The following is a 71672-nucleotide window of genomic DNA, read 5'->3' as shown; positions in this document are numbered from 1 at the left end:
TCTCAAATATTTATCAGAGCCTCTACATATGATATCATGACATGTTGACAAGTTTCATGATTTTCTGACATTGATTGTGTTTTATACAATTTTTAAACAACTGGATGACAAGTTCATGGTCATGTTTAGTGAGCATGGTGCTCGAAAATTCCGATCTGCTCCTTAAATTAGTTGTAACTTGTGCTAAATAACATGTATATCATTTTTGCATTCAGGATTTTCCATTTTTGAGTGACTTGCAGTTCAAATCTGAATTATCCGAGGAAATTCAATTAAACGAACAAAATCTAATAGTTATAGCAAACACTTTTATAATTGTGCCAAAATGGAACATGTAAGTCTACATAGTGTAGGAACAAACCACAAAAAGTTTGGTTGGGAAAAGAAAAAAAATAAAAATAAACTTTGCCGAGTGTCCAAGATAGACACTCGTCAAAGAACAGTTTGTCGAGTGTCGGGCTTGAGACACTCGGCAAAGAAGCGATAAAGTAGCTTCTTTGCCGAGTGCCAAAGCCCGGCGCTCGTCAAAGGTAACGACTATCAGCTATAGACGGTTGCTGACAGCCCTTTGCCGAGTGTCGCCGTTCATCGAGTGTCTTCATGTGCCGAGCGTCCTGCTCTCGGTAAACGTGGTCGTTACCGAGAGTAGGACTTTGCCGAGTGCCCAAAAAAGCACTCGGCAAAGCATCGAGCACTCGACAAAGAGCCAAATTCCAGTAGTGACAAGGCACTTGGCAAAGTACCATCAGCAGCCGTCTACAGTTGACGGTCGTTGACTATGTCGAGTGCTAGAACAGGACAATCGACAAAGTTATGTCTTTGTCGAGTGTCACCCGCAGACACTCGGCACAAAGACTATTGTGGGGGCCCACTAGAGCTCCCTTTGCCGAGTGCCACCGAGTTGTTATCGAGGCTTTGTCAAGTGCTTGCGGCACATGACAAAGAACTCCGTTCCGGTAGTGATAGAGGTCATTCCTTTATCCTCTCTCTCTATATAGAGACTCTATCTTCTTCTCTATCCATTTTTATTCTTTACACAATGGATTGAGTAAAACTAATATATGTGTATAACATTTAAGAGTATGATAAATTTATAGATACAAATAGTTGGAGAAAAACACGTCCCTAATATGATTCTTAAACATATAGAGGAGAGATAAAGAGGATGTTGTTGAGAGGAATGAGATATAAAGGAGAAATTTTTTTAGACGAACATAGAGGACACTGCTAGAAATAGCCTAAACCTTTTCCCATCCTTCCCATAGAAATCACCTATGTTTCTTGTCGATGGCTCCAATAACATATTTGGAAAGATCCACTACAATAAGTAGATAAATCACGATGGCTGTTAGGAGGCTAAAACCAAGTGACCTACTCTGTTCATAAGAGAAGCTTTCCAACCTGGTAGATGGCTCACAACCTTTATAATAAAGGGATGGAACACCTCCTTAGTTGGTTTTCTCAAGGTCAACAACAACTTCAAATAGATACATGGGAAATCTTTGATTGTACATGCCAAAATATCAGAGGTGTGTTGCAAGTCTTCATATGAGTAATGAATTGGGGAAGAAGAGTTTTTTTTAAAAAAAATGGTATGAAGTCTCAAAACTTGACTGAACAGATCCAACACCTTCCTCATGATTGTTGGTCCATGGAAAAAATAATTACATCATCCGCATAGAAAGAAACTAGGTGACTGGCCTGCTAGACTGTCAAAGGTTACAAGAGATTCTCACTAGTGGCAAATTTAATCAGAGTTTAAGACATTCACTAAGATAAAGAAAATGGGGAAATAGGCTCCCGATGCCTAAGGCCCTTTTGATGGAAAAAACCAGCACCTGGCTCTCTAAATATTGCAATCAGGCATAAAAGATTATACCAACGCTATCCAGAACCAAGGTGTTGCAAAGCCTCGAGAAGAAAAGTCCATGAAACTAAAGCGAAAACTTTAGAGATGTTTAGGTTGAGAACGATATGAGCCTCTTTTCTATGTAAAGCCTTCACCATTTGCTAGGCAAACAAGAATGGATGTTGTGGGCTTCTAGGCCCCTAATTAGTGTTTTGGTAATTAATGACAAACATGTGTGAACTAACGATTTCTTTGAGAAAATAAAAATGTAGGTGGGTTCACAAAAATATGAGCTACAATAAAGTCTTGAATGACTTTGGAGAAATTGTTGGATAGCTCAAGGAGAAGGTATATGTTAGGATTTTTGTTTTGCCTGTGAAGAGGAGATTAGATAAGTAAATTGACTGAATTAGTAGGGTAGATATTCGTACTGTCAAGATGTGTCAATGATGTTTTCTTGGCAGAATTTAGTGCCTCGTAGCTTATATAGTTGGTGCATTTGCATGAGGGCAAATAATGCTTCCGGTTGCGAAAAAAAAAACTTATTCAAAAGCGAATTTTAAATGTTGGGTTGAATTGAGGTATTGTGGACTGTTCGGGCCAGAATGGTAGACCATCATCCGGTCTAATTAGTGTGGTGCGCAGAAACTTAGAGTTTCTATGTTGAGAAATATTTTTGTACTGTGGACCGTCCGGGTCTTCGGGCGGACCGTCCGCAGTAGTGACATGTTTTCCACCAAAATCAGCTAAGTGAAAGGGAAATAGGGTTACACCTTTTCCTAAATGATTTTGGTGGTTGAATTGCCTAACATAAATAATTGGACTAACTAGTTTGCTCTAGATTATAAGTTTTACAGGTGCCAAAGGTTCAATACAAACCAATAAAAACTCCAAGAAAGGGTTCAAATAAAAGGAGCAAAAGACAACTGAAAGGCAGCCCTAGTCTAGCGCACCGGACAGTGTCCGGTGCACCAGGGAGCTCAACTCTGAACTTGCCATCTTCAGGAATTCGAGGAGGCCGCTCCGCTATAATTCACCGGACTGTGGTGTAGCACCGGACTGTCTGGTGTGCCAAGCGGAGCAACGGCTACTCGCGCCAATGGTCGTCTACAACGGCTACAGTGAACAGTGAACAGCGCCGACTGCGCGCGCAGAGTCAGAGCAGGCGCCAGAAGGCGCACCGGACAGTGAACAGTGACTGTCCGGTGGCCCCACTTGTCAGAGCTCCAACGGTCGGAACCCAACGACCTGGTGACGTGGCTGGCGCACCGGACTGTCCGGTGCGCCATACGACAGAAGCCCTCACCAACGGCCATTTTGGTGGTTGGGGCTATAAATACCCCCCAACCACCACACTTCAAGGAATCCAAGTTTTCAACCATCAAACCTTATACAAGAACTCTAGACTTCACTCCAAGACACAAACAAAGAGATCAAATCCTCTCCTAGGTCCAGAATCACTCCAAACAAATTAGTGACTAGAGAGAGAGACTTTTGTGTTCTTTTGAGCTCTTGCGCTTGGATCGCTTTTCTTCTTCCTTTATTCTTGTTTCCAACTCACTTGTAATCAAAGCAAGAGACACCAAGTTGTGGTGGTCCTTGTAGTGGACTAAGTGTCCCATTTGATTGAAGAGAAAGGCTCACTCGGTCTAAGTGACCGTTTGAGAGAGGGAAAGGGTTGAAATAGACCCGGTCTTTGTGACCACCTCAACGGGAGTAGGTTTGCAAGAACGGAACCTCGGTAAAACAAATCACCATGTCATCCGCGCTTATTCGCTTGTGATTTGTTTTTGCCCTCTTTTTCGGACTCGTTTATATTTCTAACGCTAATCCTGGCTTGTAGTTGTGCTTTAACTTTATAAATTTCATATTTGCCTATTCACCCCCCCTCTAGGCGACTTTCAGCAAGCCCCTGGTAGATTTTATATGTCTACTGTGGACTATCTAGCCTCAGTACATTTCTTGAAATATGGCAGGGACTATGTGGTGGTGTGACCCTTACTTGCATACAATCCATGTATAAGTCACGGACAGTCCATGTCTAGGTGGCGGGCCATCCATGCTTAGGTGTTGGACCAACCATAGGTTCAAAGAATGTGGGTTGATAGTTTGAGTAATGTTCTGGTGAGGACCCTGTTCGTGAACTACGGACCGTCCAGCCTAGGTGCATAGACCATATGTGGTAGTAACTTTGAATCGTAGCCAAGTTTAAAGAGTTAATGTGTGCCTTATTTCATGTATTGTAGCCCATTCAAGCCTTGAAGGGTGAATTGTCCACGAGTCGCTTTTCTGACAACTCTGACAGTGCATTTAATGCAAAACTATTCGTTAGTTTTCAAGTATGGACCGTCTGGGCTTTGAACTGCGGACCATCCGCGAATGCGCACAATTCGGGGAATGTCCTTTAACGGCTAGTGTGTGAGAAAGGGGGTATAAATATGAAGTGTCTAAGGCTTGGGCACCTCTCTTGGCCATTTCGATGACTTATTCACTACACGATGGTTGATCTTTAGCGACCCTTATTAGGTACCAACTATTGGTTGCTAAAGGTTAGGGACCGACAGTCAGTTGCTAAATCCTTTTGTAGCAACGGTCGGTTGGTCGCTAAAAGTCTAGAAATTTAACAATTTATGGTTGGTCGCTATAGATATCGTTGGGGACTAGCGGTGGGTCGCTATAGAGCAAGGATCACTATCAAATCTTATAGCTTGAACGTACATGTAGATGTTAGTGACTAAAAATTAATTAAAACAAGTAAACATTGATCGCTAAATTGTAGTAAAGAAAAAAAGAATTGTAGAAAAGAAAAAAGAATTATGGAAAATAAAACGAATTGTAAAAAAAGATTTTTAAGGTTTTGAACCTTGAATCTATTGACTCAAACTTGAATGACATAACCAACTGGACTACCCTTGGTTTTGTTGTCTATTGTGCTAGTTTTTTTTCTTATTTACTTACATATGCCCCACGTTCTATTCCAGTACGCCGAGAACAGGATAAGAAAAACCGTATCCACGTTCTATTCCACATCTCAATCCAGTACCCATCTCAAAGTCTATTTACCAAAAAAAACCTAATTTCACCACACACACAGCCGCCACACACAACCGAGCTCCACACCGCGTGCCGCCACTCGCACTGCACACCGCCACCGCGCCCCCCACACCATTGCTCGCTCGGTCGCGCCGCCCCCACCCCGCTCGCTTGGTCGCGCCGCCCCCCCACCCCGTCGCTCACTCAGCGCGCCGCCACCTCTCCGTAGCGCAGCCGCGACCAAGCTTCCGCCGAAACCCTAGCCCGCTCCCTCACTTGAGCCCTCTTCTGACCCGCCCCACAGCAACTCTTCCGAGTCCCACCACAACAGCGATGGCTTCGACTCGGGCGCCGGAGACTCATTCCGCCATCGCACCCACTACGACTCCGTAGCCAACAACTCTAGCGGCGAGGGCAGGACTGGGGGACGGAAGCGCAACACGCGGTGTGCTAAGGACGAGTGACGTCTGACTATCATGCTCTAAGACTTCATGAAGAACTTCACCGCCGAGATGGACCCCTAGGTGCATGCCCTAAACACGTGCCTCCTCAAGATCTCGTGTTTACTACAGTTGGGCCTCCCGCTCGATGATTTCCCCAAGGGCGCGCACTCACCCTCCCCTGAGCTTGGTTCATATTGAGTGCAGGATTAATAGATCCTCACATTTGCTCTATTTTTCTTGTCATCACATTTGCAGCGAGTGTCTATGCGTTTGGTGTTATGCTGTGAAATTATGGCTTACTAATTTTGTAATAATTCTCATTTGATATGACTGTGAATGTTCAAATGCAGCACAGATATATAGAAAAGTATCTGATGTTAGTTTACTTGTCCATCCAATTACTTTTAGCTATTTCTTTCAGAGTGAAAATTCCATATGGATCTTGGCTAAACATGAAGCCATACTTTGTACCTGTACTGGAAGCATGGTTGTGCCTAGAAATTACATAAGTAGCCGCTAGCATGATTCATTTTAAGTGTCATGATGTGTTGAACATTGATGAATAAGGCCTAAGCCATAGGCAGTGTCACATGTATCTGTATGGTTGTCTTGTCTTAAACTATATGCCTGTGCTTTAGTATTTTTGTTCATAGAAATTACATAAGAACCACTGTCATTTGTCTTATATTATATGTATTATCTTATACTTATATTATTCATGCTCTGCATGTCCTAGGAAATGTATTCTTCCTTGAATCGATGTTCTTAGTTCAATGAAGTCATATTTTTCAGTTTCATAATCTCTTTATTTGTGGTATATATGGCAGGGTGAAAAGCCAGGTTCACTGGCTAAGATTGGTGATCCTGAAGTAAAATTATTTATAGAGAAATGCATTGCTAAAGTCACTGAAAGACTTTCGACAAATGAACTCTTAATGGATCCTTTTCTCCTAGATGTTAGTGATGAAAAAATATTCTATCCAGTGCATCTGAATATTAATACAACAGGTACGTGACTGAATTAGAGATATCTCATGTTATAGATGTAGTTGCAGTAAACTTTCTCGTTCCCACATAACTTTACTTTAGAATAAACATGGCAGATACTGGTAGTCCAAAACCAAGCTCTAGTTTCAGATATGACGGAGTAGCATCATCTGTCGGTCGCCATGATCGCTCAGGTACAGTCGTGAAAAGGTGTAACGAACATGGTACCGATTTAATGTTCACTGGTACGCGGCTTCTCTCCTTTTGATATGTCAACCTTATTGTGAAATGCAGGTAGCATGTCAGATTCACATCCTTCTGATAACTATGTACGAGACACTGTGGATCCACATGCTGCAATTGGTCGAAGGATCACAGTCTGACACTTATTCTCTATCCATTTCTTTGTACCAATGCATATGTCATGCCCAAAACATCCACTTCCCCTTTGATATTGAAGCGAACACTTCAATCAGTGTTGCAACTGAGATGGTTGTGCAGCTCGATCTCATAGATCAAGATGTAACGGCGATTGCAGAAATGATAGATGCTGAAATACGTTCGCATATTCCTGATTGGGCAGCAGAGGAGTCAATTGACAACCAAGAGGATGAAGCTGCTCACTCTAAGACCCATAGTTCAGAAGGTGATGAAGGAACTTCTGAACTGCGTGATGAGATCGGTTGCCGCTACACCCACATCGGCAATTGTACAAGCTGCTCACTCTTATCTTGTTTATGTTTAGATTTATATGAGCCATCAACTTATTGATGATTAACCTTGATTTGCAAATATAGCAACAATATACTAATTTGATGTACTTTTTTCTAGGGTGTTCTCGACAAAGAAAGCTTGTACCTTAAAACAGGAGGATACAAGAAGCTGGAGTGGTTGTCTGAAGGCTTTTGAACTGCTTGAAGCATTAGTGTAGCTTTGGTGCTTTTGTGACTGATCAACTCTGGAGCAGCTAGAGTGATGTAGTTGTAGGCTTTTGAACAATAGCTGGAGTGATATGAAACATTAGTGATGTAGTTGTGGGCTTTTCAACTGCTTCAAGCTGGAGTGATGTCACTGTGGTGCTTTTGTGATTGATCATCTCTGGATCATTGTGAATGATCTAGCTAGCTACCTGTAAATGATCTAGTTGTGAATGATATTATAATTGTGATGCTTTTGTGAATATATAATTGTGGTGCTTTTGTGTTTATGTGATGGATCTATGACTGTGGTATACTGATTAACTGTGTATGTCTTTATGATTTGTGGTGCTTAATTAAATGTATATTATTATTAATAACAACTGTAAAAAGGGAGACTTTCTGTTGGTTGCTAAATGTATAGTATGACGACTTACGGTTGGTTGTTAAATCTATAGTACAGCAACCCACGGTTGGTCGCTAAATATACAATATTAGCAACGGACGGTTGGTCGCTAAAAAGATGTCGGTCGCTAAAGCCTTTAGCGACGGCACTTACAGCGACCATCCTTATCGGTCGCTAAAAGTTTTTAGCGACCAACCGTAGGTCGCTGAAGGTCGTTTTAGCAACCAACTGTAGGTCGCGGTAAGTGAACCGTCATGTAGTGATTGAGCAAACACAAGTCTTCCTTTCTCTCCTGCTCGCACACATTACTTGGGATTGCATTCTAGTGAGTTGGAGAGCCATCTAATGCATTGCATCAATTTGATGATCTTTGAGGCACTAGAAGTTCATCAAGCAAGGGTCATTAACTTGTTATTCTTGGAGGTTGCCCTCCTAAATGGCTTGGTGGAGGTTCCCCGTCGAGCTATTCAAAGAAGATTGTGAAGGGGTCACGACGGTTGTTGTGAGAGCCTTTGAGCTTGCCTCACCAGAGTGGTGAAAGCAACTCTAGTTAAATTGAGGTTCGAGATATTCATTGACTATGTGGCAAAGTCAAGCGAAGACTTGATAAAGGAGTAGTTGAGTGCTTTGAATCTACCTCAACATAGATTAGGGGTGACCAACAAGCAATGGTGGATCTAGGATTTTAGCTAAGGGTATGTCGTCCAAATATATTCATATACAATGTCATACTGATAATTGAAATATAGGCATAAAAGAATATCAAAGACTTATAATGCTATTTTTAACTATTTTATTCAAAATTTTTAAGGGACATGAATGTCATGATTATATCATCTTTACCAACTTAAAAAATATCCTGCTCAATCAAAGTAGCTCAATCGAAGTGACTAGACAGTCTATCACCCATCTTATTTTTAGCTTTGATTTTATGGTGTTAGCACTTACCAAATGAACAATTAAAGTAAGCATATTTTTTTAATAAAAAACAAAGAGCAAAGGTTAATTCTCACCTTAATTCTGGTCACAAATTCACGTAGACATGGTCATGTTGTAAGCCTCCGCTAGTCCGACACTGCTACTGGTGTGGCCAGTCTGATCGAGTGGTGGTTTGGGGCTCTAAATGCAGTGTTGGTAGGCAACTATCACTATCGGAATCTGGCTCTTTGCCGAGTGCTTTTTCTCGGGCACTCGGCAAAGAAGTCTTTGTCGAGTGCCGCACACGGCAAAGTCCTGCTCTCGGTAACAACCACATTTACCGAGAGCAGAACTCTTGGCACATGAAGACACTCGGCAAAGACCTCTTTACCGAGTGCCAAACACTCGGCGAAGGTCGACACTCGACAAAGGGCCATCAACAGCCATCTATAGCAGATGGTCATTATCTTTGCCGAGAGTCGGGATTTGGCACTCGGCAAAGCAGCTACTTTGACGAGTTCCTCAAGCCCGACACTCGGCAAGCCATAATTTGCCGAGTGTCCTAGGATGGCACTCGACAAAGTATATATATTTTTTTCTTTTTTCAACCAAACTTTTTGTGGCATGTTCCTACACTATGTAGACTTACATGTTCCATTTTGGCACGATTATAAAAGTGTTTGCTCTAACTATAAGATTTTATTCTTTTAATTGAATTTACTCAGATAATTCATATTTGGACTGCAAGTCACTCGAAAAATGGAAAACCGTGAATGCAAAAATGATATCCATGTTAGGTAACACAAGTTACGACCGATTTTAGGAGCAGACCAGAATTTTCGAGCACCATGCTCACTAAACATGACTGTGAAATTGTCATCAAGTTGTTTAAAAATTGTATAAAATACAAACAAAGTCAGAAAATCATGAAACTTGTCCACATGTCATGATATCATATGTAGAGGCTGTGATAAAAATTTGAGAATGTTTCGAGAAAGTTGTGATGCACTATGTGTAGAAACCTAGCCAGTCTACATTTAAACTCTATGATTTCATGTATAGCCACTTAGGATTCTACACATAGTGCATCACAACTTTCTCGAAACATTCTCAAATTTTTATCACAGCCTCTACATATGATATCATGACATGTGGACAAGTTTTATGATTTTCTGACTTTGTTTGTGTTTTATACAATTTTTAAACAACTTGATGGCAAGTTCACGGTCATGTTTAGTGAGCATGGTGCTCGAAAATTCCAGTCTGCTCTTGAAAATCAGTCGTAACTTGTGCTAAATAACATGAATATCATTTTTGCATGCACGATTTTCCATGTTTCGAGTCACTTGCAGTTCAAATCTGAATTTTCTGAGGAAATTCAACTAAACGGACAAAATCTAATAGTTATAGCAAACACTTTTATAATTGTGCCAAAATGAAACATTTAGGTTTACATAGTGTAGGAACAAACCACAAAAAATTTGGTTGGGAAAAGAAAAAAAAATAAAAATATACATTATCGAGTGTACAAGGATGGAACTCAACAAAGCAAGGTTTGTCGAGTGTCAGGCTTGGGACATTCGACAGAGGGTTTTTAAAAATATTAAAACAATCTTTGTCGAATGCTTGTCAGTGGGCACTCGGCAAAGAGTGCCAGATCGTAGACAGTCGACAAAGTATATTTTTAAATTAAAAAAAATCTTTGTCGCGTGCCAGATCACGGGCACTCGGCAAAGAACATTACATTAACAGGCCACGCGACCCTCTCCTTCTCCTCTCACTCTCACTAGCACCGTCGTCGACGTCGTTTCTCTCCCCGCCAAGCCACCCCACCACCGAGCGCTACCCTTCTCGCCCCGCCACCCCGTCGCCCTTCCGCCCCATCGCCTAGGCTCCGAGGGAGCTCACCCCCGGCGGCGCGTCGTCCCGCCACCGAGGGAAGTGCCGCCCCCGACGGCGTGTCGCCCCGCCGCCGCCGCCGCCCTACCACTCCACCGCGCCCATCCCTCTACACCATCGTCCAGCTCCGACATGTATTTTTTTCAATTTTGATTTTTAGTTACTTTATAGGTATAAATGATGTATATTATATACCTTTATGATAAATGAAACAACAAAAATGGATTAATGTCCCCCTGCTAGGATATAATCTATCGGAAATGAGAATTGATGTTTCTCGTTATATGTCTTACTAAGTGCATCAAATGATCCAATGGAATAAATGAACACGCTTGTTTTATTTGCACAAAGAACATGCTTAATTTGTCCATTAAAGATAGAGAGGACCTGCCACAAAATATTTTGTGGCAATTATTTAAAAGTGAAAGATTTAGTAGCGGAGGGGGAGTAGATTGAATTGATGCCCTAAAGAGGAAACCATATTTTTCAAGATATTATTGTTATTCTCTAGAATCATTTATTTAGAAGACATATTGTTGTTTTTCAAGATATAATTTTCGGCCATCGTGCCATTGATATATGTGTGAATGTCAGCCATCGTGATGTTACTTTTATTTGCAGGTTTTAGAAACCTCCCCATGCAGGGGAGGTTCTGCCTAAATTTTTATATTAAACTATACTCGGTTATATATGTTACAGGATGGAGGACCGTGAGTGGATGTACAGGGGCCGTGTAGGAAGGAACAATATTACCTCTGAATGGATTAGAAAGACCGATGCTTTTGTGGAACAGGCATTTGGCGAAGCCGCTAAAGGAGCAAGTCTAGTCCCATGCCCGTGCAGCAAATGTGCCAACCGGAAAAAAAAATCAAAAAAGGCCTTGGTAGAACATATTTGGAAGAATGGATTTACGCCGGACTATACTCGGTGGATCTTCCAAGGTGAAGCGCATCGTACGAGAGAGGAAGTGGTGAGACAACACATTGAGTATTATGATGTTGATGTCGAGGTAACGGATATGTTGAACGACTATCACAAGGCACAATTTGTCGGAGGATGTATGGAGGACGAGACAGAGCCGACCGCAAAGACGTTCTACGACATGTTTGATGCGGCACAGAAGCCCCTTCACGGCCAGACAAAGGTTTCTCAATTGGATGCCATTGGGCGCATAATGGCGTTCAAGTCGCAATACAGCATGAGTCGAGACACATTAAATGGCTTGTTGACAGTTATTGGCAGCCTGCTTCCGGAGGATCACGTTCTGTCAAAAAGCATGTACGAGGCACAGAAACTCCTTCGTGCACTCAAGATGATGTATGAGCAGATACATGCTTGTCCAAAGGGCTGCGTGCTATTTAGGAAAGAATACGCGGAGGCAAAGTACTGTCTGAAGTGTAAATCATTTAGGTTCATGGAGGTAGACTCTGGTGATGGACAGAAGAGGTAGCTCGACATTCCCATGACAAACCTACATTCGTACACCAATTTCCGTTCATACCGAGGATCCAGCATCTATACATGCCCGAGGAATCCGCTAAATAGATGACATGTTATAAAAATGGCAAACGATACAATCCAGACAAGATGGTGCACGCATCCGATGGTGAAGCATGGAAACACTTTGATGCCATTCACCGTGAGAAAGTCAAAGAGGCTCGTAATGTACGTGTTGCGCTAGCCACAGATGGGTTCAATCCCTATGGAATGAGCGCTGCACCGTACACATGTTGGCCTATTTTTGTTATCCCAATCAATCTCCCCCCGGTGTATGCTTTCAAAGGCAGAACATATTCGTGTCGTTGATAATTTCCGGACACCTAGGGAATAAAATGGGCGTGTACATGGAGCCTTTGATTGATGAATTGGTACGTGGTTGGGAGGAAGGGGTATGGAGTATGACCCATCTACGAAGACAAACTTCAAAATGCATGTTTGGTACCAGTACTCCTTGCATGACATACCGGCGTATGGGCTATTATGCGCCTGGTGTGTTCACGGTAAGTTCTCATGCCTACTTTGCAAGGAAGCTATTAGGTTCATTTGGTTGAAGAAGGGTGGAAAATATTTGTTGTTCGATAAACATCGATAATTTCTCCCTCCTGACCATCCATTCTGCCTAGATATCAAAAACTTTATGAAATGTGTCGTAGTGACAGACCGCCCACCTGCAACAATGACTGGTGCCGAAATTCGTCAAGAGATAGATGGACTCGTGGCCAATTCAGAACGTGGTTTTGTGGGATATGGTGAGCAGGATATGTGGACACATAAGTCAGGATTGACTCGGCTCCCCTATTATGACGACATGCTCCTTCCACACAACATTGACGTGATGCACACTGAAAAGAATGTTGCCGATGCACTTAAGGCAACAATTATGGACATTCCTGATAATCCAAAGGATAACGTAAAGGCAAGAGTGGATCTGGCAGCGTTATATGATAGACCAAACCAAGAGATGAAGTCGCCTAGTGGTGAAAAGACATGGAGACGACCTAAGGCCGATTTCATCCTAAGCAGGGCCCAGAGGAAGGAAGTACTTCAGTGGGTCAATATGTTGATGTTCTAATGATGGGTATGCAACTAACCTGAGTAGGGGGTGAACTTATCTACTCTGCGAGTCTTAGGGATGAAGAGTCATGACTTCCACATATGGATTGAACATATTCTTCCTGCGATGGTTCGAGGATATGTCCCTGAGCATGTCTGGCTAACGCTTACAGAGTTGAGCTATTTCTTCCGCCAGCTTTGTGCTAAAGAGTTATCTCGGATCGTGATTGCAGACTTAGAAAGATTGACACCTGTGTTACTATGTAAGCTTGAGAAGATATTTCCACCCGGCTTCTTCAATCCAATGCAGCATTTGATTCTTCATCTCCCCTATGAGACACGAATGGGGGGCGTGCAGGGACGTTGGTGCTATCCAATCGAGAGATGTCTAAAGACTATTCGAAAGAAATATAGAAATAAATGCAAAATCGAGGCTTCCATTTCAGAGGCATACATTCTAGAGGAGGTGTCAAACTTCACAACAACTTACTATGGTGACAAACTATCGAGCGTGCATAATCCACCCCCTCGTTACAATGATGGCGGCAATGAATCGAACCTCAGCATATTTCGAGGCCAACTCAGAAGCGCAAGTGGTTCGACCACCAAGACCATGACATATGAAGAGTGACACCATATCATGATATATGTATTGACCAACCATGAAGAGGTGACGCCATACATGGAACAATTTCTTCATGAACTCTATTCGATCAAGGGACCCGACTCCATAGGAATATGATACCCTTCTTAGAAAGGGTGCAGGAAATGGATTGCCCGATTTCATTTCCTGGTTCAAACATAAGGTATGTGCTTCGTTTGTCAAAGAGATCCGTATATGAACTCAATTTAGCGCCTTTTAACTTGTGAATACTTGCAGGGCCAAAGAGATCTGTCTATGAGGACTGAGTTGAGACAAGTATCCAACGGCTTTGCTTATAGTGTCAAGAAATATTCTGGGTATGACGTCAATGGATACCGTTTTCACACAACAAGCTACGACCAAAGTCAGCCTAATCGAAAAACGTGTTCTTGACTCTTTACGCCCGGCCATGATGAGGTCGATTATTTTGGACGAATCGAAGAAATATATGAACTGAATTTTCATGGTTCCAAATCTCTTACTCCAGTGATATTCAAATTTCATTGGTTTGACCCTTAGGTGACGAGACAGACACATTCTAATCTTGGGATAGTCAAAATTCGACAAGATTCCACCTTACCAGGAGACGATGTCTATATCGTGGCCCAACAAGCCACACAAGTGTATTATCTCCCATATGCGTGTCAAACGAAAGAACATCTTAAGGGTTGGGATGTTGTGTATAAGGTATCACCGCTCGGTAAATTACCTGTTCCAAACGATGAATATTATAACTTAGACCCAGACACATATGACAGAGAGTTCTTCCAAGAAGATGGGCTAGAAGGGTGATTTGAGATAGACTTAACCGAAGCTATCGAAATGGAAGTAGATATTGAAATGGTTGTTGATGAGGAGGATGATGAGGTGCAAAATGAGGATGACTTAGTAATACTTGAAGGCAATTGAATTAATGACGAACTTGCGCCTTCAGATGGTGTTGACTATGAAATGGTTGATAGTGATGATGAGAGTTATGATCCGGCTAACTCCGACATATGAAGATTATTTTTAATCGATGTAATGCTATATTTTTTATTTTGCACCTGTTTCTAAATACATCTTTCTTATATGTGCTTATTTTTTACTCTAAATTGCATGTTGTTGGACAAATATGGTGGGCGGTGTGATGAGGACGAGGAGGGGGAGGAGGAGCACCCGCAGGACGACGGAGGAGGCAAAGCAGGACGACGACATCCAGCAGCAGGTGGATTAGCAGGCCGCTATCGATGCGGCATAGCAGGACGACAACGACGCCTCAGGTTTGTGGAACGTCTAACTACGAGGTCCCGCGAGTCTCCCTCAGCGTCCCATACTTCGAGACAGGCGGCCACTGATTCGACCGGATGGGGAGAGGCATGTAACTTTATGTTCTCCGTACTTATTCATATTATGTGTTCAAATTCATAATATAAACTAATACATTTTATTTATCACTTGGATATGTCTTGGAAGGTTGTAGAGAATGCAGGGGGGTCACGGCCGCAACCCCAATGGCATCCTCGGCCTTCTGTGCAGGGAACACTTCCCTGGACTGGTTTAAAAGAATATTCGGCTAACATTTTATCAGCAAAGGGTTCTTTGTCGAGTACTTTTTTCGGGCATTGTTGAAAAACGCTCGGCAAACAAAAGCACTCGGTAGATTAAAAATTTCAAAAAACCCAAAAAAACAGCAAAACCTTTTTAAAATTAGGAGAACAACTCCCCAACCACTGCATTGACCTACACATCGCTCTATCATTTTCATGATTTTTTGAATCAAATTTGTCAGTTTCTCTAGCAGCCCTACCTCAAATCCTCTTCCGTGGAAAACTAGTTCGTTCATCTGATGACACCCAATGAGTAACTACTAATGTTATGAATAAAAGGCCGGTCACAGATTGATCCGATACGCCAGACCTGCTTCTGTTGTTTGACTTCCTGACTTCCCCCTTTGGCATTTTTGGCCCATTGTTGTATTCGACTCAACAATTGATACATATTTGTTCTCTTCTTAACAAAAAATGGAACTTCCGGACTTTGGCTTGGTGAGTCGTACGAGATCGTGTTTACATAATTTTTGGGTGTGTCAATTCTCTATTCATGTATACATGTTTTGTGAATTTACATGTTTCGTGAATGGTGAGATTCGAACTCACAACCTCTCTCTCGCGCATAACCTCCTCTACCACTAACTACTACATAAATTGAGTCTATATTACGTTTTCATTCATCATGTATTATAACAAGCCGAGAGTAATTTAATTATTTGAGGCACTGAATGAATTCAATTGATAATGTTGCCAGCTATAAAGTTGCATAACTTTACAAGATCTACAACTTCTATTTTGATACTTTCTACATCCGAGGCCGTTTACAAAATTTGAATATCAAATTTAAAAACTTCACACAAATTTTCTATGATAAGATGATTTCAAATAAAAATCTGCCAATTACAAAGTTTCATTACATTTCAAGACCTACAACTTTTATTTTGGTTGTTTTTCCATCCGAGGTTGTTTGAAAATTTTAAATTTTAAAATTCAAATATAATTTTGCATGACAAGATGATTTCAAACCAAAACATTGTCAGCTACAAAGTTCCATAACTTTTCAAGACCTATAACTTTCATATTGGTGGTTTTTCCATTTGAGGACATTTTCAAAATTCAAAATTCAAATTTTTTAAAATCAGACGTAGTTTTCGTTGAAAAGATGACTTCAAATGAAAAGGTTGCCAACCATAAAATTCTATAACTTCTCAAGATCTACAAAGTTTATTTTGGTTATTTGGTCATTTGTTTTTCCCACATGATGGTTCTAACATTATTCACAAATCTTGTATATCTCTCTTATAGTTTCATAAACTATGAGAGCGATATAGGTCACTACACGATGGTTGAGTTTTAGCGACCCTTATTATGTACCAATTGTTGGTTGCTAAAAGCTATAGACTGGTGGTTGGTCGCTAAATACGTTTGTAGCCATGGTCTGTTGGTCACTAAAAGTATAGAAATTTAACAACTTATGGTGTGTCGCTATAGATGTCGTTTTTGTGGTGATGATTGACTTACACTTCACAAAAAAAAATAGATGGTAAAAGATTGTTATTAAAAAATATAGAAAAGTAAAAAAATTAAAATAACTAATAATTAATTGAAAATAAAACATTGATGGGCTAAATTGTAGAAAAGAACAGAAAAGAAGAATTGTAGATTAGAAATCTCGTGGACTTATATGTTAGTGACTTAACCAACTATTGTGATTGTTTTTTTATCTCTGATTTTATATTAAAGCCGGCAAGGTTTTGATTTTTGAAGCTTTCTTCGTGTTTTCCGGTTTTATGAGCAAATTTACTTTTATTTTGTTATATAAAGAAATGATCAAAATATAAATTGTACATCTTGATGAGTTATACAAATTTGTAATTGAAAACTTTTTCATTTGAATTAATTTACTGCTTCAAATATGATTTTAAATTATCTTTACTTAGTGTTGAAAAAATACTCGTCAAAGAAGCTATTTGCCTAGTGTTCTAAAAATAACACTCGGCAAAAAAGTTTTTGCCGAGTGTTAAAAACACCCGACAAAAACAACTCTTTGTCGAGTGTCAAAAATAAAACACTCGGCAATGTGTTTTTTGCCAAGTATTTTTTTACTAAGTGTTTTTTGCTTGGCACTCGGCAAAAAGCCGAATTTCGGTAGCGAATCTGGACGGCATGCAAATGTAATGAGTAAAATACTAATTGGACATGAGTTAGCCTAATGTTAATTAGCTGTCCTATTAGTGTATCTATTGGTATTATGACAGATACGTTGCTAGGATTGCTAGATTATGTCTGGTTGTATATTATGTACTCCCTCCATGTCAAAAGATAGTTGTCTTAGAAACAAATTTGGACAAATATTTTTCCAGGTTCAATCATAAAACAGTAGTCTTATTGGACAGACTGAGTATATCAGTTTCTTCACGGTACGATATGTTTCTCCTATCTATCGACGGTCTTTATTTCAGGAATATCATCAACAACTCCTGTCGCTTATCCTTTCTTGTGGTAATTCCTATCGGTTTATCTGGCAACAATTGACTGATCATAACTCATACCCCAACTACCGGGAACTGTTTTGGCAGGAATTATTTCGTGTCGGCTGGCTGTGGTGAAAAATCCACCTTTTTCTGACGAGCTGGTTCGATCGGCCTATTCCTTTCCTGACGGTAACCCACAGGAATCGCACTCATGTTAGTTTTTAGGGTTTGCAGTCGGTTTTTAGCGGTCATAATGTAAGTGTTTTTTTTTAATTCTATCTCTTGATCCAAAGTTAATATTGGTACAATAAATTAGAAAAAAATGAATGCTAGCTTTAAATAAATTACCCACTTGTCTCGTTGCGGAAAAAAAGGAAGCATGTTCGTTTGTTTTTAATCTATTCGTACCGACTTATATTGTTTCTACACTGTTTTCTCTCTATAGATTACAGTTATAACAATCCAAACAGCTGGCTTTAACATGATGCCAACAGTTGCCTCTACATGAATTTAAAAAAATGCACAATGGAGTATTGTGATGGTCAGCCTGCAAGACGGGGTCGCATGCATGTCCCACTACACGGCTGCACCAGCAGCCAAGTTTATAATAGTTGTCTTATATGTCATCATCTAATCGGCAAGCTTCCCCCTGGCTCAACATGATAATGGCAACATCATAATGGAAAGGTACTTGTTATCTTCTTTTTAGTTGATTGATTGATCTCTTTTTGGCATACACGTACAAGTTGCATATACTCCGGTAGACCACTAAACAGCTGGTTCTTCATTAGTTGAGCAGGACATTTTGTACTGTATATATTGACTCGATGTAACCGAACACAAAATTAAACACCGTAACCAAATGAATAGAAAATGAAATTCTAATGTTGCCTACAGCTGCTCAGCAGATCATGTATATGATCGCGCAAAATACTATTTTGTATTATAGACTTAAGTGAAGTTTAAAATATAAGGTAGGATAAGATGTTTATAGAAGTCTGCTGGAGATAGTCTTATATAATTAATTTATTTTGGACTAAGTATTAATTCAAAATATGTTATGTTATATAATTTAGAGAGATTATAATCTCGAACAAACAGATTCTATGTAGGTGAATGCACTCTGAAAGTGTAGTTGTCATAGATTATAATCCCTGTTTGTTGTCGTTGCCGGCTGGTGTTCCTGACTGTCTCACAAGCCAACATAAGAAACGGTTGGTGCACACAGGCGCTAGCAGTGCCATAGCTACGATTTTAATGGTGATTGGTCTAGCTTAAATTTTTAACAATATATGTGCAACACATCGACATGTAAATAAAAATTTATCAAATATAATATGATCAAATAAAAAGGTCTTATAGTTATCTTACATCTTCAAAATAAAAAAAGTATAGAATTAGTGAGTAAAGCATGGAAAAATGGTTGACATTAAGCTGCCAAGGAATGATAGCAAGAGGTTGAGTGCTCATTATGCACCTGGATGCCCATGGATGTTATTTGCCACTATGGACAGCAGAGCAAAGTGCATCATGATGAAGACCTATGTGTCCACCCATAGATGTGGGGGAGAGTGGAATTTGAGGAGGTTACTACTAAATGGCTTCCTAAGAAGTACATAGACTCCTTCAGAAGTGGTGATAACATTTCTTTGACAAATTTTTCTAGGATTGTGCAAAGGCAATGGAATGTCACTCCACACATAAGCAAGTTGGCTAGGGCCAAACTATTAGCAATGAAAAAGATATATGGGCATGAGCGTGTAACACCATAATTTCTTAACTAACAAAAATTTTCAAGATTTAGTATAATTTGTTAAGATTTGAGTGGTTTAGAATAATGAATTATGGTTTTTAAGCATTTTCCTTTATTACCAATCAATTAAAACAAATCATAAGGATGAACTGAGGATGTTGCATTCATTTTGTTGCATAGTGTTTCTAACGTTCAAAACATGTTTGAATCATGTTAATATATATCGTAGAACTCTCCAGTAACTTTATTTCGATTATTTTCCTATTTTCGAAAAACAAAATATATTTACTTGACACACTTTAATATTTTTTGAGTTCATTGGGTGCCAAAATATTTCTAGAAATTTTAGAGCCATTTGAACATTTTTCGACATTAAAAATGAATTTATGTATATATATATATATATATATATATATATATATATATATATATATATATATATATAGGGCAGGTATAACGGGAGCCCTGGGCTTCGGATATTAAAGGAAGCCCAGGTCGGTTCTCGAGGTCTGGCCGATGGAACAGGCGCGCCTGTGTTTTAACGTGGGGCTGAGAGGAGGCATGCAGGACAGACGGCGCCGTGACGCGGTTGTTTGAATGGTAAGGAAATTGCGCGGAATTAAAGGGAATATATGCCACATGCAAACGTGATTACTGGGATACGTGGGCGCGTAAATTATGGATCTTGCATGGTAAGTAATGTGCGGAAAGTAAAAAAACATGAAGCATAAGATGTTGAAAGATATGGCATAAAACCGAAGCGGCATAATAGATGCATAAACATTATATACCGATTGGCGTAAAACGTTGTGTCATTGTGCGTAAATTTTATATTATGAATTTTAGTTTGACAAAGACGTCGCCATAATTGTCGGTGTTTCGAGACCGGGGGGTCCCTGGGCTGACGAGTGAATGTCGCCGCGTGCCCCAGCCCAGATGGGTCGAGTGCGAGGGCGAGCGCGAAGGGGGGAAGAGCGAGGCGGCCGGAGACCGGCATGAGAGAGGTGGGAATCCCGCGGCCTTCGTGTTCGTCCCGCGCCCAGGTCGGGTGCGCTTGCAGTAGGGGGTTACAAGCGTCCACGCGGGAGAGGGAGCGAGCGGCCCCAAGCGAGCGCCTATTCTCGTCCTCGTCCCCGCGCGGCCAACCCTCTCTAAGAGGGCCCTGGTCCTTCCTTTTATAGGCGTAAGGAGAGGATCCAGGTGTACAATGGGGGTGTAGCAGAGTGCTACGTGTCTAGCGGGGGAGAGTTAGCGCCCTAAGTACATGCCGTCGTGGCAGCCGGAGAGATTTTGGCACCCAGCTGGTGTGATGTCGTGGCCGTCGGAGGAGCGATGGAGCCTGGCGGAGGGACAGCTGTCGGAGCGGTTGGGTCCTTGCTGACGTCTTCTTGCTTCCGTAAGGGGGCTGAGAGCCGCCGTCGTCACAGAGCATGCGGGGCGCCATCATTGCCTATCTGGCGGAGCTAGCCAGATGGGACGCCGGTCTGGTTCCCTGTGGCCCGAGTCAGCTCGGGGTAGGGTGATGATGGCGCCTCCTGTTGACGTGGCTGGCCTGCGCTCTAGGTTGGGCGATGCGGAGGCTCCTCCGAAGCCGAGGTCGAGTCTGTCTTCCGTGGCCGAGGCCGAGTCCGAGCCCCTGGGTCGGGCGAGGCGGAGGTCGTCGGCTGAGGCCATGGCGGAGTCCGAGCCCTGGGGTCGGGCGAAGCGGAGTTCGTCGTCTTCTGGGACTTAGCCCGAGTTCGAGCCCGGAATCGGGCAGAGCGGAGTTCGCCGTCTTTCGGGACTTAGCCCGAGTCCAAGCCCTGGGTCGGGCGGAGCGGAGTTCGCCGTCTTCCGGGACTTAGCCCGAGTCCGAGCCCTGGGTCGGGCGGAGCGGAGTTCGCCGTCTTCCGGGACTTAGCCCGAGTCCGAGCCCTGGGTCGGGCGGAGCGGAGTTCGCCGTTTTCTGGGGCTGAGCCCGAGTCCAAGCCTTGGGTCGGGCGAAGCGGAGCTTCCTATGGTGCCTCCGGCGGGGCCTGACTGCCTGTCAGCCTCACTCTGTCAAATGGCACCGCAGTCGGAGTGGCGCAGGCGGCGCTGTCCTTCTGTCAGGCCGGTCAGTGGAGCGGCGAAGTGACGGCGGTCACTTCGGCTCTGCCGGGGGGCGCGCGTCAGGATAAAGGTGTCAGGCCTCCTTTGCATTAAATGCTCCTGCGACTTGGTTGGTCGGTGTGGCGATTTAGTCAGGGTTGCTTCTTAGCGAAGGCAGGGCCTCGGGCGAGCCGGAAATATGTTCGCCGTTGGAGGGGGGCCTTGGGCGAGACGGAAATCCTCCGGGGTCAGCCGCCCTTGTCCGAGGCTAGGCTCGGGCGAGGCGTGATCGAGTCGCTCGAATGGACTGATTCCTGACTTAGTCGCACCCATCAGGCCTTTGCAGCTTTATGCTGATGGGGGTTACCAGCTGAGAATTAGGAGTCTTGAGGGTACCCCTAATTATGGTCCCCGACAGTAGCCCCCGAGCCTCGAAGGGAGTGTTAGCACTCGCTTGGAGGCTTTCGTCGCACTTTTTTGCAAGGGGACCAGCCTTTCTCGGTTGCGTTTTGTTCCGGTGGGTGCGCGCGAGCGCACCCGCCGGGTGTAGCCCCCGAGGCCTCGGAGGAGTGGTTTCACTCCTTCGAGGTCTTAATGCCTCGCGTAATGCTTCGGCTGGTCTGGTTGTTCCCTCATGCGAGCTAGCTGTAGCCCGGGTGTACGGTCGGGTCCCAAGTTCTCGGGCTGGTACATTAACGCTGTCAACGGTTCGGCCGGAGCCGAGTTTGCGAGAGCAGCCCCCGAGCCTCTGCACAGGGCGAGAGGGCGATCAGGGTTAGACTCGGCTTTTTTACATACGCCCCCGCGTCGCCTTTCCGCAAGGAGGAGGGGGGAAAGCGCCGTGTTGCCCTTGATGGGCGCCGAACATGGTGTCTCCGGTGAGCTGCAAGCGGGTAATCCGAGTGAACATCCGTGCCCCGTTCGTTAGGGGACGGCTAGGGGCCCAGAGGCACGCCCAAAAGTACCTGCGGGTGATCTGCCGGACCCAGTCCCCTGGCGACGGGGTCCGAGGGCTCGATGCCTCCCTCTGATGGGATTCCGTTACAAGATCGCTCCCGCTGGTCTCGGAAATGTCCTAGGGTACCTCGGGAGCGCAGCCCGAGCCTTGGTTATGTATCGAACGTACCCATGGTCATCCCTCGCTCGGCGTCTGAGGCGGCTGTGAACCCTTCGGGGGCCAGCCTTCGAACCCCTGATCAGTAATGGGCACGGAGCCCGAGTAGCCTGAGGCGGCCGTAGAACCCTTCGGGGGGCCGGTCTTCGAACCTCTGACCAGTAGTGGGTGTAGGGCCCACGCGATCTGAGGCGGCTGTCGAACCCTTCGGGGGGCCAGCCTTCGAACCTCTGATCAGTAGGGAGGCTCGGAGTCTGGTTCCTTCACGGGGAAGGACCCTTTTCGGGGTATCCCCCTTTCCCGGTCCCTGTTGCAAGAGAGAGAGAAAGAGGAAAAAAGGAAAAGGATACGAAATCGAACGACGCAGCGTACCTTTACTGGCGCGGTCATTATGGCGAAGGCGAAGCATCGCCCGCTCCTCCTGCCAGAGGCGCCGCCTGTCCCGCCGCGGAGTTAATGCGACGGGGCGAGTGGTTGGCGAGGCGATCGTTGCGCGTGCGCGAGTCGTCCGGGGAACGGCTGTTCGCTTTGCGTTTTTGAATCCCGCGTCCGGTTCGGGCGGAACGTTTGAACCGGTCTCGCCTTGGTCTTTATATACCCGGGAGAGGGTCTGGTGACGGTTCTTTGCTCCGCTTCCTGCCTCCTTCTTAGGTTTTCGTAACCCGAGAGACTTAGCCAGAGAAGAGGAAACCGCCCTTCCTGCCCCTTGTGCCGCCATCCCTTCCGCTTGGTGATGGCTGACCTGGTGACCATCATCTCGCCGCGCGATCCATGGCCTTTTTCCACGGTGACGGCGAGTGATCTGGAGGATCTGGTTGGCGAGGGTTTACTTCGCCCTCTCACCGATGAGCAGCGACCGGAATGGATTCCTCTTGTGGGCGGAGCCGCTCCGTCCCCACCGCCGGGGTACATCGTGAGCTTCGTCTCCTTCCACGAGCGGGGATTCGGTGTGCCGGCGGGCCGCTTTATGCGGGCGATCCTGCACCACTACGGGGTGGAGTTGCACAACCTCACCCCCAACTCCATCTCGCAGGCCGCCATCTTCGTAGCGGTGTGCGAGGGGTACTTGGGGATCGCCCCCCATTGGGATTTGTGGACCCATCTCTTTTTCGCGGAGCTTTTTGCCTCGCCGACGGGGGAGAGGAAAGTACGCGCAGCGGTGCAGGCCGGCGGGTGCACCCTCCTGCTGAGGCAGTCGCGGGCGTCGCTGTATATTCCTGCCATCCTCGCGTCCTCGAACAAGGGGTGGCAGCGCCGGTGGTTCTACCTCCGGAATGACGGCGAGTTGCTCCCGCCGTTTTCCCAGCGAGTAGTCACCACTGCCGCCGACGCTTGGCGCCACGGGACCCCGCACGAAAGATAGAAGAACCTCGAACCCCTTCTCCAGGCCTTGGAGGTGTTGCGGAAGGGGGGACTCACCGCTGCGGGAGTGATTGCCGCCATCCACCGTCGGAGGGTGCTTCCCTTGGCGGAGCGACGACTGTCGCTTTGGGAGATGACACCGGAGGCTGACTTGGAGGGCTCGCGGATGTCCTCTGATCCTCTTCCCTTCGACGCCCTCCACGGGCGGGTGTCCGTCGCGTTGGGGAAGCCGGACCCCACCGCCTATTCCCAGCTTTTGTTGCGCCCAGACCAAGGGTGCGTGACCCTGGTGAGTGTCCGCTTCTTCCTTCCTCTTGCATCGGGTTGCTCCTGGTTCTTACGGTTGGGTTTTTCCTCCTTCTTCAGGAGGTGGGGTGGCACAAGCCTTCCCTGCCACGGGTCCCGCAGGATGCGGTGGACCGAGCAGCGCGGCGGGTCGCCGCGGAGGAGAAGAAGAAGAAGAAAGACGCGGAAAAGGCCCGGGCCCGTGAGCGGAGGCGGGCTCGAGACGCCTTGGAGAAGCTTTGTCGCCGGCAGGAGAGGGAGGGGCTCCCGAGGGAGCCGTCGCCGGAAACGCCCGACGACGACGACGATGATGAAGATGATTACGAGGAGGACGACATGGCTGGACGCCTCGGCCTCAGCCCCGGCTTGGGGTTTGGCCAGGAGCCGTCGCCCCCAAGCGGGCTGATGCCGTCAGTCCCCGGGGTCGGGACGCCGAGGTCCCAGCCCGAGGGGCGGGGGCAATCCGAGAGGGTACCGGACCCCTCGGCCGGAAGAGATGAGGCGACCCCGGGGGGCCAGGCCGGAGCGTCTGCTCCCCAAGAGCCACCACCCGCGCCGGCAGCGTAGGGGAGCGACCCTCAGGTCACCGTGACAGTGCCTTGGCAGTCCGCCCCCCAGGCGTCCAGGGCGCTCAAAGCAAGGGTGGTGCCGAAGCTGCCGGCGAAGCGGACCTCAGCGGTGGTTCCGGGGGTCGAGGTCCAAGAGACTTCCCCCCAGGCACGGTTGATCATGGCCTGGAGCGGGTAAGTATCTCGGAATGTCTTCGTCCTGGCTTTTCGTTCATATGTCCCGGCCGTGATTTTCCTTTTTCCCTCAGCAAGCGGAGCCATGGCCTGACCGACCTGGCACCCCGGAAGGCCCTGTGCCAGCTTGCGTGGCCAGCGCCGCTCCAGGCCTTGCCGTCCAGCCGACCTTCTCGCAAGGCGTTCCACCGCAGGGGGCTCAGGCGGCACCGGTCGCCGTGGAGTAGGTTCCCAAGGCTGGCTCTTCTGCCGGGGCGGCCATTGTGATAGGGGAGGCGGCTGATGGTGACGTCATCCCGAGCCCGCCGGACGTGCCGGCCATGCCGGCGCCTGCCGCTACTGAAGTCGTCGCCGCCCCAGTCGGAGAGCGATCGGTTGCTGCCGACGTTGAGACGGCTGATGCGTCGGCGCTTGGTGCCTCGGAAGAGGGGGGCATGGAGACGCAATCCATCCCGCCGGGCGGCAGCCTCGTCGCTGTGCGGCAGAGCTCCGAGGGTCGGCGCCAGTTGCTCCGGTTCCGGACCCGTGAGACCTCGGACCCCGTCTTCGTTCTCGACGATGAACGGGAGGACCAGTCCTGGGATGAGCTCCGCAAGTGTGCTGAAGCAACGGCGGGGTCACTCCGGTCGTCGCTGGAGGTTTTCTGCAGGGACATCCCCAAAATCCTCCAGGTAACGGTTTCAGGCATACCTTTTCTCTTTTGTGACCGAGGCGTTCTTCGTGACGCCCCGCTTCCTTCCCTCGGGATCTGACGGATCGGAGCGCCGCCAAGTCGTTGTTCATCCGCCGCGAGGTCGACGTCTGGGGCTCGCTGCGATCCCTGAGGACCTCGCTCGCCGGGGCTACTGCACGCCTTTCTCAGCAGGGTGCCGAGGTAGCGGACCTCCAGTTGCTCTGCACTGACCTGAGAGCCGAGGCGGCAGCGGCGCGCGCGGAGGCGGCCGCGGCGCGTGCAGAAGCGCAACGGCAGCGGTCGGAGCTCGACCGGGTCGTCGAGGAGCGGGACCAATATCGGGGCCGGGCTGCCGAGGCCGAAAGCCGGGCCGAAACCCTTGCGGCCGACTTAGCCGTAGCCCAAGTCGCAGCCTCGGAGCAGCGTGCCCGAGCCGGAGGTACGCCTTGGCCATCCTTGGTTTTCGTTCCTGTTTGTTTCCTCTGCTTGTGTTTGAGATCTTTCTTCTGGCTGTTCGCAGAGCTTGAGTCCGCCCTTGATGAGTCCGCCAAGGTACTTGCCGAGGCGCTTGCCGGGGCGGCCGAGCAGAGGGAGGCTGACCACGCGGCCATGTCCGAAGCCGTCTCGGACGTTTACCGGATCCTTGGCTTCGGCAACGTTCCCTCAGGAAGCTCCCCTCAAAGTCGCCTCCAAGTCTTGGGCGATCATGTGCGCGGCAGACTCCGCGAGGCGCTATACCACGGCGTCAGGCGGGCCTTCGCCGTGCTCGCTTCCCACTACGTTGTGGACCTAGAGCGGGTTAGCGAGGGGTATTGCCTTCCCGACAAAGATGAAGCCGCCCTGGCAGAAGTCCAGAGGCTCGATGCGGCCGCCGCAGATCCGAGCGCAGTGCTGGCGACCACCTTTGAGGCGGAGATCCTCCCACCTGCGCCGTCGCCGGAAGCCGAGATGGACCTCGTTGAAGGTGGGGACGGAGCTGAAGGCGCGGCTCCTTCCCAAGGTGACGCCTAACTTGTTGGAACAGTTTCTGTTGGATGCGCGTGTGTCTTTCTGCGGCCGCTGAGGCCTGAACACTTTGTTACCGTTGCATGAAGTCGCACTCCTTTTCCTTTTATTTTGCGTGTCCGGCTTCGCCTGTCGGTAGCAGGGTGGCTTCCCCAAGTAGGGGTCACTTCTCGTGGCGGGTGACGAGTGAGATGTCCCTAACCCGGAGGCATGGGAGTACCTCGGCTCGGTCGGCCTTGCCACTTACATGCACCCACGTTCGCTCCTTGGGGTCCTGCTTCTGACATAGCCGGGGGAACGTAAAAGCCTTTTTGTTTGAAAATTTTGGACGCAGAGGGGTTCCCCAATCTTGACGCAGAGTGATAAGGGGGGTTCCCCCCTTTTTAGCCCCCGAGGGAGGGTCAGGCTCTGCCGAGGCGAGGCTGACCCTTCCTTGACGACTAAGACTTGCGTGGGAGCGAGGTATATGAACAACTTGAAAACATCTTAAGGGTAGAAGCGACATAACCGTTGGATGTTCCAAGCGTTGCCGTAGACCTCGCCCTGACTGTTGGCCAGCTTGTACGTTCCGAGCTTCAGAACTTTGGTGGTGATAAGCGGTCCTTCCCGGGGGTGCGTGTAGCCCCCGGGTGCCCCCAACAAGGGCTCGGGGTGCTGTGCGGTGGTCGCAATCCCCTCCGGGTGGGCTTCGATGCCCCGCCTGGAGATGATAAACCCCAAGACCAGGATTGAGCTTGGCGCTTTTCGCCTCTTTGATGATCTCCGCCGCCATTAGCTTGTGGATCTCCCCGCCTATGGCTCTGCGCTTCTCCTCGTCGAATCGGCGCCGAGGCTGCCTGACGGGTCAGGCTCCGGCCCGAATATTCAGCGAGTGCTTGGCGACATCCCTCGGTATGTCGGGCATGTCCGAGGGACTCCACGCGAAGACGTCGGCGTTCACGCGGAGGAAGTCGACGAGCACTACTTCCTATTTGGGCTCGAGCCCGGAGCCGATCCGGATCTACTTGGAGGCGTCGCTGCTGGGGTCGAGGGGGACGGCCTTAACCGTCTCCACTGGCTCGAAGTTGCCGGCATGACGTTTCACGTCTGGCGCCTCCTTAGAGAGGCTTTCCAGGTCGGAGATGAGGGCCTCAGCGTACTCCACGCACTCCACGTCGCATTCGAACGCGTGCTTGTACGTAGGGCCGACGGTGATGACCCCGTTGGGGCCCGGCATCTTGAGCTTCAGGTAGGTGTAGTTGGGGACGGCCATGAACTTCGCGTAGCATGGCCTCCCTAGTACCGCGTGGTAGGTTCCTCGGAACCCGACCACCTCGAACGTCAGGGTCTCTCTTCGGAAGTTGGAGGGTGTTCCGAAGCAGACGGGAAGGTCGAGCTATCCGAGGGGTTGGACGCGCTTCCCGGGGACAATCCCATGGAAGGGCGCAGCGCCTGCCCGGACAGAGGACAGATCAACACGTAGGAGCCCGAGGGTCTCGGCGTAGATGATGTTGAGGCTGCTGCCTCCGTCCATGAGGACCTTGGTGAGCCTGGCGTCGCCGATGACGGGGTCGACGACGAGCGGGTATTTCCCCGGGCTCGGCACGTGGTCGGGGTGGTCAGCTTGGTCGAAGGTGATGGGCTTGTCGGACCAGTCTAGGTAGACTGACGCCGCCACCTTCACCGAGCAGACCTCCAGGCGCTCTTGCTTGCGGTGCCGAGCCGAGGCATTCGCCGCTTGTCCACCGTAGATCATAAAGCAGTCGCGGACCTCGGGGAACTCTCTTGCTTGGTGATCTTCCTTCTTGTCATCGTCACGGGCCCTGCCACCCTCCGCGGGTGGCCCGGCCCTGTGGAAGTGGCGCCGAATCATGACGCACTCCTCAAGGGTGTGCTTGACGGACCCCTGGTGATAGGGGCACGACTCCTTGAGCATCTTGTCGAAGAGGTTGGCACCTCCGGGGGGTTTCCGAGGGTTCTTGTACTCGGCGGCGGCGACAAGGTCCGCGTCGGCGGCGTCGCGTTTTGCTTGCGACTTCTTCTTGCCTTTCTTCTTGGCGCCGCGCTGAGTTGACGCCTCGGGAGCATCTTCTGACGGGCGGCCCTGGGGCTGCTTGTCCTTTCGAAAGATGGCCTCGACCGCCTCCTGGCCGGAGGCGAACTTGGTGGCGATGTCCATCAGCTCGCTCGCCCTGGTGGGGGTCTTGCGACCCAACTTGCTCACCAGGTCGCGGCAGGTGGTGCTGGCGAGGAACGCGCCAATGACATCCGAGTCGGTGATGTTGGGCAGCTCGGTGCGCTGCTTCGAGAATCGCCGGATGTAGTCCCAGAGGGACTCTCCCGGCAGCCGCCGGCAGCTTCGGAGATCCCAGGAATTCCCGGGGCGCGCGTACGTGCCCTGGAAATGGCCGGCGAAAGCTTGGACTAGGTTGTCCCAGTTGGAGATCTGCCCCGGGGGCAGGTGCTCCAACCAGGCGCGAGCGGAGTCGGAGAGGAACAGGGGGAGGTTGCGGATGATGAGGTTGTCATCGTCCGTTCCACCCAGTTGGCAGGCCAGACGGTAGTCCGCGAGCCACAGTTCCGGTCTCGTCTCCCCCAAGTACTTTGTGATAGTAGTCGGGGGTCGGAACCGGGTCGGGAACGGCGCCCGTCGGATGGCCCGACTGAAGGCCTGCGGACCGGGTGGTTCGGGCGAGGGACTCCGATCCTCCCCGCTGTCATAGCGTCCCCCACGCCTAGGGTGGTAGCCTCGGCGCATCCTCTCGTCGAGGTGGGCCCGACGGTCGCGGTGATGGTGCTCGTTGCCGAGGCGTCCCGGGGTCGCAGGCGCGGTGTTGCACGTGCGTCCGGTGTAGACCGAGGCTTCCCGCATGAATCAGGAAGTCGTGGCATGAGGTTCCGAGGGGTATCCCTGCCTTCGGGAGGCAGAGCTCTCGGCCCGTCGGACCGCGGCGCCTTCCAGGAGATTCTTGAGCTCCCCCTGGATTCGCCGGCCCTCGGTGGTTGATGGCTCCGGCATCGCGCGGAGAAGCATCGCTGCGGTAGCCAGGTTCTGGCCGACGCCACTAGATGCGGGTGGCGGCCTGACCCTGGCGTCGTCGGCGACGCGGTGCTGGAAACCCTGGGGCAGATGACGTATTTCTCCGGCCGGGGGTTGGCCCGCCCATGCCTGCCCGACGTCCCGGCGGATCGGCTCAAGCGCCCCTGCTTCCTCGTCGAACCTGGCCTGCGCCCCGCGGATTTGCTCGAGCTGTGGGTCATGGCCCCCCGCCTGAACGGGGACCACAGCTAGCTCCCGTGGGATGTCGACGCGGGGCACTGGCCTAGGGAGATCACCGTCCTCCGGCATGCCGAGATGATTGCCTTCGGAGGGACCCCCTAGATCGACGTGGAAACATTCGCGGCTTGGGCCGCAGTCCTCGTCGCCGAGGCTGCGGCTACCGTCGGAACAGTCAGAAAGGCAATAGTCACATGCGGTCATGAAGTCCCGCATGGCACTAGGGTTGCCAAGTCCAGAGAAATCCCAACAGATGCTGGGCCCGTCGTCTTCCTCGGACCCAGAGGGCCCGTAGGTCGAGACGTCCGTCAGCCGGTCCCAAGGCGACCGCATGCGAAACCCCAGAGGGTTTGGACTCGCCTTTACGAGAGCGTCCGCCAAAGCGAGGTCGCTAGGCGGGTTGAGGCTGAATCCAAATGACGTAGGATGGGAATCGGTCGGTACCTTTTGGTCGACGAGCGGCGATGAAGTCACGTCGGGGACTGACTGCACCGTCGTCTCAGGTGCGAGGGTGACGTCCAGCAAGCTCTCCGCGAGCGCGCTGGCGTCGTCCGCTTGCTCGGGATTGGCGTGTCGCGGGGAGACGGCGCTCGCCTTCGTCTCAAACGCGAGGTCGACGCCCGGTGCGCCCCCCGTTGGGGTGTCGGGGCCGTCGGCTCGCTCGACAGCCGACGAGGCGCTATCTCCTGCTTGGCCTTGGTTGCCCCGCCTCCTCCTCCGTCGGCGGGGGAGGGGACTAGGTGAGCTCGAAGGTTGCTCTCCCACCATGCGGGGAAGACGTCGCCGATTCCGCCGCCGGCGGGCGGGCTGCCAGCCACCATTGTCGTCGTCGCGCGGCGGTGGAAGGAGTATCATGTCGTAGCTGCTGTCGAGGGACATGAACTCAAGACTCCCGAAACGGAGCACCGTCCCGGGTTGGAGAGGTTGCTGGAGACTGCCCATCTGGAGCTTGACGGGAAGCTATTCGTCAACACGCAGCAGGCCCCTACCTGGCGCACCAACTGTCGGCGTTTCGAGACCGGGGGGTCCCTGGGCCGACGAGTGAATGTCGCCGCGTGCCCCAGCCCAGATGGGTCGAGCGCGAGGGCGAGCGCGAAGGGGGGAAGAGCGAGGCGCCCGGAGACCGGCATGAGAGAGGTGGGAATCCCGCGGCCTTCGTGTTCGTCCCGCGCCCAGGTCGGGTGCGCTTTTAGTAGGGGGTTACAAGCGTCCACGCGGGAGAGGGAGCGAGCGGCCCCAAGCGAGCGCCTGTTCTCGTCCTCGTCCCCGCGCGGCCAACCCTCTCTAAGAGGGCCCTGGTCCTTCCTTTTATAGGCGTAAGGAGAGGATCCAGGTGTACAATGGGGGTGTAGCAGAGTGCTACGTGTCTAGCGGGGGAGAGCTAGCGCCCTAAGTACATGCCGTCGTGGCAGCCGGAGAGATTTTGGCACCCAGCTGGTGTGATGTCGTGGCCGTCGGAGGAGCGATGGAGCCTGGCGGAGGGACAGCTGTCGGAGCGGTTGGGTCCTTGCTGACGTCTTCTTGCTTCCGTAAGGGGGCTGAGAGCCGCCGTCGTCACAGAGCATGCGGGGCGCCATCATTGCCTATCTGGCGGAGCTAGCCAGATGGGACGCCGGTCTGGTTCCCTGTGGCCCGAGTCAGCTCGGGGTAGGGTGATGATGGCGCCTCCTATTGACGTGGCTGGCCTGCGCTCTAGGTTGGGCGATGCGGAGGCTCCTCCGAAGCCGAGGTCGAGTCTGTCTTCCGTGGCCGAGGCCGAGTCCGAGCCCCTGGGTCGGGCGAGGCGGAGGTCGTCGGCTGAGGCCAGGGCGGAGTCCGAGCCCTGGGGTTGGGCGAAGCGGAGTTCGTCGTCTTCTGGGACTTAGCCCGAGTCCGAGCCCGGGGTCGGGCGGAGCGGAGTTCGCCGTCTTCCGGGACTTAGCCCGAGTCCGAGCCCTGGGTCGGGCGGAGCGGAGTTCGCCGTCTTCCGGGACTTAGCCCGAGTCCGAGCCCTGGGTCGGGCGGAGTGGAGTTCGCCGTCTTCCGGGACTTAGCCCGAGTCTGAGCCCTGGGTCGGGCGGAGCGGAGTTCGCCGTCTTCCGGGACTTAGCCCGAGTCCGAGCCCTAGGTCGGGCGGAGCGGAGTTCGCCGTCTTCCGGGACTTAGCCCGAGTCCGAGCCCTGGGTCGGGCGGAGCAGAGTTCGCCGTCTTCCGGGGCTGAGCCCGAGTCCGAGCCCTGGGTCGGGCGAAGCTGAGCTTCCTATGGTGCCTCCGGCGGGGCCTGACTGCCTGTCAGCCTCACTCTGTCAAATGGCACCGCAGTCGGAGTGGCGCAGGCGGCGCTGTCCTTCTGTCAGGCCGGTCAGTGGAGCGGCGAAGTGACGGCGGTCACTTCAGCTCTGCCGGGGGGGGCGCGTCAGGATAAAGGTGTCAGGCCTCCTTTGCATTAAATGCTCCTGCGACTTGGTCGGTCGGTGTGGCGATTTAGTCAGGGTTGCTTCTTAGCGAAGGCAGGGCCTCGGGCGAGCCGGAAATATGTTCGCCGTTGGAGGGGGGCCTTGGGCGAGACGGAAATCCTCCGGGGTCGGCCGCCCTTGTCCGAGGCTAGGCTCGGGCGAGGCGTGATCAAGTCGCTCGAATGGACTGATTCCTGACTTAGTCGCACCCATCAGGCCTTTGCAGCTTTATGCTGATGGGGGTTACCAGCTGAGAATTAGGAGTCTTGAGGGTACCCCTAATTATGGTCCCCGACAATAATATCGGGACGGTTTCGGAAATAATGGGGAGACCCTGTAAACGTGGATGCGGTTACTTTTATAGTATCCGAGATTTACTTTCATTCGGAAAAAAAGACCACTAAGACTGCATAACTAATCGGAGTTGGAGATGGCTGGCTCTGGAGGGTCGCCGGCGATGGAAGGAGATGGCGTTCGTCTTGATCCAGAGACAGAGGGAGGAATTGGTGGTAACTCACTGGTGACACCACCGCCTGCTCTAATGGGTCCTGTGATCGCCGAGATGAGCATAGGGGAAGAAGGAGAACAAAGGGTTCGACCTCCTATGTCCAATATTAGCTCCAGGGAGATGGATACGCCACAGATACTGCGTCCACATGTAAGTCCAATCGTTGTATTTGATTATTGATTGATTATATTGTTGTGAACATATTCCATGGTACAAACAACAATGACAATGAAATAGCAGGCAAAAAACATTGATCCAACTATACTGCCAACGGTAGGGATGACTTTCAAGGATGTTGATGATGCATATAAATTCTATAAAAGGTATGCATATGAAGTTGGATTTCCACTGAAGAAATACAGAGAGAAGACATTCAGTAAGTGGATAAATTGTTCACGTGAAGGTAAAAGTGCAGCAAAATCAAATGATACACCTAGGATGAGGAATAGATCATTGGGGCGTACACAATGCAAAGCTGGAATAAAATTAAAAAAATATATGATGATGAAAACAAAATGGCTGTAGCTACAAAAATTGAACTGGTAAACTTGGAGCATAACCATGAGTTCATAACTGACGAAGCAGAGAAACAACATTTACGTTGCAACAAAATTAGGGATGCTGAGTTCATAAATTTTGTGGATGCAATGCATGATAGCCGAGTGCCGCAGCATTGCATAGTTGATTTCATATCAGAAATGCATGATGGGCCGGAGAACGTACCGGTAACTGCTCAAGATCTGAAAAACATGTAAGCAATACTTTTTTGTTACATGTGTATATATCAATAGCCAGGAAAATTACTATAGTAAATGTGTGTGTAACAATTTTTTGTGCAAACAAATGTAGGAGGGCAGCCAGGAGAAGAGAAAATTGCTCAAATGATGTAGCCAAACTTTTGGCTTTCTTTAGAGAATGCAAAAAACAGAATCCACAATTTTTTTGTGATTTCCAGCTAGACGATGATGGGAAAATAGTTAGTATTTTTTGGTCACACGCAAGTATGCAGGGGGAATACGCAGATTATGGTGATGTTGTGACATTTGATACAACACACAAGACAAATATATATGATAAACCACTGGGCATGTTTGTTGGAGCTAACAGCCATCTGCAGTGTACAGTGTTTGGATTTGTTTTGTTGGGAGATGAAACTGTACATAGTTTTGAATGGGCTTTCAATTCATTCAAAACATGTATGGGATGCGAGGGTCCAAGAGTTATGCTTACAGGTATCTGATATATAAATTTGTTATGCAAAACAATGAATTAATTTATTGTGAAAATAACTGAATAATCTGTGAACAATTACAGATCAAGATCCTGCAATGCCAATTGCTCTGAGAACTGTATTTCCAAAAACAGTTCACAGGCTGTGCTTATGGCATGTACAGAACAGATTTATGCCATTCCTGAATGAGATATATGCCAGGTTTGCTGTTAAGGATTTTAAAACAACATTCCAGTCTATTATACATCATCCATTAACTCCTCATGAGTTTGAATGTGCCTGGGAAATGATGCTAGAGGAGTTCAATCTTCATGAAGATATAACTCTACGCAAATTATATGAAATAAGAAAAGAATGGATACCTGCATTTTTTAAAAATGACTTCTGTGGGGTAATGGTATCTACACAACGAAGTGAGAGCATGAACAGATTAGTGAAGCAATCACATGTAGATGCGAACACCCCACTGCATGAGTTCGCTAAACAAATGATGAAAATGTTGCACAGCAGGAAAATGAAAGAATCAAAGGAGGCATTGGTGAGCAAGGTATGTCGTGCTTGTTAGCAATAACTGTTTGCATACAATTATGTAAATAATTTGTTTAATTATGATAATAATGTGTTATAGGCACCAAGGACAACAGATACATTATATAGGTTCGAAGTGAGAGTCTCTAGAGCATACACCAGAGCTGTTATGAATAGATTTGAGGAATCAATGAAATACGCCACTGCATACAAAATATTAAAGGACCCAGATGGATGTGATAATGAATGGACCGTACATCATACAAAACGGTCTAATAAAATTGTGTGGGGACAACATCAATTCAAGATAACAGCAGACATAGAAGCTGGGGAGTATACATGCGAGTGCAAACAGTGGGAACATACAGGTTTGTACGTATTATGTTGGTTAGCATAAAAAATTTGCATACTAGAGAATTTGATGATTGTAGTACAAATTAATGTATATTTTTGAAATAATGGTTCGTTTTCATGTTTTCAGGTCTATTGTGTGTTCATCTTTTAAGAGCCTTCATGCATCTTCAAGTTGAAAAGATACCTTCAAAGTATATATTGCAAAGGTACACTGTCTCATCAAGAAAAGATGTTCCGTTTGAAAGAATTGATAAGAGCTTCAGGGGGAAGGATGGAGTTACTAAATCATACAGACAGAAAATGTTGTTAACGAAAACAATGAAAGTAGTTCGCCAGGCGTGTATGTCAAAAGCAGGGTACGATAAGGCGATGGATGTGTTGGATGAGCTCGATGTCGTTCTAAGCCGATTGGAGCCAGATATTGGATGTAATGAGTCAACAGATGTTAGTGATAATGAGGAAGACAAGGTAATAATATTGCAGATGTTTTAGTGTTATACTATTTGTAACATAAATTATGCATAGTAACATGTTATTTTGTACCAGGAAGAAGAGTTGAATAAAAATAATGCTGGCGATGGGATGGAAGATGACAATACAATTACATGTCATAATAAGGTATGTAAAAGATATATATATAAGCTTGCATGAAGTATTGTATATAATGAATATATAATATCAATGTAATAAGCAAATAATATTTTGTAGGATTCGCATAACACCAGGACTGGATGTGAACATGCGTTAACAATAATAACAACTGGTAACCAGGTACATATTAAAATAATATTGTTTATTTGTCTAAAATGAAAATATATTTTTATGCTGCATGTAAATGTTGATGTACTTGGGTTGGGCTTTAAAGGAGGACAACATGAGATTTTCACATGAGGTTGGTGATACAAGTTCTCCGTGTCACGTAGCACATGAACAAATGGAACATATTGCTGCATCCTCAGAAGCTAAAAAGGTGAGCATTGATAAATGATTTTACTGATTGGTATAAATATATGTAAATATGCGTATACTAAATAGTAACGTCTATTATTATGCAGAGGTTGAATTTTAATGTGGATGTTATAAATCTGAGTATGCCGGGTCGTGCAAGACCAAAGGGACGGACAATCAAAAATTCAGAAGATAGGATTATGAGACTAGGTGCGAAAGGAGAGAAAAAGAAGAATAGGAGATGCCATTTGTGTGGAATAGCAGATGGGCATAACAGCAGAACATGTCTGTCTGTGGAAGAGAACAGGGCAAGGCTAGCAAAATTGTCTAATCGAAAGAGAGGACGGCCAGCCGGATCAAGACTAAACAATAAAACAACTGCTCCACAGTGGAATGAAACATCGACTGCAAAAAAACATCGTATTGATGAAGAAGTGGAAAATGAAGAAGCTGATGAGCATATGGATTTGGGCGAATAATTTGAAGTGTGACTAAAGAGTGGTCGATTTAGAAGAAACTTGTAATATCACAATGACTTATGCTTTATTTTGTTCGAAATTCAATAGTTTGCATGAAAGGGTTATATAATGCATAGATATAAAACTATAAAATGCTGCGTAAATATAGACAATTACACAAATTATGTAACTGAATATGCACAACAAATTGGCATTGAACGTTTAGCAACCGGAAGGTCTGGACATTAATGTTATATAAAACTGTATACACTTAACAATACTAATCAAATGGGAGTGCATATGTCGGTTTCACACTTCAAATACAACAAACAGGATATAGCATAAACACTTGTTACAATTAGCATAATTAGTGTGAAAAATGTATAAAAGATGAACCTAGTGTATATAAAATAAGGAAGTATATATTATGCATAAAACTTGAATATTGAAACAATATGATAATACAAATAAGCCAAACCTTGGAAGCAAAAAGATTAACCAACTCACAAACTGGAGATGAAACAACATAGAATTTGTTAACAGATAACATAAATAGCCATTCTGGTAACAATTATGTTTGACACACTTCAGATAAAAACTGATGCGAAGTAGCATAGACATTAGCCACATTGAACATAAGTGGCACACAGAGTATCAAACACATTATCAGAGGCCTGACATAAGTGACTTAACAAGTAACATAAACAGTTTTGTGCATCGCACAGGGAATCATGTTCAGCTATGTTATCTAAGTCTTGGCTTTCAAACAGCGACGTCTCCTTGGAGAATACTTGAAAGGCAGCAGTTCTGCAGGAAGGGGGGCAACCATGTTGTTGCGATGAAAGGTAAGGTAATGCAGAACAAAGGCACGTTGGTCCAATGGTTCATCCTGAAATAGCCATAATATCAAATTAATGGTAGAATAAAATCTGAAGGAGTAATATATGCAAGATTAGAAGACTAATTTAGTGACATACCGGAGTATAAAATTCTGATAAGTCGCCATCATCAAAATCGTAGTAGCGGAGGAAGTTTGCGACAAAAAAACCACAATCATTTGACCCTGGTGTCATGGTTGGACAATTGGGAAGGAGCCCAATCTTGTAGTTGCCAAACTTTGGTACAGTTGACTCAGGTCGAGCTTCATGTAAGGCAATGCTAAGTCTTCTCATTATTAGTCTGGACCAAGGTATCTTCGTTCCATTTATCATCATTTGATCATTATGGATTTGTTTCCATGTAGTGCCTCCAAGCAATGTACCATAAGGATTTGAATCTAAGATGTCTATTCGACGACGTTCAAAATTGATTGCATAAAGGGTCCAGTGGCTTCGGCGTAGCATAGGAACCAGGATCTGTTAAATATATATGTAAAATTATGAATGATTTATACTATGCATATGAAAAATTAAAACTAATACAACATAAAACTAGTGACCAAAAGTACATTCTAACATTTGTACAAATGAAACTGATTAGAACTCACCAATTTAATCTGGTTAAGAACATCATCTGAAGGTAGGGTCGGTTCAAGATGTTCTTTAAGAAGTGATGTTGTGAATGGCTGTGGATTTGAACTGTGTTGTTCAAACTCCTCGATATTCAAAACGGTCTGGACAAAGAAAATAAATTGATTAGTATTATATATTTATACAGTAAGTGTTGCAATAAGATACAAAGTTGTGGAGAAACAATTACCCCAACGTTGACATTCAGTATTAGAGTGTTGATTACAGAATCTGGATTGTATAATACATCATCCTGACGAATACAGTCGATAAATCCCTGCATGAAAGTATTCTCAAGACATTTGTTGGGACCAAACGACTGGACAACATCAAGGACAGACCCTCCAAATCCTCCAAAATTAATGATAGACCTGGGGAAAAAACTTTGATTACAATTCTTCTAATTATACTTAATTGGAATTTGAATAACTAATACATACATGCTCGGATCTAGTTTTCCTGACAAAATGAACTTAAGCAGGTTGCGAGCACAGTCTTCACGTGACACGTGGGGATGTTCAGCGACTGCAGCTTTACAGGAACTATCCTTTGCAACCAGGTCAGTAGTTGCCTAATATATGAATAAATGTTAGTAAACAGTTGCATAAATATGTATGTCTTATTGTATAAATAGGAAAAATATGAAAATTACAACATGTCTTACATCTGTCAATGGGGTTTTATCGAACAGAGGTGCACCAGATACAGGAGTATCATGTGTAACAGATTTTTGTCCTTCCTGTAACCAATAAATTTATTAATATAAACGTAATGAAACATAGGGAAAAATTAATATTAGCATAATATGATGAAGGTGTAAATACTTACACTATTTATATTTGGTGTTAACTTAGGAGCAGCAGGCTTGTCTGTTGTGGGAGCCTGGGAATTTAAAAAAAATAAAGCATGCATATATATTAATGTTACTTGCATACATTGTAAATGAAATAATAATAATTGTGATATAAGGAAGTCAAACATTAGATTTTGGAGTCTTGTCAAAAATAGGGTCATCCATAACTTCACCTTTTTTGCAGACGTTCCCACTGACAATCTATAATGGAAACAACTGAGATTTGAGTAAACAGTAACTTGTATGCAGAATAGAATATATGCATAGTATATATAGTTTGTATGAGAAAACTTACATCATCTGATACTTTGATATGATCAGTAGGAACATGGCTTTCCTGATCATGTTGTTGTTTATCAGGTGTTGGAACAGTTGGTGTGGATACTAGATCATTTGTTGGAGGCATTGAGGTAGTGGGGGGGTTATCTACATTTGGAACATATAATAATATAGTAGTTGTTACTGAAATATAACTGCATTATAAATGTATCGTTATAAAAAATGGTTAAAAATACAAATTTGCAAACTACATCAGTATACTATCAGGATGCATAAATAAAATACAGTTTTCATAAATGAAATACACTGAAAAAATATGTTGCTGCTTGTATGAGTATAAATTAATATATATATATATTATTTTCCGGAAATAATTCGTGAACTTGATTAGTTTAAAAAAAATAAACATAAATACTAAAACCTTCTGGCTGTGAATCGCGCTGCGTTGCAGCTCTCAAAACTTCATCGATCATTTCACCAAATGTTTCAGAGAGTTCAATCTGCTTCGAAACAATCATCTGATGGCTCAGCTGTAGGGAATCACAGTATTTATCCACCTCTTTGTCATGAGCATCAAACAATGATTGAAACATTGGACGCTGCTGGGAGGGCAAACATTGCAACTTGTTGCCAATCAAATTCTTGATACGTGGCACATATATGTTGAAAACGGCAGAAGCATGCCGTTCTGGAGCAATGACGTAACACGTTTCTGAACGGCTACGAAACTGTATAAAGTAATATAGAACAGTTAGCAGTAATAATATTTTAACATCTGCATAACAGGACAAAAAGTTGTTTATGTCTAACCTCTGCATATCCAAATGGTTCACCAGTTTTACGGGGGGGGCGCCTGTCACCACGATCCAACTCTTTTATGGTCTCATTGTCAAAAAACTTAATGCGTGGAGTACCATATTTGTTAACAGGAGATGCAGGGTGATGTAGGTGATCAAGGTAGTAAATCTGAAAAAAGGAATGCACAAATATATAAAATTAGTACATAACAACTATTTGCATATCATACATATGCACAGTAAACAAAAAAATACTTACCAGAACAATGAGTGAGCATCCATATATTGTTGCTGTGATGTTTGTTTTGTTCCTTTTATGCCAACGTGCGGCAGCATCACACAAATCCGTGTAAACTAGTTGACACCAGTCAATATCAGACATTCGGGCCATGTTTGAAGTCATGAGTACCTCATTGTTTGTAATGCCCCAAGAAGCAGAAGGAAAAAGAAGCCGATTGAATAGAATCAGAAAAAACATCTAATTGATAGCTCATCATCGTTGCCAAGCACTATCTTGTCTTGAAGCTTGACAACATCAAATTCTTCTTTACCAACATTGAGATCACGTCTCAGTTTTGCAGCAGCATCCACTTCGCCATACCAATCGGTAAACTCCCTGCCTCCTCCAGCACATGGCAAACCCAAAATCAGATGAACCGTATCTTTTGTTATTTTCAGTTCCTTGCCAGCCCCTAGGCGTATGGTCATGTCATGAGGATCCAATTTATCCATCAACCACCTGATGAGTGATCGGCTCTCTAAGGCATCAGTTCGCAAATCAAATATGCTTGAAAATCCCAACCTAGCGACAGCATCGCGCTGCCGATCGCTCATTATCCAAGATGATACAATAACATCATAGGGAATGCAGCGGATATTCAGTTTCTGGAAGCATAAATGAATATCCATTAATACACAAAGTATATATATAGTTAGAACTAATGATACAATATTTACAAACAAGGGATAATTATAACATGCTTGTAAATAACTAGTCTACAACAATAAAAAAAAGTAAACACCATATTTGTTGATAATAATATACATAAATTTAAAGTGGGGGAAAATACAAACTTGATTGGACACCAAAATTAACACATGAATAAACATAAATATATACATGTTACCTGTGATTTTCTAGGAGTCTTCTGTTTAGGAGAGTTTTTTTTGTAATGATATTAGACTTTGGACTTCTTTTCACGCAAGGAACTTGAGGAGAAGGTACTTTTAACTTCTTTGCACTGATTTGTTCTGAAGGAGAAGGTGAGGCAGATCTGAATTGGCGCTTCAACGATAGAGCATCCATGAAATCGTCGTCTGGCAGTGTGGATGGAGCAGGAGGTTTTCTTTTTAAACGACAAGCTAACGCCTTTCTGCGAAAACGATGGATTGGGGCTGGCTGTGGCTCATTCTGCTCCTGTTTTTGGGGAATATCATCTTGGTGAGCTGAGCTGCTGGATCTTGTACGTCTGGAAATGTCAATTGAAAAAACCTCCTGACTGGATTCAATGGTTAATCTTTTTGGATTACTGGGCGGGCGATCAACAGACTTCATGATTAAAAACTGAATAGATCTGCAGAAAAAAAAAAGTTATTTTTAAATACATTGATTTATGCATGAATATATGCCAAAAAAAGAACTAATTTTTACTATGACTATCTGAAATGCATACTATATAATGCTAAGTGGAATTACATAACTTAAACTACCTTTTACATTTATGCGATAGCATTTAATGAACAATTGTTATATACAAGCATAAAGATTGATTTAATATTTCATATAATTGTAAATGGATCAGGATAAAATAAGAGCCTTTTTGCATCAACTAACTATACAACATATTTTAATAACTGGTTCATAGTAATAAAAACATTTAGCTCAAATAACATGAATATTTAAATAACATTTGCTTAAATAACAGTATCTGTATGTATTTATATATAATGAACAGGAGTGTAAACTAATTATGCAAGTAAATAGAACAATTCAAATATGCTTAATATATGTTCACAAACTTGTGTATGAATGAGCATACACATTACTGCCAATATGCATATATATCAAATCCAATGGGTATATTTTATATATAATAAAACAGATGTGTACACAAATGATTTAATTGAATGGGCATAAAAAGTACTGAGGATATGCATATAAATGATATACAATAAGCATATTAGATAATTAAATCGATGTGAAAACAAATCGTTAGAGTAAATGTGCATAAAGAATACTGACTATATGCATGTATAATAAAACAAATGTGTAAACAAATGACTCAAGTGAATGTGCATAAACAGTACTGAGGATATGCATATATATCAAATACAAATAAGCATATTTGATAATAAAATATATGTGAAAATAAATCATTAAAGTAAATGTGCATAAAGAGTACTGACTATATGCATATATAATAAAACAAATATGTAAACAAATGACTCAGGTGAATGTGCATAAACAGTACTGAAGATATGCATATATATTACATACAAACAGCATATATATGTTACTTGGGTTGTATAAAAGTACTCTCTGCTAACTCATCAGTAAATACCTAATCCACAGCCTTTACCTAAATCTATGAATGTCGGGCGATAGTAGGAATACAGAATAAATACACATGCCCTAATATCGGGGCTCCTAAACAAAAAAAAGATGCAATGCGCGATGCAATGACCCGATTATAGTGATGTATAAGCGGATACAAATCACACATTTAGCTGGAGAATAAGGGTTACCATCAAATCCACTTCAATCGACCGATAGGGCTCAAAAAATCGACGGCAAACTCGGGGTATTTCAATGTTGGATTACCTGGAACTTCTTGAATCGGGCTCCAATGCTAGGAGATTGAAGGATGTAAGGAGGAATGGAATGGCGCTGGATTGGAGCGGCGGTGGATTGGCGTTGCGCTGGTTTGGAGGCGCGGAAATCGCCTGGGGAGTCGCCTCCGACGAAAGGAAAATCTGCGCGGCTGGGGTTTTCTTCAAATGGGCGCTGGTTTATCTCCGTTGAATGCGCGAGTACGGTTTTAGAAACAGGAAACGTGGGAGAGGTGGCTGGCTGACGGGGGTAACGGCGTCGTGACTATGACCTGTTGACTCGGTGTGGTTCAACCAAAATGCCCATGTTGACTAGCCTGGGCTTCCTCTATTATTGGAAGCCCAGGGCTCTTAATATATAAACTATATATATATATAAGAAGCCCAAGGCTTCCAAACAGTTACTGGAAGCCCTAGCTGCACCTGCACCACCGGACCAGCCTGACCGCTCCGACCCCCCACACGCGCCCCATCCCTTGCATGCGCGATATTTGTTTCCATTTGCATGAGCGAAAAAATTGAAAGATGTATCGGTTTCCTGCGGTATGCGCACAAATTTATATGACAGAAATGTGCGATGAAAGTAAATGGATTGGCATGCATGAAAACAAAAAACTTATTTAAATGCTTTATTTCCTTCATAAATATAGGATCTCTCCAACAATGTGCGATGAAAGAAAATGAATTGGCATGTATGGAAACAAAAAATCTTATTTAAATGATTTATTTTGTCCGTAAATATAGGATCGCTCCAACAGTCATGCAACAAGTCTCATTAGAACCAGTTTATGATATATATTGATACTAATTATGCTGAATGGTGAAGCTATACCACATGCGTAAAAATCTGACATGCGGTTCCCTAGTGTACGCATCTCCATGTCCGAGCATAAAAACCTTCACTTTTTATCATAAAGGCACGTAGTTATAAGTGTAATTACTAATCCAACGTGAAAGCTGTTGATAACCCCTGATGCGTTCTAACATAAAAATCCTCAAGTTTGAGCATAAAAATAGAGCTAGATATAGCGTAAATATTTGTTCACTTTGAATCAATAGCCTAAACCCTAAACCTTTACATAAAGTAGCATAAATACCTACATCGTGCATCATAATTGATGAAAAATTTTCTAATATGGGTCCAACCAACAGCCCCCCTGCATAAACAAGGATTGGACGATACGTTGCCGAAGGACGTCGCCGGGGTCGCCGAATCGGAGGAGGTCGTTGCCAAAGGACACCGCCAAAGCCACGGATCAGAGGAGGTCCTCTTAGGAGGATGCTCGAGACACGCCAGATCGGAGGAGGTCATCGCCAGAGCACGCACGCCCATCGAAGTCGGTCGCACCTCGTGTGGCCGCCGCCGCCCGTGGCCAATCCTCACCACCGTGCAGGTCGCCGACCCTCGCAGCTCGCGCCTCATGCAACCGTCATTGTCACCGGAGCCACCCGCGCCTCGCATGGTGTAACACCTTGAATTTTGGGGTATAAAAATTTCTTTGCTCTATACTCAAAATTCAGGTGTTACTCTTTCCATTCTTTGCTTTTTTCCGTTTTCTAAAATAATGGAGAGTTATTTTGTTATATAGTGAAGTGAGCCCTTGTGGTGCTTTGGTTGTTGCATTCATAATGTTGCATAGTATTTCTAAGTGCAAGAAGTGTTTGAAACATGTTAATATATGTTGTACAAGTTTCCGATAAATTTTCATATTTTTCTGAATATTTTTCTATTTTCTGAGAAACAAAATCTATTTATTTGAGGTACTTAAAATATTTTCAAAAGTTATAAATATGTTTTTTGAGTTCATTCAGTGCCAAATCATGCCTGGGAATTTTCCTAGAATTTTTGGAGCCTTCGAGATATTTTTCGAACATTAAAAATGATTTCAACTTTTTTTCTGAAATTATTTTAATTTTAAAAATGAATTTATTACTAAAAATAAAATAGCTTCAAACCCTAGAAATATATATATATATGGCTGGAATCCTCTCGCCGAGCCCTTTCCAAATCTTGAAACAGTTTCCCATATTCGATCCATAATTCCTAGAATTGCTCGCCGAAGTTCGGGGCGGTTCTAAATCTAGTGAGCAATTACTTTTAATCTGTGCGTCGTTGGCGGAATCCGAGAGTACCGCTGCGTTCGTCTCATCGAGAGCTTCATCCCGGTACTTTTGATTCGTCGATCCGACCTCCGGTTCACCATCAATCGGCGATTTTCTTCTTGGCTCCAGCGAACTTCGTCTTTTCTCCATTGAGCTATCTCCATTGTTCTCCAAGTTTTTCTTCGTTTCTCACCACATGTCGCAGCCCAACCCCTCCCTCACTCTCTCTCTCTCGCCCCCTTTCTCTCCCCCTCTGTGCCCTCCCCCCCCCCCCCCGGCGGCTCGGCGGCGCTCCCTCCCCTTGGCCGGTTGAGCCACCCCCTCCCCTTGCCATGATGTTGGAGAGAGGTAGAAGATGGCATTTTGCAGAAAAATCCCTGGAGTTGCGTCTAAGTGCGCGTAGATGTTTGATTTATTAGAATATTTTATATCTTTTGTGTTATACATTCGACTCATCCCGTTCAAGTCGCGTTAGATTTGTATTAAAGTTGTCTAAATGTTAAGAATATTATTCTCTGTTGTTACATATTTTATATAATTTATTAAATGTTTGTTTTACCAATGATTATTAGATTAACGTTCCAATTAAATCTAATTTAGGGTTTTCATCTTGCACTTTTATAAATAAACACCAACATGGTTAATATTATCTGGAATATTCTTTTATTAATAATTGTTTAGTATAAACATGTTATCTATTAAATAGTCCTCGCTTGTCGCGTTGGTCCGTGCGTCGTTCGCACGTGTTGTTCGCGTGTTGTCGTGCTGTTTCGCACGTCACGCACTTCGTCTTGCGCCGATAATTCGCCTCACTTAGAGTCACTCATATTAATTAAATTATTATTTAACCGAGAGCTGTTAGTGTAGCCGATTAATTTAAACTAGGTGATAACTCTAGTTTATAATTGGTAAATGTCGATTAATGCAAGTATATCAAAATAAATGTTTTAGTTTATATTTATATAACGTGAACACGATAACTTCTCAATCGTAGCTTCGATATCGGTATTTCTTTTTCTCGTGTGACAGTAGAAGCGAACTCTATTTCGTGTTGCACGTTTTTATAATGTTTTCTCTTGTATGGTGTATTGTTCCTTTCTGTTTCAAGAATGTTGAATGTATGTTCGCACCTAGATAACGTTATGTCCACAGAGTTCAAGGAAGTTGCAGGAGAAGCCACTGAGCAGTTGCAGTTTGGTGAAGACAAGTGTCCTCTGACCTATTATGTCCTATTTACTTTATAATTCACTGTATTGTATATTATGGTTAACCTAAGAATTGACTAGCTTTATATTTATCATGTCTTTGATTACCTTTTTGGGTTGGGCTATTATGATGAAATATGTTGTTGATTTAATTTAATCAACGAACATGATGAGAATTACTTTATGATACGATGATTCACTCTGGTTATGATTATGAACTTGTGACACTTTAGGGGCTCGAGCTATTTCACGAGTACCTCTCCGTAAATACTTGTTCGTTGAGAAACCACATGGGACAACAGTACAACCATGAGGGTGGTATGTGATGCCCTTAGCTGATTAATTAGAGGAATCTGGGGTGTAGTTTGCTTCTCTGTTGTGCTGTCAATGGGGGATGGGGCAAAGTGCTTGCTCTGCTAAGGGTAGGGTGTCGAGGTTCATTCGATTTGGTTTTGTTACTCATCCCCCCTTAGGGAGGAGTACTGTGTTTGTACGACTGGCAAAACCTAACGGGCGCTACACACCAGGAGAATCTTTGTAAAGGCAACATAGTGAAACCTTGCCCACTCACCTTGGAAGTGTTTGAGGGTTTGATCGACCAGAGGCAAAAAGGGATCATGACTCGTGGGTAAAGTGTACAACCTCTGTAGAGGGTTAGAAATTGGTATATCAGTCGTGCTCACGGTTAAGAGCAGCCTTGGAATCCTCTTTTATTAGAGATACTCTGGATACATTTATGTTGATAGTTTAATGATGATGGCTATACTTATGGTTTCTGGTACTTTCCTCTCTGAGGAGGTGCTTTTTGAGATATCAACTTGGGATCTATGATAAAACATGGCTTCTACTAATGATAAATACCTGACAAACTAAAAGCAATTGCTTTGAGCTTAACCCCACATACAACTAGTTCACTTCAACCAAACGGGACATTTGTTGAGTACGTTGATGTGTACTCACTCTTGTTGAAGCACCAAACACCAGGTTGTTCACATTGCAACCATTGCTCAGAAGAAGATGAAGGCAACGCGGAAGACTTTTAGGAGTTCTAGGACTTCGAAGAGTTCTAGACTAGATTAGCGGCAAACCCCAATCAGTTGCCTGTGAAGGCCTTATCTTTACTGTGTTTCGCTTTAGCACTTTGATTTATGTTTAAGTTAATGACTATGTGGATGTTTCGGATATCATGATGTAATAAAGTAATACTTCTTTGTGCTATTATTTGAGTATTGTGTGATGATGTCCAATTATGTAATCGTTGTGTACGTGAATTTCTGATCCTAGCATGTACATGGTTCGCATTCGGTTTGCCTTCCAAAACCGGGTGTGATACATGGCCACCGCCAATGGAGACGGTCACACCTCACGTGGCCGCCGCCGCCGTCGAAGCCTGCCACGGCTCGCGCAAACGTCGTCGCCACCCACGCCTCGCATGGCCACCGCCACCACCACCAATGTAGGCCGCCGCCGAAGCCTGACGCGCCTCGCGCAACCATCGTCGCCCCTCGCATGGCCACTTTCGCCACCACCAAAGTTAGTCGTGCCTCGCGCTGTCGCCGTCGCCAACTATTCCTTGCGTGGTCGCCGTCTCCGCTCGCACCAAGTGCAGCCGACGCCGTCGGAAAACCTAATCTAGTCTTGGTCGCTTTTATAGACAACTTGTGTCTGGTTAGGAGATGCAGCTCGACTAGAAGAGTTTGTTGGGCCAAAGCTTCCACTAGTTATTTGGAAGCCCATGGGATCCAAATATATAAAACTATATATAGGGTTTATACATATTCATCACCTAGGGTGATGGACCTAGGGTGATTAACGGTCCATCACTTGGACAACCCCCTGGAGCGCCACATCCGCCCCACCCGATCGAACCGCCCACCTCACCTGAAATGACTTAATGTTTACTGAATGACTTAATGTAGCCTACAATGACTTAATATTTTTTTAATGACTTAAGCAATAACATAAGAAATGTATGAGAAAACCCAAAAAATGGATGAAAAACAATAATAACTTAATGTTGTTGGAATGACTTAACGATGTGTGAATGCCTGAATGAATTTGCTTGGACTCTAAAATGACTTAATGTTGTTTAGACGCTAGAATGACTTAATATTGCCTAGAATGACTGAACCGATAATAAGGAATGTCTGAGTATGCATAAAAAGATGATGCAATGACTTAATGTACGTTGGAATGTCCGAAACCGAAGGGAAAATAACTTAATAGGTGTGTGCCTATAGAGCCGACGTGTGGCTAGAGCGGAGCCGTGCGGGGGATGTAGGGGGCGAACGCGAGCACCAAGGTGGTCCATCACCCTAAATCCTATTCACTGAAGTTCGAGTTTCTCTCTAACTTCTGCAAGGAATTTATCCCCATTTGTTTATCTGTCGAGGCCACTCGGGACACCGCCGCAACCGGTTCGATGAGAGCTTCGTCGTTGTGCTTCTGGTTCGTCGATCGGATCTACGATTCGTCGTCAATCTTCAATAAACCATCGGGCGAGGTTCATTTTTTCCGGTAACCAATCTTCATTATTTCACCTCCTTATTTCTTTGTTTTTGTTGTGTGTTTTTTCTTCTTCCCCATCCTGTAGCTCGTGGGAGCTAGTGCCCACTGTTGTGGTCGCCCTACTGCGTGGCTTAGCGCCGCACCATCTGCATCCCGGGTCGGCCAGTGGCAAGGCCAGCTGAGCCCCCATGATTGAATTTAGTTTTTAATTAAATTATAATTTAGATTAAACTTAAATTAGATGCTTCTCAAAATATCTTTCTTATATGATTTATAATAATTAAAATCAACTTAGAACATAGTTTTTATGTTTAATTATATAAATCTTCCGAAAACTATACTTTTTCAACCGTAGCTTTGTTTTTAGTGGTTCTTTCTCTCGCGTGACCATAGAGATAAGCCCTATCCTTTGATGTGCATTTTTAATCGATTCCTTTGTTTGGTGTAATGTTATTTTTATTTACTATTTTCCTATGTGTTTGTATTGCTGTGAATAGAAAACGCGAGGTTGCGAGGCCTTGGGAAACATCTAAGCATCTGAGTTTACTAAATAAGTAAAGTTGTTAACTTGATCATGTCTTTTTGTGACCTAATAATATTTTAACTTTCACATGATTAATATATGGAATTAAAGTTAACCTAACATGCATATGGTTGTATTATGAGTAACCGTTTGGCTATGATCATTTCTCTAATTGGGTTGGTATTACTTATACCTACTAATTGCTAATAAAATTTTGACCAACTTAATTCAAAGTTGATGCTTAGCTTTTAGACTTATCCTTGGTAAGCCTTATACTACATTTTTCTCCACACTTACTGAGCAATGACCGTAAGGGAGCTTACGCTTGCTATAATTAATGTCCAGACCAAGAACAGGTACCGTTGGAGGAGGATTGCTATGATGAGTTTGATTAGATCTAAATCATCGTCGCCTAGTCAACCACGTATGTGGAGAATTTATCTTAGTTCGGTTTATTTTATTTAGTTATTTTTGTAAAGACATTTTATTATGTAATAAAGATTGTGACATTGGTTTCTATACACTGAGTCGTCATATGTGTAAAACTTGATCCTGGCACACATATGAGATGCATTTGGATTTATCCTCGGGTGTCACAGAGAGCGAACAACATAACAAGTTTGGTAATTTGGACTTGAATTAAGGAGTAACCAAGGAAGTGATTTCTTTTTGAATTTGGTGGACTGACGCTTCTCAAAATGCTATATGTCTATTTATGCTTGCAAAAGGGGGGTTTCTTGGTGGACATATACTTATAGTTGTTGGGCTAGTTCCAAATGACTGCATTTATCTAATAGCTTTGGGAGTCGTTGAGGTTGAATCGAAGTCAACTATGAAGTGGTTGGTTTCTTGAAACACTTAAGCGAGATTTATGTATTGAAAGCACATTTCCTTGGACTATTATGGCTGACAGGCAGAAGGTAAATATTCTTTTGTAACACTTGTTTAGATTTTAAGCATGTTACATTAATTAGTAGTTACTAAATACTTTCTTGGTTTCATCTTAATAGGGGATGATACCTAGTAATAGTTAAAGGGGCCAGATTCTTAATAGTTGGATCGGGATTTTTCTTGAGGAAAATCGAGGTTCGTCTTCGACTAGATCAGGGCGACCAGCAGGTCGGGGACGTTTAGCTAGTTCTGTTATGGTCAGATTTGAACTGGTCAGTGTGGCCAGGTTAGGGGGAATAGATCAGGTAGGCCAGTTCCACTTCGATCGAGGTTTCTAGGTCGGAGCCACCCTGATCATGGGGTCATCCTGAGCAGTGGGCTATGCGATGCTTTTTTTGTCTTTCAAAGTGGGTCTTTTATGCTACTAGAATAGTAGGCCCTCTCTGGGAGCCCTGCAGTTTTGTTTGGAAGACAGCACTTTCCACTAACAAAAAAATGTTAGTACACACTTTGTAATATATTCTTATAGAGCTAGTTAACACCTACTGCTAGTATAGAACCAACACAACACCTAACGTTTAGTCATTTGATGTGTACTGTTCTTCGTTGTCATTCTGAACCATAGCAGTAATGGCATGCGACAAACAGAAATGACAGTAACATAAGCGTGTAGTAAACAAAACAATAGCAAGTGAGATACATGTAGTGTTCTATTTGATATGTTTTCCAGTTTATAAGTAAATAAATAGACAAATATGGCATATGAATCTGCAAAAAACAAGATAACGGTTAGAGCGAGTAATACTTTTGTACGACATAGGCTCCATTTGAAAGGAAGTAAAGAACTACTTATACTAAATACTTTGATCAACAATGTTTTGGTCATGGGAAAACCATTGCCAGAAATGATTGTGCACAAGACTCAAAAATTGGCAGTTGCACATCTAAGCAACTAAATATCAAAGCAAAATGTTGTAGAATAAACATTTCACATTGCGATTATTCAATGATGGATAGGATCAATGCAAAATACTTCATAAGTGTAGCTACTCGTTGGTTCTAAGAAAATAAGTAGCCTAACGAACAACCAAATAGATAACAACAGTTCAAGAGAATTGTGTTAGCATACATCTAAACATCACTATGGCCATGGATGGGAGCGTTGTGATTGCAGACATAGTGCAAATTTGAGAAATGTAAAGGAAAAATAATAAGTGGAGCACGAACATGCTTCATATTCAACACATAAGAATGGTGAGAATCTGAGAAGCGTTGCATGTAAAAGAAGACAAGTCAGTATTGTTAAGTAGAACCACATCAAAAGGCAAACACAAAATGTTCTATTAATCAATGGTTTATGCAAGTAGCAACAAATGCATTTCTATCTAGCATACTAATAAATACAAATGCATGGAATATTTGTTGGATGGATAAACATAATAAAAAGCATGTGTTTGAGCAGGATCAACATGTCAAAAAAGTGTCTTTTCTTGTGCTAAATTTTGAGAGCATGAGCAAAGAGATATCAATATAACAGGAAAGGATACACTTGCATCCAGTTTAGGATTTAGAGGCCTGACAGGCCAGCTGCCACACTAATCGACGGCAAAATAGAAGACACTAAACCTGAGAAAACAGGTCTTGCACATATGCAGTCTTTGTACACCTAGTAGCTATTAGTTCTAAAATTGTGTGAAACAAATGGAGAAAACATGTACGTGTAAACAAGCTCTGGCAGCGAGTCTCATGCTAGGTTCTCTAAACGATGAAGGGGTCGGCGGAGTATCCTAGGACGAGGAAGCAAGCGCGGGCGGGGGTGGGAGGCAGGATCCGAAAGGGGAGACTTCGGATGGGAGCTTTGTCGGCGCAGGCATCGAGCTTTGGCGGCGAAGGATTCGGAGGGGGGAGGACCGACCACACTTTGCCCCTGTGTGCAGCGGTGAGAATCGCCTCGACGGGGCCCAGCACGTCAAGGATCCTACCGCTGAGGCTCTCCTCGGAACGGTGACAACAGAGGCATCGACAGGGCCACCGATGGAGGATCCGAGAGAGGGAGACTGTATCCACGGACCCGGACGACGAAGCTGGCGTGGGGGTGGGGAGGGGAGGGCGTGGTGACATTGGGATGAGGGGATAACACCAGCACACGGACGCGCGTGAGCCATGCCGGCGGAGGATCTGAGCTGCACGAACGGTGACGATTTTTTGGTCGACGTGGAGCTGCCGAGCGGATGAGAATCCCACTGAGTTTTAATAAAAGAGATGATCGATCACATTTTTTGCAGTTCAGTTGTGTCTTTAATTTAGATTCCTTGGAGAGAATTTAGATTCCTTGTTATTAGCCATTTTTCTTCTAGTGTGAAATCTGCTACCACCATACAGGTTTTGGGAGAAATGGGTGGTGATGTTGATGTTGCCATTGAGTACATGATAGTGGAACGACCTACGGTCAATACTGATTATGTGGAGGTCGACCTTTATATAAACCATGCATGTAAGGTAAGTACGACAAACTATTTTGACTCCTAAGACACCGTAATTTTTTTTGTCTGAATATGATCTTGTTCCAATACTGTTTTTGCCAAAAAAAATGGGGATGTTGGGGCAAGGAAATCCCTTGGCTCTACAAAGTGTGGTGAGGAGTATCTATGGTATGATTCAAAGGCATATTTTCTATCACTGCCATACATTAAAGGAACCAGCCAAGGATGCTGAGGACTTCTGGTGCATGCTGGTTGGATTAGAGGGTTTTTGCAGAGCGTTAAGACTTAAGAGCTAAAGTGGTCTTGGTAACAGCTCACTTACCATAAAATAAGTGAGAAACTATATCAGTTATTTTGGAACTCTGAAGTATGGTTTCAGATAGCTATGTTTTATTGGACGATCTATAGCTTGTTGAAGTTAGTAGAGTAGACCATGTTTGAACATGGAGACAATGCGATACCAACCAAACCAGTACGTGCCGCAACATAAAAGACACCAACCAAAATACTGAAATGATGTTTAGGGTTTGGGGTGCGGGTGTGGCGCGGCAGGACGGGACGACGTGGACAGCGGACGCCAATAGCTACGGGACGCAATGCTCCGTTGAATCAAAGGAAAGTTTCGGGCCCGTGGCACCACGCGTCGACCGTAGGGCAGGCGAAGAGCCGGGATCGCGGAGAGCGCTTGAGAATGGGTCATCTTTTAAGGAAGTAGATTCTTCGGATACCCCAAGTATGGGTACAACAGCCCTTCTTTGGCGTCTCCTTTCAGTCAGCTGAGACGACCCCAATCATGCGCTTCTTCAAAACCTTTTCCGTCAACGTCAGCCGAGAGGACCGGTGGTCAGCGCTGCTCAAGGTGTGTGGGTCGTCGTCCACGACAAGATGCGTTCGTCCAAGTCACCTCCTACCAAACCAAACATGCCCCTTTCTGAAGTAACCTTTCTAGCTAGATTTATGTTTTTTTACCACTAAGAACAGGTTTGGTGATACAGAGATAACGAGATGAGAGGATTCATGGGAGTGTAATCTTCTTGATATTCAAAATTGAATAATAAGGAGATTCCTCTTCTATAGATTCTCCCATGATCTCTGGTCACTAAATCAGCACTAAAGAAGCTGCGTATTTATTTAAACTATATTTAAAACCCTAGAGCTAATAGTTAGTCAGCTAATAAATTATTAGCTAGGTTGAACCAGCTAATAAACTAATTATTACTATGATATAGCTAACAATTAGCTGCAGTATTAGTTTATGGTGTTTGAAACCTAACTAATTTTTAGTAGTTAGTTTAGGCTTAATTTGCCTGACATCGATAGCCAAACACACTGGCCTGGCCGGGCGCAATCGAGACTTTTTCGCCATGCAGACTACTGTCCATAACAAACAAACGCCACAAACTCGTGAGAAGAATTATGATGCACATCTCCTAGAGTTCACTGAATGCCCCAATGTAATTCCTTCTCCAACCGGAAGGATCCAATCTTAGGCTAGGCTGTCTCCGGCAAACTACCCATCCAACTCTCTATCACACTCACTATTTCAAGCTCGAGTTTATAATAGTGTAGTCTATAATATAAAACAGTGGTTTATACGTTTACATGCTCTGCTGAGCATAACCACCATGCGTGAAAATAATAGTATATGTACTTTACCCATATACTTTACCCATATACCCCCAAATCAGAGCTCTCGTGAGAAGAATTACGTGTTGTTTACAACGATTCTACTTTACATTTACCAAGACATTATCTACGCGCTATAACATACCGTCTGAACCCACATCGTGTAACTGACGAAGCGCTAAATTTCTGTAGTTTACTGTTTGTTAATAGTACACTCAAAAAATCAGCAACTTAACTTGAACGAACGAGGTCCTACGATGGGCCCACATCATCCCATAGTGGTAGGGATTAAGCAGCAGGGCCATCTCTTCTTAGACTTCCTCGCTCGCCTTGACTCCTTGCTGTTGCTGAAACCGTTCTGATGGAAGAAGCCATCAGTGTCCAGGCTCTCTTCACCGTGCACCCTTATTGCACTTCGCAATGTCATCGACACACTCTTCGTCACAGTGGAAGCTGTCGGATTTTTCAGAGAGTTTTCGTCGCCGGCGTCTTCTTCCTCTGCGGCACTATCGCTAGCTTTCTCTCTGCGACAAGGAAAACATAAGCTGGATCACAAACGACCCCACTTAGGCCTTGTTCGGTTATTGATATTACATGTGTATTGAAGTGTATTGGGTGGGATTGGGGTGGATTTTGACTTGTTATGGATTTAAACCGGCTCAATCCCACCCAATCCATGTGGATTATCACCAAAACGAACAAGCCCTTACTGAAATGTAATAAATGTACCGCAAAAAGAAGCGAATAATCCTTCATGCTGACCTGGAGTCTTGTGGCGCTGCGGCAACAGGATGGCCATTCGGAAGACTGTCTGCGTTAAGAACGTTTGTTTGACAAGTTACGGAACCAGCAGCAGTACTCGCTTCCAAAGATGCATCGTAACTGAGCAGATTTTGTAGCGTGGTGACATTTCCAGCCTTATCATCGCCTCTGAGAAGTGCAATAGAAGTGTCTAATATGCACAGCGCACGCTCCACCTCAGGACTGGTGTATGGCCTGTTTCCGACCTGCCATGCTTGCTCAACTGGCACATAGGGTTGTTGGCTAGTTGGAAGACTATCCACAGTGACGGATGTGTTCTGTTCGGACTCCTCCACAATCTCGCTATTCGATACGGTATTTGTTAGTGACAAACGATTTTGTGTAGTGGCATTATCAGGGGGCGCCTCGGTAGCATTTTCCTCTGTTGCTGCCACCTTCGCCTTGTCATCAGAATCCTGGTACTCACGGATCCTGACGTAGAGCGGTCCTCTCAAAGCTTTCCTGTAGTCATCATCATGACTGGCCACGGTGCTGACTGCCTGCATGACATTCCAATAGAAATGCTGAATCTCATGCTCATCAATTATCATGCAGTATTTATCTGATGCCCTGATTTACCACCTCCACCACACACTATGGTCCAAAAAAAACTATTGTAGAGAACACAGCTGAACTGAAATGTGCAAAATGTTACCAGCCACTAACCTTTTGATACAGCTTATGCCCGCTGCCTATTAGTTGCCTTGACATGAAGTTGATCAACCATGGTGGAACAAAATCTAGCTTGATATCCATATTAGCTATTGCCCTGACAGAGGATTTAACTAAAGAAAAATCAATACAGTATATTTTGAAAGCTGCGAAATGAATAATGCTAGCATGAAAAAAAAGGAAATACTTAAAAAAATGGATTACCGATATATTCCTAAAAGAAAATTTTAGTGAATGGTGTTCAAGCAGTAAGGTGAAATTAGATGGCTTATAAAAACAAATTGATAAACAAAACAATTGCATTTGATTACTATTACTTCACTTAAGCTAGTAAATTTATAGTAAAGCTAAAGATGCATGGTGCCTTCAAATGCCAAGGGAGTGATCTATAACATGCTTCACCTGAAAAAGCTTCTTTCTTTTGTAATCCGTTGCAATACAAAGCCTCCAAACACATCTATCCGAACTGTGTCACCAGCTTCAGGAATTCCATCCCTACTAAATCCATGGGTTCGAACATCTATGGCATCCAAGTCTGATAACTGCAAACAAGCCAATAAGCACACGATAAACTAGGGCATATGGCAACAATTCATTATCACAATGACGGAGAGTTTCCCAGAAAAGAACTTAAAATGCAGAAGAAGAAGTACGCACAGTTTTCATTATCACAATTACGACATCTTCTTTAAGATATTCCAGTTCAAAATAGTGTAGAATAGCCTCTCTCTCTGAAACCGGCCATGGAACCTTCACCCTTTCTTCCAAATAGCGAATAAACAAATTAGCTACAACCACCATAAACTGAAGAATAAGTAAAAACTCTAAAAAATACTTGACCAACCTAGGAGGGACTTGGTGGCTTTTCACTAAGAATTAAGATGAAGAAATAGGTCCCCAAATTTGCCGCAATGAACTTAGGTTGTATGGGAAAATATCTATGCCCTCCACCAACTAAGCTAGTCTTGGTTCCTAAGTATAAGTAAAACTGTAACAAGTAATCTGCAACCAACCTGACCATACAAATCTCTTCACCAATCCGCACTTTTTTCAAGCAGCCTGACTGATCAATTCTAAAAGTTGGCAGGTTGTATTGTGGAAACCTGGAGAAAAAAAACTCATCAGTGCATGAAAGACTATATTTTTTCCTTTATTTTGTCCAGGTTGACTCAAAATACTAAATTATGACACAGACCCATGTTGAATACCAGAAAAGGAATCAAGATGCCTAAAAAGATAAGGAAAAGGTTGGAGACTGGAAAACTCTCATAACAATAGCATAGCTAATAAGCCCTAGCACGACCCCTCAGTGGGGGATCACCTCAGCCATAATTATTGGCAACAGAGGACTTTAGGCTATCTTTATCAAATACTATAATTAGATGTTGTACCAGTACACCTTAGGTCCTAACTAGACGTGGGTATGATGGTGTGGGACATGTGGCTACAGTGAGGGGGAAAAAGGTAAGCCTGTTAGTTCACCTCGTGCGTAGAAAGTATGCTATGTTAAAAAAAAGGAGTCTACTAAAAATGATAAATCTATGTGTCTGTCAGGAACTGCAGTATTTAAGTGTTCTGCTTCCTAAATGCCATAATTAACAAAGAAAGTGTTTTTAATGTAGAAGCGTTAATTCTGCAAGAAAAAGTTAAATATAATTTGAGAATGTCATGTGTAGTTTCGGAGAAAGTTTAATTTCTAACAAACTTGAGGAAAACGTTGTTTGTGCTCACCATTTTTTGTATAAAGTTGATTCCCATGACACACATGTACCTATGAAAAGAGGTGCGCCTTAGTGTGAGTATGTGAACCTGTAGTATTTGACTAGCTGATAGTTAAAAATTCCTTACAAACGTCAATAGGTCCATCTGCAAAGCCTTCAGCAAGTAAGGTATGAAATGGTGTCCCCTCTGGACCCTCACGGTACATCACTCTTAATTGGTCTGTATCTTGCTTCACCTGCCAACGAAAAGTAGCTAAGGATCACTGCAGCCATTCATAAGCACTAACTGAGAAACATAAAAGAGAAACTAATCGATCCCAAAAACTGGAGAGGAACAGGTTAGAGAACTTTGAAGCACCATATAATCTAATAATATATAGAAATCACAAACACAAGTGAAATGTTGCATTCTGGAAAATGGTGATAGCATCACAAACTAAAAAAAGAATAATTATTTCAGCGAGCTGATGTCACTATGAATGAGCTAACAAATTCAGTTTGATGCATACCTTCCACTCCTTCTGTGGCAGCCCATGGACCTTGGAAGATCGTCCGTCCCTCGAAGTATCTAGCATTTCAAGAAACTCAGAGACTTCTTTTGCCCGCGTTTCAGCAATGAGATCGATGTCACCTGAAAGAGGACACGCAAAAGCACTAGTCAAGAAACACTGAGCAGACAACCATTTTTACATGTAGGCCAGCAAATACGCTACCACAATCAAGGCCTTCAGGTAGCACTAGCGCCCCTACCTTCTCTAATCAGACCATAAAGGCTCAAACGGATCATTGAAAAGAAGAAACGGTACAATCATCAGTGCCATTAATATGCTCATACTCAGTCCAAGAAATAGATGAACCACGCGAGCTGAGCAGAGGAAGTAAAGAGAGCAAGCAAGCACCTTGATCGGAGCCGGGCAGGGACGACGCCAGGATCTGCTTCTTCACCAGCGCCCTGAGCGAGGCCTCCTCCGCGAGGTCGGGCATCGCCAGCGTCCGGTCCAGCCGATCCCGCAGCTCCAGGATCCGCTTCCTCTTCTCCATGGCCGGCGGCAGCCGCTACCAGGAACCTCCAGCTCCTCCGCCCCGCCCTCCCACCTAGCACGCCCCACGACACGACTCTGAAGATGAGGAACTTCTCCAAAGGACAAAGAGGTTAAAATCGCCAGATCGATCAAGCAGGTGAGGCGCAGAAACTAATGTCCCAGTCCCTCCCCCCTTTTTGCACTGTTCCCTGCCGAAGAAAAAGGATCGGAATTTCGGGGTCCCGGATAGGAAAACGCGAGCTTTTATGCCGATGCTCGTGCGTCTCCAGCTATGAAAGGCGGCCGCGGAGCCTCGAGAGTATTTTCCCGAAAGAATCTATCCTAACCCCATACAGTCGGGCTCACGCTGCGGCGGAAGCGAGAACAGGAGAGGAGAGAGCGGCGTCCAAGAAGGACGGGGATTTCGGCCGGCCGAAAGATCCGCGGTCAGTTGGGCGGGGGGCGGGAGCGGGAGTCGCTCACCGCAGGCGAGGACGTCGGGGATGCAACCGGAGACGAAAGACGGGGGAGGAGAGATCACAGAAGTAGCAGACGGCCGCGGAGGGAGGACTGGTAGACTGCTGAATTGCTGATGGTGCTCGGGGAGTCGGGGCTGGGGCCCGCGTGGCCAACAGGCTGATTCCAACAATGCCCCCTGTCATCTCCCATGCTTCTATTCATTTTTAAATACTTCACCTCTTTCATTTCTCTCTATGTCTCTCCCTCTTCAACTATTCTCTTTATTCAGTTTCAGCCCCTTTACCCATTAACTGAGCTATTTACCTTATATACATCATTTTCCAAAGTTTAAAAAAATTATATAATATTTATAGTACCGTAATAAATATTGTTATCAGCTAATTAAATATGAAAAAGATTAATTACGTACTTAATAGCAGTGATTAGTGAATTGGGGAGATTCTGAATAGAGGCGGAGGAGGGTGGACCCTTGGAGCCGGCCGGAGCCGGAGCCCAGGGCACTCTACAGTGAAGTGAATTGAATAGATACAATGGCTAGAGAGAGAGAGAGAGGAAAACAGGCAGAGCCATTGCTCTCGTGTTCTGTTCAAAGTGGCGACTGCCGGAAGCCCCTGTTTGGCCACCCAAACGACCGACGGGAACGGTGATGCTACTGACCAGTGACATGTTAAAGGCGGCCACCACTGTTAGACATAAATAGTCATACTGTTTTCTCGGCTGGACATAGTAGATTTTCAAATATAAATAATATGATAGGTCATCTGATGAGGTCAATCTTACATCCCAAATAAAAATTACGAAGGAATTTTGAAGGATTCAAATCATGTAGAAAAATTTAACTATCCTTTAGAACAAATGATTAAGTTTTTATAAATCATGTAAAACTTCTATGGAATGGACCATTGTAGTTAGATTTTGGAGGATTTTTAACATGAGGTCCAACCTATTGAAAATTTTTCTATGTAATGCAAGTGTCATTCAACTCTTGATTTGTATATTTTTTGTTTCTATCCCTGTGTTTTACCAATGCTGTAATCCAAAGAAGTCCGTAGTGTTTAAAGTATGAACGATGTGATAGATCTTCTGATGATGTCAATCTTACAGCCTAGGTAAGAACAGTACACAAAGTCAGATAACATATTACAATGTACAGTCAAATAACGTATTGATGTAGATAGGAACTGGTGGCCAAGGTTGGAAGATGGAACACGGGTGTCGTTTGGTTCACGAAATGTAACGTAAATAGTAATGGTATTGATTCACACTTGAATACCGGCGGTAACAAGTTTAAATAAGTCGGTATCCATTTTTAGTATGATATCGATTACGATTGGATTTAAACAAACATAATGTAACGTTATTGGTTTGGTTACTCATTACATTAACAATATGTGAACCAAACGGTACCACGGTCTTCTTGGAGTCCGGTCTGTATTGAGATGTAACCAATGTCTCTTTGTTTAGTATTTAATAATCAGCTGGCTCTTTGATGTACCACTAATATCCAGTTGTCCGCTCACACAACATACTCTGTTTTTTTTTTGGTAGAATATACAGAGGGGGCATTTGGTTTCACCGATAGTTCGATACGACCAGTAATGGGTAAGTTAAAACGTGGAGCCTGCGGTACAAATTTAGGGGGTGTTTGGGAACAAAGTTTTTCTGCAGTTTTGGAAGAATAATGCAGTATTCTCAAATACTGCAGTATTATATACATAATGGTGTTTGGCAAGCTGGGTAAAATCTCTGTTTTCAAAACTGAAGTATTGCAAATACTATAGTTGTTTTAAGGCATTCTAAACTTAGCTCTGGACCTCAGTTTTCAAAACTGCGGTATTATAAACTACAATATTGTCATAACTAAAGTATAGTATAGTATTTCAAAAACTGTGGTTTTCAAAAACTTTGTTCCCAAACAGGGCCTTAGAGTTTGATATTTTTTTAGTAACAAAATTTGCTGTCTATAGAAGCCGGATGACAAGTGGAAGCTGTAATAAACAGCGCTTTGTCGGACAGCAAAGCAACAGCTGAACGGTCCAGCCCAGCCGGCCAAGGCACGGCGCGCATGGTCCGTCGGCGGTGGCACGCGGCATCCATCAATCGTCTGACAGCTAATGAAGATCATTCAAATCAACCTGTCGAGTTAATCCGTCACTCCCTATATCTCAAACCATATAGATCACTTTATCTAACTTCGCGTGTAAGTCATAAAAGCTTGTCATGAAAAAAAAAACTGAAAAACAAACAGATCCAATGTCGCCACATAAAAAATAGATTGTACCATATGTCATTCAAAGAGAAGAATAAGATAATGCAACCCTGGACAAAAGCCATTCGTAAATATATCTCACCTATATGTCTTATGTACGAAAAATATATATCTGAATATATTTCATATATATATATATATATGAAAATCCCGCAGTTTGAAAAATATATGTCACCTTAACAGATCCGCAAGTTGAAAATATATATATGAATATTATCTCCCACTGTGCCTTATGTCAACTGGCCCATTTAATATGCAATCTCGTTTGTGAGTACGCTCGGAGGCAAGTAGAAATTAGATGGCGGATATGTTGTGATGGACAGGTAAATGTTTTACCCGCACTATAGCCAGCTACCTAGATACTCTGCACGGCAAAATTAAAACCCTTTATAGATAGTTTAGAAACTTAAATCCTCTTCATAAATTTATGAGATTAAGAGCTTGTTTGAAAACAAAAATACCAGAGAGAATTGAAGAGACTAAAATGCACTTGCTATTCATTTTGAACCTCCAATAACTTTCGCTGTTTTTGCTTTCAAACAAGCTCTAAAGGAAAAATAAACTCATTTCTCCTCAATCCTATAGATTTTTGGGTCCAAACTAGCCCTTACTTTGAAACTTAGGTCAAAGAGTTTTAATTCTACCTTCCTTCTCAAAATTAATTTAGGAGCCGGTAGATCCACGATTCTAGTTATCTTGTTTGTTACTGACTTGTACTTTCTATAGATGTCTATTATCTTGTTTGTTACTGACTTCCTTTTAGGTTATGTTCGTTTCATTCAAGGGATTTTCAAAAGCAGATGTTGGACCATGGATTCTGGAAGCTGACGCGCTGTATGGAATTTTGGTGGATGAAGCAGATGTTGAACACTATTAGCTGTAGCCAATTTATTTGTATTGGTCCGGCCTGGCTTTCTCAAGCCAGATTGTTGACTGCCTAATAAACACATGGACCCGAACGTCAGCCCATATGTCGCCTGTCGGCCATCAATTGCAGCGGCAACCGAGCGGTAACGGTGGTAGGATCGGAGCTGCTAGTGTTTGACTCTCCGTGCGGGCCAAATCCGTCCGGCGGCAAGAACAAAAGACACGGGGAGAATTGACATTTTCTGTAATAAACAGATAAATGAACAGCAGACCCTTGCAAAGTTGGAATCAAAGAAAATCACGGACCCCAACATCTCTTTAAATTTCAGGTCTCATGCATAGAAACCTAGCACGCAGATTTATTCAAGCTATAGAAATGCTCAGAGCAATGGAGCTGCAACGATAGATTCTACGTCTTTGGTAAGCCCCTGTATGGAACCATCGTCAGAGAGAAAGCACACATGAAGTATCGTCAGATCTTTCTACAGCCTCAAAAAAAAAAATCGTGACTCTAACCTGGGAAGCATGAACCAGCAACCACTAACCACTGGTGGTAAAGCATTAAACATTAGAACATCTGAATCTTTCAAGACAGTGAGGTTCGGCCGGCCTTAATTTAATTCGCTAGCGCCTAACCACCTGACGCTGCTGCTGATTTAAGTTGGTCCACGTTTTGCCTGGAAGATTTTGTCACTCATAGGCTTACTTCTCCGACTCCGGTGAGGTCAGCTGCCTTAGGTTGAACTTCGAGAGCTCTTTGTACCTTTCCACAACTCCAATCATGCATATGGTCTGCTCAAGTGTCAAACAACGATAGCCCATCAAAACTTGCCCTCAGCCTAGCTTTATGAAAATTCATGCTAACGTGACCATATGACACGCACAGAACAAAAAAAAGGAAAATACTAATGGGGTAAAAACAGAAAGCATAATGTACAGCGTTCACTTGGGGGGCACTTAGGAGCATACAAGTTAGTCAATCTGTATTCAAATTTGGTCATTTGCTTGTAGTGATAAATCTACCATTTTTATTTAAAAAATGGAAAACTAGAGCATCTTGCTGAGTCAACATTTAGTATGAATGGTATACATTACACTAATGTGGCAATTCTGGAGCAACCATGAGGAGAAAAGGAACATAAGGTAGAGGATGAGTTCCCCTGTCTGCTAGGCATCGTAAATGCCACGGGAGTGGTTGCCACATGCACAACAGATTTTTGTGCTATCAATTAAATCAGATCAAGGCGGGTGCATTAAATGGGATCTGTGTGGGACCAAAATTAGTTGCCCCTACAACTAATGAAATGTGAAATAGCAACTAATTCAAAAGTGTAATAGTGCTGGTCCAAGAGCTTTAACTGTGAATGTATTCGACCATCATGTTTAAATTCAAAGAAAAATGGTTGGAACTTTGCATGCCTTCGAGCACTCAAATCTAAAAGGACAAAGTTCCCTCGTTAATTTCCAGGTTTCACATAGCATGCTATAGCACCACCATAGCGCTTCTAGAGGGTTGTCACTAGGATATACAGTATATTGCCGCCGATGCAGCTACGGCCGATATTGCAGACAATAGCAGGGCTAATCAGCTTAGCAGCACTAATCTGGCCCTCCAGCACCAGACAAGTGCCGCCTCGTTGTGGACTGTCTGCTTGATAAGATATACTCACGCAAACTTGCAGCTCTGCACCAGCAGCACAGTGCCGGCTCATGGAGCATGATGTTCCCAGCCACACCAATGCCTAACAGCGCAAGGGCTCCACACCGCCAGTGCAGTGCAATCTCAGTGATGCAGAACAGGACAGCGTGTCCAGCGGGAACCTCTAGGACAGACACACATCAATGCTAGGGCACCCGTGCATCATCACTACCGACAGTTTTGTACAGTTCTTGGAGGAGCACAACTCGAGCCTCAGCCTACATGACTGCCAGAGCTAGCTGCACTGGAGAGTAATTGCAAAATGATAGCAACTTGCGGTGCGTGAATGAGTGGTGGATGATAGGATCCTTGATCCTATTGTGTGGTTGCAAAGTGCGTAGGAATGTGAGATTGAGGGTCAGGGTCGGAACTTCCGAGTTTGGTAAGGTGCAGTGGTGGCGTGGGTGCCGAGCAGCGGCTCGGCGGCGAGCAAGAGAGAGAACGTGTAGGCAAAGCCCTTGAGGCCAAGCAAGACGTTTGCTTTGCTTCCCCGCAAATGGATACATTGCCCCTATATTTGTAGTTCCTAGAGAACTTGGTTCCCAAGCAAACTATAGGAGGAATCCTTATAGATTTGGACCCCCCCCCCTTTCCTAACAAACTAATCCTATTTCCTAAACGGGTATTGTCACGTCAGATTTAATTTGGGCCCAACACATGTATGTCCGTTTTCCGACGCGCACAGAAGATACCAGTCATAACAGTGGAAGATAAGAGCAAATGGAATGATAAAAAGCTAGCAGGACCCATAATGAAAAGGAGATGTTGGGAGTATGGTTATGTGCATGTGCAGAAGCCAGGCAGGCAGTGAGATGCTCTTTTCTTTTGTCTTTTTCTATAATCCGGTGAAGAGAAAATCGGTGTTATAGCAGCTGGAAAAGCTCATCACTAAACCCTTCTAGCCTGTGGCTGATTTATATGAATATAGTAGAAATGGCAGTTGGCACAGATGATCTTAACTCTGAACACCATCATATACAGCTAAAACAAGGGCACCATGAAAAATACCTTGGGAGTTTGTAAAGCCCCAATAACATAATGGAACTAGTTACTTCAAGAGAATAATTCCAGAACTCAAATACAACCTGAACTGTAGAAACTATGCTATATACAATAACATGAAAGCCATATTTCAAATTCAAAAATTAATTAAGAAACATGAAGTAAAATAAGTAACTGCAGAGTTTGACATGTTCTGTCTATTTAATAGATATTGAGTCATTACTCCCTTTATTACCACATGCACATAACCATAGTCTCTAGCACTTGAAAAAAAGGCACAATGTCAGTCCAACGGTATTACAAATAAAAGCATTTACCTTTGCAATCTGGACAACAATAGTCTTGTCTGGGTTCTTCAGGTCAACTTTATGAGGTTGTGGTACAGATTTCGCTGCTGCGTTTATGATTTTCATTCTATCAATTCCTGTGTTTGACCTTGCTTCATATAACACTGCAAACTACATGATTAAAGCTCTGAGTTAGAAACATGTCCAATTCGAGATAATGAACAAAGAGAACAATAATACTTGTTCAGAATATATGTATGGGTGTTATAGTTAGTCTGGTTATGTTTCATGCAGTTTCCTGGTTGAGAAAACACGGAAGTATAATTGCCTGGTGATTCATATTAAGGAGCATGACACTTATAAATTGATCCACTGAAATAAATCAAACTTATCTAAGAGTACCACTGTCATCGCAAAATCAAAACTACATGTATGTACCTAACCCATTCATAACATGAACATATATAATCTAATATACAACCTCCACAAAAAATAGTAGTCACTGCCAAGAAAAGTAAAATAGTATTTCTTGCAAACTACAGACCTGGCTACCATGGGATAAACTACATCAGTCAAAGTCCAAATCCATCTTGGCCTTCCTCAAAAAATCCTATTATCTTTTTAATATAATGAACAGAACATTTAATGGTAGGACATAAAACAAAAACATTGGACAATTTTTCATGTAGAAAGCCAAATAATTCTATGAATAAAAAGAAAGTGGCATTTGAAATAATGTTCCTATATCAATTCTAGGACTTCAACAAAGTAATAAAAACACTGACTGTGAGGTGCTGTAGGAAAAACTCAGTCAGTAGTCTATCGGCTGTGTCACCAGAACATTCCTCCCTAACAAAAGGAATACAAGAAAAATGAGGAAGCAATGAAGTAGGCAACTTGCCTTATGACCTGAGGAGCATTCTTTTGGGAAGTACTTTTCAATAAGGGGACTAATTGCCTTTGTTATTTCCTCTTCAGATGCATAGCATGCCACCTCAACAGGCAAAACTCGCAGAATAAATCTAGTATGCATTCAAATGGGGAGTCTATAAGTGCAAAAGCAACTCAATTGTCTGTATCAGAAAAGAAAAACTACATCTTTAAAAATGATAATTAACGATGACAAGGAAAGATGGGCTGCAACGGCACCAAATCTTAACCTTGACATATGTTTACGAGTCAATGCAGCAGATGACATCATGTTTTGTACAATCTCAACTGGACCAGGGTCTCCTGCTCTTTTATGCATTTGAATGAATATGCATCCATTGCAGCCTGTCTCGAGGCTTGCAAAGAGCCTCTGCTCATCATAATACAAAAAGTCATATAACGTTATAAACCATAGTAAAATTAAAAAAAACAGATACATAGCATAGTAAATATGAAATAAAGGAGCTGCCAGAAAGACTTCCAGTAGAACTGAATAAATGAAATGCACACCTAGATAAGACCTGGAATGATGCATCAGCTCATGGTTCAAACAAACAATTGCTAAAAAGGTGCAATACAAATTTTCACCACTTTATGAGTCAAGATTTCCTACATGATCATCATCCCACAACAAATTGTTTAAGCTTAAGTGTATTGATCTACTTATACATGAACAACCATTAATGTTGCAACAAGATTAAATCTAGTATCAACTATCAAGTGATTAATTAGATACAATAACAATCAACCTCCAAAGTAGTTCATGCCTGAAACAATTTTATGATGTACAACCTAAATTTCAATTTTGAATCTGAGCTAGAAAAGATTATTAAGAAAGGGAATAAATGGTTGCAGTATCCTAAGGGTCACTATGGGACTTTGATTTACAATATCAGTTCGTGTGATAGCAGTAAAAGGGTGGACAAGTCTGTGGTAATTTAAAAGCATACATGAATTCCTATGTTGAAGCCCCTGCCTAATAAGAACAAGATTTAGAAAAGATAAATGGACCGATCAATTCTTCAATTATGGAGTAATTCTTGTCCTCTTCCTATGGAAAATGCTAGAAACTTCAGTTTATTCTTTGGTATAAAGTGTATATGCACTATACCGTGATAGGAGCACTTTAGCAGATATCTTAAGCTGTAACTACACCAGAAAGCAAACATACCTTTTTCCTGTCCCCTATTTCTTTCAGGTCCTCATCAATTAAATCGTCAATATTTTTTTCACTGGACTCCTTTGGTTTATCAGTGGACTCCTTTGGTTCATCAGCAGTCTCTTTTTGCACGGCCTGCTCAAAAACTGGAGGATCTTCCACTCGTTGCTTCTTTTCTCTTGGTTCATCAGCAGTGACTGCTTGTTCCTCATTGTCCTTACTCACGGTATCAGAGGTATCAAGCACCTCCTCTTTCTTCTCAGATAGAGCAGTATTGTCCTTGCTTGCGGTATTAGAGGTATCAAGCACCTCCTGTTGCTTCTCAGATGGAGCGGTTTCACCTTTCTCCACATCATTCACATTCCCATTGTCGGCTTCCTCACCAGAGTTGTCTTCATCCTCATCATCTGAGGAATCAGAGTCCTCAAACTTTATCTTTTTGTTCAGTGGCTTGTCTGGAATGTTTTTAGGCTTCTCATCCGATCCTTTCCCATCCACCAGGTCTTCATAGAACTTCAGAAACAACAGTGGAGTACACAGCGTAATGAGCCAAAAGCATATTAGCGAGATTGATTTACAAAATAAAGCAACTACCAAAACAACATCATTTCCGTGGACAGAAATCATGATGACTAAACTTGTAGTACCAAGGCATAATGGACAGCAGTTCCATCACATTGTGCAACTACAACTGTTGTATAAACAAGGTATAATCACCTTTGTGTAAGTGTGCACATACAACCCTACTAATGCTAACTCATCAGCAGGAAAAACACATTGTGCGAACTCATCAGCAGGAAAATCACCAGCGGAAATGGCGACGAGTCCGCCGCGATTCACACCGCCCTCAGCCAGACTAAGCAGGTGCGGGAACTCTGACGAACACCTAGCGGGCGTGCATCGCAAGGAACGGGGCCACACTACACGCCGGCCAATGACACACACGGAGATGCGGAGAACTGGGGAGCAGCTTACGGAGTCGAGGAGGGAGAGCGCCTCGCGGGTGGCCTGGTGCTCGCGGCCGCCGTCGCAGGTGATGAAGAAGCCCTGCACGCCGGGGCGCAGCGGGTAGGCCCCCTTCCGCACCGGCTTCCCGTGGGGAAGGAACTTGCGCTTCCTCCCACCCTTGACGCCGCCGCCGCCGCCGCCCGTGCTTGGCTTGCCCTCTCCACCGGGGGCCATCTCGTGGTCTGGGTTTTCGTTGGGGGTGGCGAGGTGGCCGTAGGGTTTTGGGGGCTTTGTGGGGATTCCGGCGGCGCCGTGGAAAGGGGAACTGATGAAAGTGTGGCCGTTGGGAAAAGGGGTCTGGGGTCTGGGGAAGCGATAGATCACCACCGTCAGATCATAGGATAGAATTTTTGGAGCAGTTCCAACTTTGGAAGAAGAAGAAGAAAAAAAGTATATTTAAATAAATATTCTCATGACTCGCCAAATCATACAGTAACTATTACATTTCTTAAAATTTTATGAATTCTCAAAAAATTATGTATTGTAGCTGTTTCCTAGACAATTCACAGAACCACTTTTATGGTGAAAACTCAAACAAAATTCTCTTGTTGTTGTTGTTTTTTCCCCTCAAATCTCAAGCAACAACAAGCTGCTATGCCATTGAAACAGCTCAATTACAGGAATTTACCCCCGTTAGCAAAGCACCACAATATTTCAGCACCAATTGAAATGACGTCGTGCAGATGACTAGACTAATACAGTGGGAATTTTACCCCGCCAGCAAGCACCACAATATTTCAGCATCTCCTTGAGAAGATAGTAAAAGAAGTTCGGAACAGAACCTCTAGTTCTTCTGGCAAATTTAGCGTATGTCATGGATAATTAGGGATGAAAACGGTTTCGGAATTTTTCGGTATTCCGGAAACCGATTTCGAAATTTTTCGGTCGGATTCCTCGATAACGGTATTTTTCGAAAACGGAATCGGTTTTCTGAATTTTCTATCGGAATCAGTATCGGAATCGGCGTGGTATTTTACCGACCGTTTCCTTCGGTTATCGGTTTTTGTCGGAAATTACCGGATTTGTGTCTCGGAATCTTCCGGAATTGTGTCTCGGAATTTTTCGGAATTGTGTCTCGGAATTTTTCGGAATTTTTCGGCATGTGCTTTTCGCATCGCTTGTACGTCTCTAAATAAGGATTACTTATTTTTGTATTTTTTGGACACCTTTAGATTTTTTTTTTGGATAGATGGTTTTAGAAGGCAGTTGAGATTAACGATTTGGTATTTTCCACACACTAGGTTTTAGGGTTTTCCTGTGAGGTTATGAAAAACTTTTTATGTGAGAAAAAAATATTTTATAAGTAAGCATGTCATGTCAGCTAGATCGAGTGGATATTGTGAATTGTGAACTTTGAGTCTATGAACTTGTGATCTTTATGAACTTGTTATACTGTGAACTCTGTTATATTGTGAACTTGTGATCTTTGTACACTTTTTATATTATAAATTTGTGATCCTTGTGAACTTTTTATATTGTGAACTTGTTATATCATGAATTGTGAACTTGTGTTCTTTGTGATCTTTTGTCAACTTTATTGTATTATGAAGTTTAATATATTTATCGATTGTATTTTAGATTCCGACCGTTACCGGTGTATTTTCCGCACCAAACTTTCGTTTTCGATGTTTCCGAAATACCGATATCGTTTCCGTTTCTGGAGTTACCGTTTTCGATTTTGTTTCCGATAAAAAATATGAAAACGGTAATGGTTTTAGTGTTTACCGACCGTTTCCGACCGTTTTCATCCCTATGGATAACAATCAGAAACTTGGATAGCCACGGCAGACGAAGAAACCATTTCAGCTCATACAGGTGCTGTGCTCTGTGCTTATATACACATTTTTAAATCTGTGCCATCTGTCTCTCATCCAACTAGGGATGGCAACGGGGAAATCTCCGTCGAGTTTTGGCTCCCCGTACCCATCCCCACGATAAAAAAATTCCTCCGCGAGCATCCCCACGAACTCTTGCGGGGGGCATTTCTTCCCCATCCCCATTCCCCGCGGGTATAAATCCCCATCGGGGATCCCCGTCCCTGCTTAAATTATAATTATGATATACTTTCTTTGTTATTAATACAAAACATTGTCACTTATATATATTGTCAGATGTTAGAACTCATTATGTGTACATCAAAATAACATATTTGTACAACGAGTTATCTTTTAACAACGTAATTATTTATTTTTATCATTATATATTACATGAAAACATCATCATATATAAGTTTAACGGGTCCCCGCGGGGAACGGAGATGAGGAATGTTTCCCCATCCCGTCTCCGTTTACCCATCGGAGGAGGATTTTTCCCCGTTTACATCCCCGCGAGGGGAGAACCTTCTCCATCCTCATCCCCTAATGGAGAAATTTCCCGCGGGGAACCGGAGATCGGGGCTCATTACCATCTCTACATCCAACGGTAACCTTCAATTTTGGCGTTGAAATTTTTGCAGCTGGCGCCCTGGTCTCTCCTGTCTCCTTCCTGGACGGACGTTTCGCATGGCCAGACGTTGCCTTCCTTCAATCGAACAGACACGGAAGGGCGAGCCGATCACGCATGGACACTCTACCTGACTACCTCGCCGCCGCCGTCCTAGAGCAGGTCGCTGCCACCGCCGTCCAACTGGTATGTCTCCGCCTCTCTTATTGTAACACCTCAAAACCATCAACTAAAAATAATACATTTAGAATATTAATAGTAATAGTAGTAAAGAATTTTTTTAAGTGTTTGATTTTATTTGCCTTTATAATAATTTTTATTTGCTTATATTTGATTTATGGTTGTTTCGTAGAATTTTTTTTATATTGAAAGTACAATTAATTAATATAAAAACATTGGTTCAAAGATTAGTATTTTAGTTATAAATAATTTTGGTATACTTATTATGATTTTTAGAAATATTTAAAAATATGTTTATTTATATTTTTTATAAAAAAGAAAAGACAAATCGGCAGAAAACCCTAATCTAAACAGTCCAAATTTGGCCCATTTGCGGCCCGGCCGCCGCGCCACCTCCTCCCTCCCTCCCTCTCTCACCGCCAGATGGGACCCACCCGTTAGGTGTTCCTTCCACCTCGCGCCGCCGCGCCACCCGCGCCGGCCGAGCCGCGCTCCCTGGCCAAGCTGCCTCGGCATCCCCTTGCCTCCCCACGCCCAAAACTGTCAAACTCCTCTCCCTTCCTCTTCTCCTCCATTCACTCCCCACTCCCTCTCTCCATCAAAGGAGTAACCGCGCGCCATTAGTGGCCATTGATGGAGCCACTGGTGTCCCTCCTCCTCCCTCGGCGCCCCTTCCCTTCTCCCTCTCTCTCTATAAAAGGATCGGTCGAGCCGGAGCTCTCTCCCCACACCCAAGCCTCTCCCTCACTCTCTCTCTCTCACATCCGCGCCCGCGCTCTACTCACCGGACCTCGCCACCGTTCGCCGGAGCCCCTGCGCGCTTCGCCGTCCGTAATGCTGAGCCCTGCCTCGTCGCGCGCGCTCGTGTCGCGCCACCCCGTCCCAGCCAAGCCACGCCGGAGTCCCATTCCCCCATCGTCGAGCCCTCCCTGCGCACAAGCTAGCCCAAGGTAGAAGATGACAGTTTTGTGTTTTAGCCCCTGGATTTTGTATAAATTTTGTTCAATCCAGAAACCATTAAAAAGAGACCCCCTGTTTATTTCTTGCTACGCCCTGATGTATACGCTTAATTGTGAACCAGCCCCTGCAACAATATTTTAGACATGAGTATTATTTTATATTTCGAAAATAAATAATGTCACGATTCACTA

At 44.4% G+C, this 71672-nt stretch overlaps 3 protein-coding genes and 2 long non-coding RNA genes across 12 annotated transcripts; 1 reads left to right on the top strand and 4 right to left on the bottom strand.

Annotated features, from left to right (window-relative positions):
* The first annotated feature begins 5649 nt into the window (after positions 1–5649).
* Positions 5650–6315, top strand: LOC109945618 (uncharacterized). The gene is made up of 2 exons (XR_002268878.1): positions 5650–5701; positions 6153–6315. It is a non-coding gene; the product is annotated as an uncharacterized lncRNA (long non-coding RNA).
* Positions 6316–37125: 30810 nt separating this feature from the next.
* On the bottom strand, positions 37126–38427 carry LOC103654513 (uncharacterized). Its single transcript, XM_020552307.1, has 5 exons — positions 38326–38427; positions 38076–38256; positions 37864–37989; positions 37355–37732; positions 37126–37266 (listed from the first exon to the last, which is right to left on the bottom strand). Coding segments are annotated over exons 1-5 (828 nt in total). The 5' UTR covers positions 38328–38427.
* A 1469-nt stretch (positions 38428–39896) lies between these two features.
* LOC109945617 (uncharacterized) lies at positions 39897–41103 on the bottom strand. The gene is made up of 3 exons (XR_002268877.1): positions 40942–41103; positions 40074–40699; positions 39897–39983 (listed from the first exon to the last, which is right to left on the bottom strand). It is a non-coding gene; the product is annotated as an uncharacterized lncRNA (long non-coding RNA).
* A 12807-nt stretch (positions 41104–53910) lies between these two features.
* Positions 53911–59009, bottom strand: LOC100275578 (uncharacterized). Of its 8 annotated transcripts, none has more exons than XM_020551406.3 (11): positions 58682–58850; positions 58076–58271; positions 57686–57807; positions 57304–57412; positions 57187–57226; positions 56469–56558; positions 56113–56212; positions 55858–55997; positions 55450–55552; positions 54745–55283; positions 53911–54527 (listed from the first exon to the last, which is right to left on the bottom strand). In XM_020551406.3, exons 2-11 carry the CDS (start codon positions 58215–58217, stop codon positions 54251–54253), a joined length of 1662 nt encoding a protein of 553 aa, XP_020406995.1. In that variant the 5' UTR covers positions 58218–58271; positions 58682–58850; the 3' UTR covers positions 53911–54250. The 8 variants fall into 8 exon arrangements, 6 of the variants coding, with proteins under 6 accessions (XP_020406995.1, XP_020406997.1, NP_001143101.1 ...); XM_020551408.2 differs by having other exon boundaries at positions 58076–58308; positions 58682–58799; NM_001149629.3 differs by having other exon boundaries at positions 53911–54506; positions 58682–58772.
* A 3194-nt stretch (positions 59010–62203) lies between these two features.
* LOC100282152 (uncharacterized) lies at positions 62204–68192 on the bottom strand. The gene is made up of 6 exons (NM_001368940.1): positions 67867–68192; positions 66904–67404; positions 65963–66102; positions 65704–65824; positions 64833–64973; positions 62204–62606 (listed from the first exon to the last, which is right to left on the bottom strand). Exons 1-6 carry the CDS (start codon positions 68071–68073, stop codon positions 62517–62519), a joined length of 1200 nt encoding a protein of 399 aa, NP_001355869.1. The 5' UTR covers positions 68074–68192; the 3' UTR covers positions 62204–62516.
* Between the last annotated feature and the right edge of the window lie 3480 nt (positions 68193–71672).

The sequence above is a fragment of the Zea mays genome, chromosome 4 (genome assembly GCF_902167145.1).
Source record: "Zea mays cultivar B73 chromosome 4, Zm-B73-REFERENCE-NAM-5.0, whole genome shotgun sequence".
Classification (NCBI taxonomy): domain Eukaryota; kingdom Viridiplantae; phylum Streptophyta; class Magnoliopsida; order Poales; family Poaceae; genus Zea; species Zea mays.
This window is presented reverse-complemented; position numbering and strand designations above follow the sequence as displayed.

Coding starts and splice junctions, on each gene's coding strand:
- LOC100282152 (NM_001368940.1), bottom strand. CDS start 68,073: ATGGCCCCCGGTGGAGAGGGCAAGCCAAGCACGGGCGGCGGCGGCGGC. Junction 67,405..67,866: donor CGCTCTCCCTCCTCGACTCC/GTAAGCTGCTCC, acceptor TTGTTTCTGAAG/TTCTATGAAGACCTGGTGGA. Junction 66,103..66,903: donor AAATAGGGGACAGGAAAAAG/GTATGTTTGCTT, acceptor TATGATGAGCAG/AGGCTCTTTGCAAGCCTCGA.
- LOC103654513 (XM_020552307.1), bottom strand. Junction 37,733..37,863: donor TTCTTAACCAGATTAAATTG/GTGAGTTCTAAT, acceptor TATATTTAACAG/ATCCTGGTTCCTATGCTACG. Junction 37,267..37,354: donor TATCAGAATTTTATACTCCG/GTATGTCACTAA, acceptor TGGCTATTTCAG/GATGAACCATTGGACCAACG.
- LOC100275578 (XM_020551407.3), bottom strand. CDS start 58,217: ATGGAGAAGAGGAAGCGGATCCTGGAGCTGCGGGATCGGCTGGACCGG. Junction 57,413..57,685: donor TGCCACAGAAGGAGTGGAAG/GTATGCATCAAA, acceptor TTTCGTTGGCAG/GTGAAGCAAGATACAGACCA. Junction 54,528..54,744: donor GCAGCGCCACAAGACTCCAG/GTCAGCATGAAG, acceptor TTTGTGATCCAG/CTTATGTTTTCCTTGTCGCA.